Here is a 71500-nt window from a genome sequence, read left to right as displayed (position 1 = left end):
GCTGCTTTTAAAGCTCTCCTGAATTCGCAGGTAGCATGTGAGTGACACGTCTCTCTGTGGCAGACGGAAGACAGGCAACCCAGAACTGGAGGCACCTACATTGCACATGTCCTTCTCAGTCAGGAAGATGGGACATTATTTCCCGTGTCACGGAGTTTACATGAAAAGCAAAAAGCCAACTGGTTTCCCCGCTAGCACCATGGCACTGAATGCACTTGTTCAAATTCGTACCCCACCTGTGCTGAGCCCTGGAGGAGCTACACAGATCTGTGCTTCAGGGTCTGTGACCTAAGCAGCCTACAGTGCATGCTCACATGCAAACACAAACAATTCCAGCACAACCTATTTCTGGTACGTTTGTGCCCTTTATTTTTCACAAGATGAAAGGATCTTGCCAAATGTTCCCAGCAAGAAACATTAGATACTAGACAGAAGGCTAAAGGTAAGACTTACCTGGTAGTAATTGATAGATGGCTTTATCCCAAACTTTAGTAGAACACTAAAATAAAATTTAAAAATCATTATGATGGTGTGGTACCTTAATGGCCCATGATTAATGCGGGAAGGGTCAGGAGAGTTTCAACCCTGGATACCTCATATAAGGATAACAGGCATTGGCTCCCTCCCTCCCCCAACCTGGCACTAGAAAGTCTGCTGCCCCAATATCAATCCCAGTAAAAATTTACTACCCTGACAGTTATCAGGCCTTACCCTTCTTTGACCTTATAAGGATTTCCCCCTCAGACCTTCTACCTCCTGAGTATGCAGATGTACCTTTCAACACCCTGTTCTGGCCAATTGTGCATGGCCATACAAACCTTGCCCCAAAGACCCTGCCCATCACCCCAGGGTCATAAAGACCCCTTTCCCCCAATAAACTGAACCAGTTCTCCGAAGCTGCTCCAGGGTGTGTGTATTCTTGGCCAGCAAACGCAATGCTGCCCAAGGCCCTGCACTGCACCCCCACACCCCAGCTAAGCCTCCCTCCCTCCAGCCTAGTCCAGTGTGCAATGGGCTGGCCATCCCGAGGCGGGAGAAGGAGGCACGGTGGCATGATAGTGCATTAGACTTTGCCCTTTTCAATGGATTTCACAGTGAAAATTAAGATGAAGGAGAATGTCTTTTCTGGCCTCCGGCTATAAACAATGACGGCAAAGAGGCAGCTCCTAGCCCCTTCTTCTCTGGCTACAGCACATGCTATCCATAAGGGCCCTCTTCAGAATCTAAAGCTGCACACACCACTCCCTCCACAGCAACATACCCTGTACAATCTCCTGGCCATACAGCTTCTGCAGGACATCTTATCCTGCCTCATGTGACTCTAGACTTATCCTGAGGAACTGCACTGGCCAGATCTTCAAAGAATTTAAGTGCATATAGCCTAGAACCCTATCAGAGTTTCTCATAACAAACTTAAATACCAGCGGCACAATAAAGGCCCAGAGACCCCTCATTCAAAAGGAATTCTCTGTGGTCCCACCACAACTTCCTGGATGATTCTGGACTGTCACCCAAGAGATGCAAGTCTTTCTAAGCGCACACTTGCCATCAGTCTGTGACAGCAGGAACACACAGGGAAGAGGAGACAGGATCAGTCCCTGAAATCCCAGAGTGTCCCCAAGTGCCCCCAAATCTAATAAAGTGTGTCACTGCCTGCCCTGGCCATCAGTATATGATCAGCATAGGGTTCCAAGAAAGTATAAAATAGTCAAAATAATATTTATTTTAAGTTACAACTTTAGTACCTTGGATAAACTGATCTTAGCATGTTATTAGAGTTTTTGATGAGATTTTTTAAGTGCATTTAAATACACTTTATTTTTAGACAACCTACATGACATTTTTTTTTCTTACAAAAACAATGCCTCCATTCCAAATAAATCATGGTCAAAATAAAATCTCAAGATGACATCAGTCCCATTTGTTCTAAGTCCTGGTGTTTGTACGGATGGTAAGCAGCAGCCAGTTACAGTGACAGGGAAGAGGTCCAAGTTGTTAATATTTTTCCATCTCTGGGCCATCCTTAAATCATGAATGGAGTCACACCATCTTCATGGTAGTCCAGGAGAGCAACCATACTATCATTGACCAGATTTTTTTACTGCTGTTTTTTAATGGCATTAATGTTGCTTAGTACCTGTGGTCACATACTACCAGCTGCTGCAGGTAGCCCAGAAGTAAAGAGAAAGATGGGCCAGGTTGTGTCACGCCCTCTTCTGAGTGAAGACAGCTGAGTGCTGGCCCACGTCTGAACTGTCCCACAGCAGCTCCTCAGACTGGCTGCCTTTACACTAGGAAGTGAGCAAGCATGACTTACAGTTTATGATTATCTTGGTAATATCTTATGAAACAGACAGGAATTCTACGTTTTCCTTGGAGAAACTAGGGAGAGTACTCATTCTTCCAAGTGTTCTTTATTGCTCTAAGCAAGCATTTGTTCTGAGCAAGCATTACTGGGATGCTTTTGATTTAGCAGGCTCTGAGATGACTTGCTGATAACCAGGTGAGTGACTGTGGCCATATACAGACAGTGTTTCAGGGGTTAGTGCTCTGTAAGTTTCTGTAACAAGACTCATACTCCAACCAAGGACTATTTGTGGAGATGACCTGGAACCCTTGCACAGGTGTAGCCCATGGCAGTTCAGTGTCCAAGTGGGTTCCATAGTAATGGGAAGAGGGACTGCCTCTGACATAATCTGATTGGCCTGCTCGTTGATCACTTCCCCCTGAGGGGGGAGCAGCCTTACCAGGCCACAGTAGAGGACAATGCAGCCACTTTTGATGAGAACTGATAGACTAAGATCAGAAAGAAGGAGAGGAGGACCTCCCCTATCAGTGGACTTGGGGAGTGGCATACATGCAGAAAGGGGAGGGAGGGTGGGATCGGCAGGGGAGGAGGGAGGGGCTCATGGGGGGATACAAAATGAATAAAGTGTAATTAATAAAAAAAAATAAAAGATTTAAAAAAAGAAAAAAAGAAACTACTAGGCTTCAAAGGCTTCAAACAAAAGCTGCTTACTTAGGCTATTTTGAACTCATAGTAATAGTCATTCCTGTGGCTACCACCCCTGGGGCCCTTCTCAGCAGCAGAAGCTCTCTGTGGGGCTTCTGGCAGCCTTTCTGGAAGGGAAGCCTCTCTTTGACTGTTGCCTTCCTGTGCTCCAGAAGAGCATGATGGACCTTCCTGAAGTGATTCTTCCAAACAGCTTCTGAAGTGGCTAGGTTTCTGAGTCAGGGATTTTGGAGCCAGGGTTCCCAAAGATTTTATCCTTACTGCAAGAGAATACTGTGTTCTTGGATAACCCCACAGGTTAAATAGCTATATACACAACTCACAATACTGAGGATCTGTTACACATCACTGGTATATAACTCCTAGTGTATATACTTAATAATGAAGATATTTGGCTGTTTTATTTTGTTTTGAGACAGGGTATCACTGTGTAGTCCAGGTTGGCCTGGAACTTGCTATGCTCAACAGGGTGACCTCAAACTTTCACCTGCCTCAACCTCCAAACTGCTGGGATTAAAGGCATATGCCACCATATCCAGCGTAATAATGTGAATTTTTAAAAGACAGAGAAACTTCAAAATCTTAGCGCTGCTCACCCATTCTTTTTATATCCTGGAGAAAAGCTCTAAAGAGGGTTTCTAGCCAAACTGTCCAACGTATGTCTACAGGATCACACAAGCTCTGCAGCCCTGCGCTTTGCCAGCTGGAGTCTTTGAGGTTACCTCATCTTTCCAAAGGCACCTGCCTCTCCTGTGCTAGTGCCAGACTAATCAATTCAAATCCCAGATGTCTTAGAGCAAAATGACACAGAAAACTGTTTCTGTGAGATGGTGACACACCACCATGAGCGCTTTTTGTGTAAAGAGACAAAATGCGTGTCTAGAGAACCAATGGAGGGTAATTCATCTTTTCAGCATATTTAATTCATGAACCTTAAATATGATTGATGAGCAAAGGAACTTGGGATTATTCTCATCAGAAGGAGAACTGCTCCGACTAGAACAAGCTGTACAAATGACAAGCAGTGTACAGACACTGTAAAACCTTTCATTATCAGCAGACACTTACTCCTCACATGTCTAGAGGCTGGAAACCTCTTAAGACCAAAGTTCTGGTGTCCGGTGATCTCTCACTCCTCACAGTCTACACTTCTGTGTCCTCACATGGAGAGGAGTAACCATCTCTCTAGCTCCAGAGGGTCTGCTGTAAGGGAACTAGTTCCATCCATGAGAGCTCCACACTTACGGACCACCCACCTGGGGATGAAGATTTCAACCTCCAAATTTTGGAGACTAACTACATTCAGCCCATTGCAGGCTGGGCTCCCCTGCCATTGCCCTCCTCACTCTCTCATGGATCACTGGCTTATCATGTTCAGTCACAATAAGAAACACTTAAAGAGCCAGCAAGAAGGCTCAGCAGGTAAAAGCACTTGCCACAATACCCAGAACCCATGTAAAGGTGGATAAAGAGAACCATCTCCACAAAGTTGTCCAATGACCTCCGTATGTGCACTGTGCACACACACTCACATGCATACACAGGCACGTACTTATTAATAAATAAATAATAAATTTAAAAAGTAAATAAGTAAGAAGCACTTGGTACACTTGGCACACAGAAATGTCTGGATGAAAAGGGTGAGGCCAGACCACTGCCACTGCAGGGAATGTTGTTCTCACACACACTACCTCAGTGTGGTGACAACATATTCCCCAGGTCCAGAACTGAGGTCAAGGCAGGCAGTAAAAGTCTACCTGGGTTTGGCTCATTTCTAGGGCTTAAAGGACCCTTTCTCTCCACCTCCCACTTGCTCAAGGAACACTACATCCAGACACAAGGATCTATTGATGGTCAGTGTCTCTAGGATAATCTTAAGGCAGCAACTCTTTCAGAGGTTATAGCATGCCTGTCAGTCTTCACTTCCCTGGGGCTGATCCACTGATGCCAAGTCAGTACCACAAGGAGGCCTAGGCTGGTCATGATCTAGAGGCATCAAAGATTTGTCAGGAGTCAACTTCCCAGAAGCCTGGCATAAAAGGGACCATATATCTGAGGCTATTAGCAGGAAAGCTCTGCACTCATTCCCAGTGGCCTGAGCGCAGGTCAGTGAGAAAAGGCCTACAGTGAGATGTTTACCCACCTGTTGAGGTCAAGCTGCCTGTACAGATCCAGGCTCTTCCCAAAGTACTTTCTCTCAGAATTGAGGGCATCCACCTGGGCAGCACAGGTGCCATGCTTATCCCATTCATGTTTCCTGTGAGAGTCACAGCAATAATGCTCAGGTAAATCCTCTAGAACAGAGCTATAACATGCACTGAGCCCATCGCTGCCTCTACAAAGCAGAAAGCACAGACACCTCGTGCTAAGACTGAGGGCCCAGCAACGTGCAACAATCTCCCAACAGCTCTGCTCATTCTTCTCATGTTTTTTTTTTTTTTTATCACAAATCCCTTCCAGAGAATCTCTACAATCACAGCATACTCAAACAATAACAAATTAACTGACAAAGAAGAAAATGTCACTGTTGAGACACCTGCCACTTTACACAGTCATGTATGGTCCTCTGTATAAGCCAGGAAATTCCAGAGTGTGGCACAATCCATGCACAATTCTACATAAGGACAAAAAGAGAGGCAGAGGCAGAGTGGCTTGTCACCATTTCCTGTCAGCCTCTAATAATATTAATAATTAACATCACTCACATAGGTGTCCTCCTGAAACCTGCAGTAAACAACAAAGAAATCTAGCCAAACACCTGCAAATGATTAGTAATTATTTTATTTAAAAAAATATGGTGTTTGATGTAGATGATAATTCCTTACATTCAATGCTAATTAAGGGGCTTTGTTGTTCTGTGTTGGCTGGTTAGATTGGTTTGGTTTTTGAGACAGTGTCTTGCTATGTAACTCAAGCTAGTTCTGACTCTCATCTTCCGGCTTTGGCCTCCTAGGATTAAGTCTTATAAATATTTTACATTCTTTATAGTTTTATAAATAGTACTGTTAGTTTACTAATTAGGAAATTCTGGCCTCTACTAGCTCCAACACATAAAAACAGATAGACATATAGACCACACACACAAATTTTTAAAGACATTTTATGGGCTGAAACAATTGTTCAACAGGTAAGAGTACATGCTGCCTTTGCAGAGAACCCAGGGTCAGTTCCAAGCACTCACATGGCAATTCACCCTATCCATATTTCCAGTTTTAAGGGATCTGACATTTTCTTTTGCCCTTCTTGGGTATCAGGCACACAGACAGTGCACATAAATGCATGTAGGCAAAACACCCACACACATGAGTAAGTGTTTTTTAAAGGACACTGTGTATCTTTAATTGGGGTTTTAGAAGATGCCTAAGAGTTTCCCTTCACCCTGGATTGTAGTGGAGCCCTTAAGAATGCCAAGGTAGCCAAAGGCTCAGGTTGCAGAGGGAACACTGTACCAAGCTCCCCAAAGTACAAACACTAAATCACAAGTCATGTATGAAACATCTGCCACTTTAACATCCAACTAAAAATGAAGGCAAGCCAGTTTGCCATTAATAAAACACAAAATAAATTCATATTTTGCCCATACTGTTTGATTAAATGTATAGGAGCTCAGTGTACAGAAGGGCTGCCTTATCTGTGCTGATTTGTTTCAAGCCATTTGACTAAAGTCTGATTACCTCAGGCATGGTATACAATTGGAATCCTATTTTACATAATTCCTGCCACAGCTTAGTTCTGGGGTGTTCTGGCCCATACAACAAAGGCTTGGTCCCTAGCCTGTGTTGTAAAATCATAGAGATGTGGCCTCTAAGAATTCAGATCATTGGAGGATGTGAGTAAGATGACCCTGAGACAGACCCATTCCTGTGTTTGTTTCCTTGCTGCCATGAAGAGAGCTGCCTCCTCTGTGTGCACCCCACAACACGATGTTCTGCGCTGCCAAAGGCCCAAAGCCAAAAGGATCAATGAGAGTCTTAAGCCTCTGACAACCGTGGGCTTTCCATCGATGTTTCGGGGTATTTGTTTCCGTTACAGAAAACTGACAGACACCACAGTTCATCATTTCAAGTACACTGCGAAAGTACTACATAAAGGACTTTTCATTTTCCCTCACTTCAATTCATTGTAGCCATTAACTAAGTTGAAATACTTCCTAGAATACAGGCTATGAAAGACAAGTTCAGGGCTTGCCTGGACTACAAAGTGAACGAGACTGTGCAACATAGTGAGCAGCTTTCTCAGAGTTAAAAGTAGCAGTGGGAGTCGTGCTCAGTGGGATAGCGTCCAGTGTGGGGGACAACCTAGATTCAGCCCAGGAAGCTCTTTGTCACCCAAGTTTTCACTGACTGTTCTGTTTATCTAAGCGTGACTCCAACCTAAAATAGCACGTCCTCAAGAAAAAGTCACTCCACACTATAATCTGGGATGGGATGCCCCATCACACTGCTTTAAAGCATTTTACCAAGCTTAAGCTTTTTATTCCCCTAAAAGTTCTACACAGAAATGTTTCTAGGTTAAATGAAGATATCTTGAAAATATTATTAGCTGTAATATGAATAATAAACTTTAATATTAGGAGATGTAAAAAAAACTGCCTTCGGTTGAGTCAGTTTTATCTTCTTTAAAACAAACAAGAACCGATGCTTTTCAAACAATTGAGTTAATTCTGGGTTCCGGTCCTGCTGACCCAGAAGCAGACTGCCCCTGTGAGAATCTTACCTCTCCTCTGACTCAGGTCACTATGGGATCACTACCTGTAAGGCATGCTCCTTCTTTGTGTGTCTGTGTCATACTGATTTTTAAATATGCAAGCATTTGATTTAGTTAAATTTCTGGAGACAGGACTTTTTAAATGAAATAATAGACAAAATAACAATAGAGTAGAAAACAAGCTTATAACATAAATTCTATCTGACTTCATTTTTAACCCCCTGGAGAAAGGCATTCAAAGTGGCACACGAGAATCTTTTCTTGACAAAAGGCATCTCTCAGCCTCTAGAGATAGGGTTTCTCATCCATTCTTTGCGCCTCCCATAAGCTGCTATCCAGAACACACTTAGAAACTCTTACACCTATGTTAAAAACACATACCGAAACTCACTTACCAGAATCGGCTGCGGTTAGCAGATGGATGAATTACATCAGGCCAGTAGATCTTCATGTCTCCCAAAAGGTCCTATACATAATTTAAACAAAAAGTTTACCCAAGACCTAACAAACTCAAAACTTTAGCACAGTGATACCTCCCTGCAGGACACTGCCCTCCTGACTTGCCAAGATCCATAAAACTACAACAAAAGACATGATTCCTAACGCAGGCCATGTGCTTCAGTTAATAATACGGTATTAATATTGGCTCATTTGGGAAAACCAGCACATGGAAGGATGGTGACAATGGGGGATACTCAGTGTATACTTTGCATTCAGTTTCTGTATATATAGATATAAAACTGTTAAAGAATAAATGGCTATGAAACAAACAAATGCAAGATCCTGATTCCCAGAGGAACTTTCTGAGCAAGGCAGCCTGTACCCTCCTAATCCGGCAGGTAGTTTTTAACACTGGGCCCAAAGGGCTAGAGCCCATTTTTCAATGACTACATATACATCAGGAAGATAAAGGTATGTAGGAAAGATAATTTGGCTTCCCTGATCCCCAAGGATCCTGTCAGCCAGCCTCCCTGTCCTATGTAAGCACAGCCCTGCCCCCTCTCCAGTGCTGTCTGCCTCGCTTGACACTTTCATGTGCTTCCACCCCTCCACTTTCCTCAACCTGGCTTCAGCTGCAGTCAGACCTCTGGGGATAACCGAGGGTGATGACGTAACTTATGACCAAACGAGGGCACCTTCTGGTTGGAGAGATACTACACTAAACATTAATGCCACAAAAGCAAGGCAGGACTTCTGAGAAACAGCAGGACAAGGCTACTATTGGCCCTTCAACACAAAGGTCAGCTCAACCCTGTTGTTCTGGATCTCCCTTCCAGAGATATCTAACCTTCTGAAACTACTTAGATCTCCCCTTCTGCTGGCTTCATTTTCACTGTTCCCTTTTCCATCAGCTGTTAAAGCTGGGTTCAAGCTTTGTGCTGCCACAGCTTTTAGCCAGGAAGGATTACCTAAGGTTCAAATATTGGTAATTGGAAGCTTTACCTAATACCTTGATGCGATAACTTGCGCTACAGGGGGCACTGGCAACTTCTTACCACCTCTATAGACATGGAATAACTTTGCTTTTAAGAAAAATGTACTTTTATTAAGTTACAGTCATGTACCATTGGATTTAGACTCATACTTTTACCTCAACATCTGTTTCTTGGAGGACCTGGCCTGGATCTTTGAGAAGCAAGGGAAGCTTGAAGTTGTCTCAGCAGAGCTTTTATACGCCGCTGGCAAACTTGCATCGTTCAGCCCCAAGTGTCAAAGGACTAACAGCACAGTAACTACCTCAGCAATATTTCAGAGGAGAGCTAGTGTGTGTGCATTCATTCAGTAAACACTCCAACATTCAGTCACCCAACAAAAGAATGTTCTGCTCTTTAATGTTCACCTGCCAGGCCTCCCATGTCCTCTATGCCACCCCAGTCACCCCAACATGTAACCAAACAGGAATCGTTGGCGCCCCATAAGGAAAGATGAACATGGACAAGTAGGTTCAATATGCCATGTGAATCCTGAGAGCACTTTTGTTAAATCTCTTGTATGCTCACAAGTTATTAAATGTCCTGACTTAGGACATTTAATACTAAAAAGGCCCATCATTTTCTCCTTGCTTGGAGTTCCTGCTTAGAAACTCATACCAGGTATGGTCAGAACTGACCAGCTTGGGTACCATGTGCCTGCTCTCCAAGCACACTTGTCTAGAAATGTTTCACCCTAGGCTACACAGACCTGATGCCTGCTTTCGCTCACTGATCCAGAAGCCCCAGGACTAAGGACTAACTAGGGCTTGCAGGTAAACAGCAGGGTCTGTGCAGCCAAGACAGGCCCTGTGCTCTCACCTCAGCTTGCTTCTACCAGCTTACTCTGGCCTTGGACAAGAAAGAAAAAGGCTGGTTTTTGGTTTGTTTGTTTGTTTTTCTTTATGGGGTTGTTGTAGATAGTAGTGATTACTAAATAGCCTCAGGGGCTCAGTTCAGGTGAATTCATTCATGATCCTGCAATTTTAAACAGGACTTTGAAGTACATTTTTGAAGAAAAAGTTTATTTAGTTCAACATTGCAATAAAAGTGTAACAAAAGGATTAATACCTTAATCTCATCCAAGTTAAAATGCCAGGAGTGGTTACAATCTTCTGCTTTATCAGGCCTGGAAATCCACATTTTACAGAAAAGAAGAAATATTAGTCTTAGTCAGGATGCCTTATACAAGACACTAGGAAGTACTTTCATTAAAAAGAGAAATTACTCCTTACTCCACACAAGCCAGTCAACAAACAACAGTCACGGGCAAACACTCAGTTTGACTTTGTTCTGAAAAAAAGAACAAATGGAGTCAAACATGGCCATGAACAAGACAAGCAGGCTGGCAGGGAAGCATGAAGAGCTGCAGACAGACATGGTGGGGGAGCTGGCTGCGTGTAAAATGTGGAAAACAGATTACTGCCTATTTATCTATTGATCTAACATTTTGGTTTTAAATAGTTATTCATAACAAGCCCAAAGAACAAAGAAAGGACCTAAGATCCTTGTTTATTTTTGGTAAGGGGGCCAGAGAGAGTCTCAGTAGTTAAGGACACTGGCTGCTCTTCCAGAGAACCTGTGTTAAACTCCCAGTACCCACATGGTGATTTACAACTGCTTGTAACTCCAATCTTGGGGATGATGCCCACTTCTGGCCTCTGCAAGTACCAGGTACACACATGGCACACAAATATACAAGCAGGTAAAACATTCGTACACACACACACTGTGTGTGTGTGTGTGTGTGTGTATAAATCGGATATGAATCAACTTCTACCAAGAATAACAGATCTAAGGTTTTACTGCACTAGATGCTTGCCATAGTCCATGTATTGTCCAGTAATCCAGAGAGTCTCGGCAGCTGTTAACTTCCTAGGGAGAAGACAAATAAGGAAGGTGATTGGTTGTTGAAATATTTATCAACTCCACTTTCTTTTAACATACATCAATGAGACACAGGTACATTACTAATAGACAATAGACCCAGCATTAGCATTGGATAAGTCTATTCTAGCATCACCCTCATGAGGAAATGTCAGGGCTGGGCATTCTAAGTCAGTCCTCAGACAACTGAGCTAACAGAGAAACAGTTTTGCTCTTTTCATGCATTCACAGATATGGAAATGCACATTTACCTATGAATACTCCGGACCAGAAGCACGTATGTAAGAACACTCCTACACTCTGTGACTCTCAAGCCTGTTCTGGTACCAGACTCAACCACAACAGTGAAGTAGAAAGTACTGAACACTTGAAGCCAACAAGTGTAATGGAGTAAAAATAGGAGTATATCTTTAACTTCATTCGTAACAATAAAATTGGAGATAAAAATCTTATTAAGATAAATCTAATCAGTGCTGTCCTGAGAGAGATATTACATGTAGTAGTTTGAATGAGATTGGCTCCTATAGGCTCATATATTTAAATAATTGGTTCCCCAGTTGGTGGAACTCTTTGGGATGGATTAGGAGCTGTGGCCTTATTGGAGATGTATCATTGGAGGTGGGCTCTGAGTTTTCAAAAGCCCACCTCGTTCCCGGAATCTCCCTCTGCCTCCTGTTTGTACCTCAGGGTGTGACCTCTCAGCTATTGCTCCTGCATATTTCTGCCAGCCACCATGCTCCCCCTCCGTGAAGTCATGGACGTTAACCCTCTGAGACTGTAAGTTCTAAATAAACCCTTGCTTCTATAAGTTGCCTTGGTTATGTTGTCTTATTACAGCAATAGACAAATAGTTGAGATGCCACTGAAGAAGGCAGACACTGAAGTGGGACATCTGTATGATGATGACACCAAGTCCTGTCACCTCTAACAGTTGGAGCTAGGCAGGAGGATGGAACAAATGCTCCCAAGAAGAAGTGGTCCTACTGATGCCTTGGCTTCAGGCTTCCAGCTCCAGTTCTGAGAGAATGAACTCCCAGTGTTCTGAGCCACAGGACTTGAGACTTTGTGACAGCCACCCTCTGCGTCACATGACCCTTGTCCGCAAGCCACCTGTCAGGAGTTGGTCTTATTACAGCCACAGCACAGACTTCAGACACCCAGCACACAGCGCGAACACGCATGCATGCAAGGCAGCTCAGACAGGTTCGCTGGATCAAAGGGGCCAGTCAAAACAGAGCTCACCTTGCATACTGTTGGGGGCCAATGCTGAGTCAAAATCAGCTTTTTCCACTCATGGCTGCCTCTGTTACAAAGACAAATGCATTTTTCAAGAATGTTTTAAAGTGACAAAAGTTCACCCATCCGACCAGCCACTCTTTCAGCAAGGAGAGTCTATGGGACTAGACATTCTGCCAGAAACAAAGTCCCCCGCCTCTGGAAGTGCACCCACAGGAAGGCAATGAACACTGTAAGAACAACATGTATACCACAGGAGAATATAAACACAGTGGAAGAGGACAGGTAGGCAGGGGGATAACCAGGAAGTATGGCTGTACTCAGCCACACTGGGTAGTTTATGAATAGACTCCTGGGGCTCTGAAATTTCTTCTTTTCCCTCTAATTCACGTGGCAAAACAAAACACAACCTGAGATAGCACAACAGTACTAGCCACATCCTACTCCGTGTTTAGCTTCACTGACCCCCCTAATCACAGTGTGGTTCTCAGAGGTCTCTAGAGCCTGGATGTTACCTAGAACCTGGCTTGTGTATGATCCCTGGCTGTGTGCGTCATCAATAGCCTAACCTGGGAAAGCAGCCTTGTTGCATGTTATATAGGGTATGGTATGTGTTCTGTGCCTTGTCACCTGTTACCTGAACCACACACAGCATGCACATATCACAAGTCTATGAACTGAAGCTCTCCCAACCCAAAGGCTACACAGAGGGGCTGTGGAGCTGTGGTGTGGTTGTCCCCAATGTGTTTGAGGAGGCAGAGTTTAAGCTACAGTGGGAGCTTTTAGATACGGGACCAATGGGACTCATCAGATAATGCCCTTGGACAAAATAATGATAGTTCTCCTGGGATCCCAGTCAGATCTCCTGACAACTGCCATAAAAGCCTAAACAACGATGAAAGCCTTCTTTACATAAGAGACGGAGCTGCTGAAGAAAGTTAAAGCTCCAGCCATCCCCAGTGCAGAAACTTTATTTGCAAAGGTTCACACTGAGCCTGGGAGGTTAAGCCATGGCCAGAAAGGTAAAACAGCAGGACTTACAATAAAATTCAACCACACTATCTCTATCTGTAAATCAGACAAAACGGAGGCTTATCAGTTTAATAAGAGATCACAAGCATCACCTAGTCCAATACTCAAAGAGAGAGTCGAGGAGAAGCTAAAGACCCACCCAATACAAGAGGTTCACCTGGCCTTGAGCTTTAGGTCAATCCCATGCCTAGCCATAGTTATGTCAGCTGCATACATTCGGCTGGTTATAAGAGAACCTTTCACTACAGCCTCAGCTAACACTCTTAAGACTCACGGCTCCAAGTACTTTTTGAATGTCAGCTGCTCTCTCCAGGAATCAACGGTGCTGTGCGGGGCAAGGGCTCTAAGTTCACACTCAAGACAGGGGCTAGCTTTTGCACCCCACACCCAAACTCCCATACACCAGACCACAGATAAATAAGAAAGCAAAGAAATGCAACTAGCTTCCAGTTATTCTCTGGGAACAAAGTACTTCTTGAAAGTAACTAGGCTCTACCATTTCCGCTCCAGTAGTGTAAACACCAAACCTAATCATCCACTGTTAAGCAGAAGAGGGGAAAAACCAATACGTATTCAGGGATTATTCTAGCAGAACTGAAGCAGAGATTATCTGTGACTGCCCGTGTGTCCCAGAGAGAAGTAAGGGGCCCAAACTTTACAAGAGGAAGCACGGCAGCTTTCGCCTAGAAACCAGCCTCCAGCCCTGCTCTCCTCTGCGCCGGTGCTCACCTCCACAGCGGGCCGGCCCAGCACAGGCAGCACAGGGCCAGGCTCCAGCCCAGCACTGAGAGCCAGCCCGGGAGCGCGCCGCGAGCCTCCGCCGGCGCCATCGCGCTGCCCCCGGCTCCACAGCCTCCCAGAGGCCTTTGCGCACGCCGGCTCAGAGGCCCGAGCGACAGCGACCTCCACTTCACCGAAGGCTTCCGCCAGTCAGCTGCGCACCTCGAAGTAACTCCAAAGCCACGCCCCAGGGCCCCAGAGGACACGCCCCCACGCCCTGGCCCAGAAAGTCCCCACGCTGCAGCTCCAGAAGCTTTAGTTCCCGGCACCGGACTGATGCGACCCCAAGCCTCGGCCCTCCAAAAGGAACAGTCGGCACTGCTTTGGACCTGACAGGCACGCTCCGGCTTCAGACGCCCAAAGTTCCAGGCCCACCTGACGGTCTTGTCCCCATGCTGCAGCCCCCTCTCCTTTAGGGGACACGCCCCCATGCCCCTGCCCACCGCCCACGAACGACCTCACTCCTCACACACCCCACCAGCCCACCTAAGGGATCTCACTCCCCCAAAGCCCAGGCCCACCTGAGGGACCTCATACCACCCACACCTCAGCTCACATGAAGGATCTCATGCTCATGCTTGCCACACCCCAGCCAACCTGGTGGACCTCAGGCCCTCTTGCCCATCCCCAAAGCCAAGTACCCTCCCCCCCTCACCACCACCCCTTCACCAAACCTGAGGTTCCCTTGTTTTATGCACTTTCCAGCTTCTCCCCTCCAGTACACTGGACCCACAAAGAAGGGAACACAGGTAGACCTGTAAAATTCTCCTCCAGGCCTGGACCTTATAGGAATAGCACCACCCTTCAAAGTAAGTAAAGATCTGATGATCTGGATTGCTATCTGCCATTCCCTCCAGAATGAAGTGAGGCCCGTGGCATTTCCCCCTGTTGCCTCTCTGGGAGCTCAGTAAAGCCCCGTTGCCCACTGGATGGGGAGGGCTAACCAAAGCATTTCTACTCCTCCCTGACTTGTTTTAAGTCTTTACTTTGCCAGGAGTGGCCACTGCCACACAGCCACGGATAGCTATATTGTGGCCCAGCACAGAATCATAAGCCAACTTAAAACATGATTTTCTTTTGCAATTTTTAAGAAGTAATTCCATGATTTCCTAGGATAAGCATTGTGGATAATAAAGTTGTGTTGTACTAACAGAAGGTTGGACACCCAAGTCTAGATAATGCAGACAAACCCATAGTTCCGTTTTCTCTCTCACGGATAAAATAGCCATTTAAAAAAATTACCCCAGATCGTAGTAGTTCCTGTGACTCTCCTGGCTCAGAACCAAACTTTGGAGTGAAGCTGAGGGTGATCCAAAGCCCCTCAGCCTGGGGAGAAAACAGCTTAGCCATGGCTTGGGTAATCAGTAGTTTTTGGTGCATTGCTGGTGATGGACTTGGCTTGGGGCAGGAACTGAAAGCACAACTCCTGGGCTTTGATTTATGTCACATGGGGAAAGGGCAGCTCTCGCAGTAAGCCACTCGCCCAGAGCCCAAAGAGTGAGGGTTTTGGTTTTGTAACATCTGCCATCAGTTGGAAAGAGCCCCGCTTACATCCTTTATTCTCAGTACAGGTGTCTCATCTCCTCAGGATTAGACACTACCTGTTATCCTCGCTTCCCTCTGCAAATAATCTGACCAGAGAGTGGGGCTCCTGCTCCCCCCTTCCCTGGCACGAGTCCCTTCAAGACCCTTCAAAATGTGCTTCATTTTGTGTCTATGGTTTTTCTGAGTGGGTTGTTGTTGGGTTTTGAGACAGAGTCCCAGTATGTAGCTTTGGCTGGCTGACCTGGAATTTACTATGTAGACCAGACTCCTCTCAAACTCACAGAGATCTGCCTGCCTCTGCTGGATTAAATAGAAGGTTCCTATTATTAAAAGGGAGCTTCCAAGTCGTATAAGGTCTCAACCTCCCAAAACTGCCTGTGAACTCAGAGTGAGTGTCTAGCAGGATCCTAAACAGCCCCATGCAGCCTGAGGATGGGGGAGATGTTTGTGATAAAGAAGAGAAGGGGAAAGAAGCTCTCTAGCTTATCAGGGAGGTGGAGAAGTTCTGGGGGTGATCTTTATTGCCTCCCATAACACAGTGTGAGGCGACAAATGATGAGCTTTAAGGGATGGAGTTTGCATGGGTAGCCACAGGTCTTTGGGGGTGGGTAGCAGGCAGGGGTCATCATGTCCATGAGCTGATGTCCTTTAATCTCTTTAGACCCCAGAGATTAAGATGCTTTCATGCCTTTACCTTTTGATGACCTCCCAGTTTTAACACCTAGATTTTGGTTCTCCTGGCAGTTTTTGCCAGATTATGTCACAGCCATAAACTTCCTCAATTTTGGAGGCTTATTGCAACATAGCTTCAGTTCCAGGTGCAAATATGGCCTATGAGTTTTGTTTTGTTTTTTAACTCTGTCCCCAGGCTGGAAAATAAAAGTTCCTTCAAAGGGCAGAGTGAGGTTTTCGATGGCCCAAACACATTAGTTCTGATGCTTCATCAGCCAATAGAATCCTTTTGGTCAGGGCAGTCCAAATAGAGAGACTGGAAGTAGAGGGCCAGCATGAACCTGATTGCAAATGGCTGTAGTATGCACATTTGTCTGTATTGTCTGTGAGTACAAATGTGTCAGTTGTCAACAACTAGCTGAGCACCACAGGACAGCTGAATGTGCCAAGTATCAGAACGTGAACTTTGAAAGCATCACATACCCCAATAACCTGGATGTTCTCAGGAAAACAGGCCCTGGGCACGTGGGGACAGTGGTGAGCAGAACAAGGAGGGACTGTGCTAGTTGGGTTCAAAGCCCACACTGCTGGATGATCTCCAGTGGGAAGGCGGAGCAAGGGGCAAGGTGAACAAGTTAGGCTCCTGGACTGCATGAGGCTCTAGGAGCTGAGGGCATACCTCTGCTGAAGGGAGAACCTGGGCTTCAGCTCTCGTTTCCCCAGAGGTAAGCACTGTGAGCCAGGCATGCTGTCTTCTTTCCAGCCTACCTTCCACATCTGAGCAGGAGAACAGTCTCAGTAGCCTGCTATGTGGTTTAAAGAGAGGGTGTTGTTAATGGTGTCAGGAGCATTACACCTGGTCCCCAGGAAGATTCCATGGTTATTTTCATCTCCTGGGCAAAAGCTGGGGACCTTGTCATTAGGATGGTCCAGTTAGGGCTCCTTGATGGTAACTGTCTTGGCTTGATTGTGTATGATCCCTTCTTTATCCCATCAGCTGTGTGAAGAGCTTTGTCCTGCTATGGTGAGTCGTATTTTAAAACTCCTTTGCAGTCTGTGTCTTGAGAAAAGCCAGCCCTGGTTTGTTCTGCCCTCTCTCTCTTTGAGGCCTTGCCATGTCAGGCTGGCTAATGCAGGACATGTTTTATAGAACTGTAGTATTCTGACCTATGGCTATGACAAAACATGGACAGGAGAGAAATGGAAGAACTTTGTCAGGTGTTTCATGAAATGTCATTTTTCTCCCCTGTAGCTGTTACAGAGATAACTAAAGCCACCAGAAAGAAACACAATAAACCAAACAGCCCTGGTGCTCTGACATGTGTTGTCTTTATCCTTTAATGTCAAGCTTTGTACCTTGGACCAAAATGTCATCTACAAATTTTTACCCTGAAAGTCTATTATCTGTATATTTCTAACTTGTTTTACAAAGGATATTTACTCTGGGAAAAGGAAAAAAAAAAAAAAAAAAGAGCTTACTCACACAGTCACATGTACAGACACCCACATGCACCTATAAACACTCCTACGTGGGTTTTATGAAAGGCTGTTTACTTGAGCTTTTTAAATCATCATCTTGAGGGAAATAAGCCACCATAGTAGACTGAGCATGACCGTGGGGAGGGGTGTGTAAGAGCACGGCAGAGCGAGTGATACCCTCTCCTCCAGAGGTCCTGAGGCCTCTACTCGGTTTCCTCTGTCTTGGGACCCTCACTCAAAGACAAAGTCTGGGCATGTACAAATGACTTTTATCCAGAGACCCATTAAAGGCTGGCCCACAAAGGAACCCCCTCTGTTCCAGTGCCTCTGACACTTCTTGCTGTAGTCAGAATGGTCACTCCTCTGACACTTGATGAAATTTAACCTCCACTGTGAGGTATTCAAAGGCTAGGGACTGAATACAACCTTGGATTGTAGGGGTGAGCTTACGGAGGTTAATTGAGATTGAATAAGGTCACAGGCAGAGCCCTTCCAATTGTGTCTGTGGCTTCAGAAAGAGAGAAAGCCTAGAGGACACATGCACAGGTTGATCCTATCTCAAAGCTGTGTTACAAGCTCCGCCTTGGGATGCTGTCATCAAGACAGTTGTCAGTCAATCACCAGAGCCAGCAACACTGTGTGGGCTTTCAGCCTCCTGTGAGCTAAATAAACCTCCCTTCTTCTTCATTTGTCTGTGGTATTGTATTGTTAACAACAGAAAAAGAGACTAAGCTGAGATCCAGACATCGGGAAGCAATTAACTCACCCAGATGCTACCTTTCTATCACAGTGATAAAATACGTTCTCCCCCCACCCAAAAATCAATTAAAAGGAGGAAATGATTATTTTAGGTCAATGTTTAAGATGTTGTCAAGCCAGGGTCACTAGGCCCTGCTTTTCATGGCCTGTAGTAAGGCAGAAATCATGGTGGAAGAGTGTACCGACAAAAACAGGGTTGGGGTGTTGGCTTAAGATCTAGGCCCCAAGAGCACATGCCAGCTTCATTCTAAATAAAGTTGTCATCACTTTCTACTCAGTTAGAAAGCCCTCAGTGGATAAGCCATTGATGGGCTCAGAGATCTCAGAATCCAGTCAGAAATCCCATTGGCTGGCAACCAAACTTTGAGGAGCATTTTAGGTACAAACTATAACATCCCTGCCATATTGTTACTGATAGTCAGTATCTGAACCAAGTGTCTCCAGGCTCTTGGTATCTTATTCAAAGAACCATAAGCTTTTACACATTGCAAAATAGCAAGGAAACTTTACTCTAAGCAAAGCAATAGCACAGGTCAGAAATATAGTGTCAAGATTGGCAGCAAGCCACATGAGCGAAGGTCCTGAAAGGCCCCAGTTGTTGGGGCTTCAACTTATGGGATTCAGGAGAAGGAACTCAAGTTTGGCTGCCAAGGAGCATAGTAAAGGGTTGTTATTTGTTTTGATAGACAGGCTTTTAAGTTATGCAACCTTTTCTCTACTATGCACGTCCATCCCTTCCTATGAGGCAAATGATTTCAATCATGTGTGTATCCAGTTATGTGTAGGCATAAGACTATAAATAGGGGATTCTCCCTACAAGTTCCCTTTGAGGACACAGTTTGCCTTATTGCATGCGTGCCCAAAACTAGTAGATTACAGTAGAGTACAGTACAATATAGTTCAGTAGAGTCAGATCAGCCTTCCCACCTCCAAATCTGGATATAACTGGAATAGACTAGAATCTAAGTTTAATGATTATTAGGGGAAGAAACCCATTGTTTCTTGTTATCTCCACTGTTGGAAGGGGGTGTGCATACAGCGTGATGCACGTAGTAGACCCAAGATGCTCTGTTCAGAGAGGGGTGTGTGTATCAAGTATGTGCTGGTCAAGGTCTCAGGCTGCATAGGCTCAGCCAGGTGGAAGCCCATGTTGTTGATCTGCCCACTACTCTTGCCTGCCTCAACGTCTTGTCTAAATTTGCAATCCACAAAACATGTGAGCATACGAAGAGATTGTACATGCCACTAGGTTTGGGGTAATTTGTTATATCACCATGGCAACGGAAGAAAAGATTGTCAATGGAGGAACAGTCAAATGGGATAGAATGGAAGACACATTTCTTTGAGTTTGATTGATCTTGGCACAGTGCATACATTCTTTATAATTATGAAACAAAATTTGATTCTTAAAATGGCAACCCTTAATAACCGAAAGCAAAGTACAAGGGATATGTGGAATTGAGATATGAGCAGGTTGCCAAGTTCCCTAGTAGGCTATTCATAAGGAAAACCAAAACCAAAACTAAACAAAACATAAGAGAAATCTTGAACTGTTTTTGGTTTCCATTTTGTTAATGATTACACAGTATTGTTATTGTGAATCCAAATACGTAGAGCAAATAAGTAGTGACAGTAATGGTAGGGATTTTGGGTGTATAAAAGAATGACAAGAATAAAAATTGGGCCAGTGAGATGGCTCGGCTGGGAAGGTACCTTGCTGAGTCTGACAAACCTGGGTTTGAGCTTCAGAAGCCCCATGGTAAGAAAGAACTGACTCTGGAGCTGACCTCTGACCTTCACCTGCAGGCTGTGGCATGTGTGCACACATAAACACATAAAAAAAATAAGTGAATATATGTAAAAAAAGCTTAATTAAAAATAAAGGTAAGGGAAACTAAGAAATTTAAAATTAATTTTAAAAAACCCAGTGATAATGAGCAACTCAGGGCCAAAAGCCTTAGGACAGGAGCAGCTGAGCATAGATCTTCACTGAAAGGAGCCAAGACCTCTTAGAGAGGAGGAAACAGCACAGGAATGAGGCAGGCTGTCACCTGAGAGCTAGGAGACCCAAAACATCCTGGGCCAAGGCAGAGCCTGGAGGCTAATTTCACGTGGCACCTGTAGGCCACTGATAGACTGATTTTATTTTTAAGCACAAAAATTGTGATAGAAAGCTCCATATGTGTAAAAGTATGTGAATGAACACATGATGATGACGGTGATGATGATGGTAAGAGGGAAAAAGAAAATCCCCAAATTGGTCACCTTGGGGAACGCATGGGAATAGTTCTGAATTTCAGAAATTCATAAGCTGAGGAAGGTCTTCAATTCATCTCCTGCTCTGCGCCAGATGTGCCTTTGGTTAGCCAAATATCCTGAAGCCCCATCAACATTACCCCGAGAGACGTTACCAGGCAGTAGGTCCCCAGTGGGATAGAGCAGGACAAGGACACATAGCACGCCTTTATGCAGCTGTGAAATGCAGTACTGTTCTGCCTTTTTTGGCTTTGGGGGCTTTGGCTTCAGGCTTTGTGAAACTTATGTTTTGGCCATTTGCAATGTGTACCTTGTAGCCTTCAGTTCTACTGTCATTGGCTATTCACAGTGTTACTCCAAGCTGATTCTGTCAAGACACGCTAGTGCTTTGGAATTTGGTGTGTAGAGACCACAGCCAGGTTCATGGACATTTTGCCACTAGGCCAGTTTCTTTCTAAACCTGCTTAGGAGACAGAGCTAGGAGATGGTTCTGTTGGTTTCTGTTTTAAAGAAAATCCACTGTGAGTTCTCAGTTATATTTGTAAATCAAACTTAGGGTGAGAGCCTCTCTCGTTTTTGGTTCTTTGCTTTTATGGGCTTTTCCACATTCCTTTAATGTCTTACAAGCACTTGACCACAGATTAACAAGGGGATTCTGTTTTGTCTAAATGGTACCCTGCTCCATCTTCAAAATGTAACTAGTCATTAAAGTAATTTTCACTGGTCCCTGGGGCAGACTCTGCTTTAGAAAGCTGGTTAAACTACAGTAAAGTCTCCCTAGACCAGATGGAGATGGCGACACACAGCTGGTCTCTGCTAATTTAAAGCCAACATGATCCCATCATAATTTGCTTTCATCAGTGCCTTAGAAACCTTGAGGAGGTGGAGGCCACTTGTTGCATTGTTAATATTAACCTCCTTATATGTCTGACAAGACAGACTTCAAAAAGATGTGTAAGGGGTGGAGAGAGAGTGAGAGAAGTTGCTGGGGAAGAGAAAGAAGGCTACACTACCTCACTAGCCACAGAATACAGTCTGAGAGCACACAGATGCAGTCAGCCGTGCACATAAGCTCCGGAAACCTGCTTTGTCTCTCGGTTGTCTCCACTGTAACACCAACCTGTACCGAAGTCTCTTGCTAGTAACACCATCATCCCACTTGCTTCCTTCTGTCTGCTTCCAGACACCTTGTGTGGTTCCTGATCTCTAAACCTGTGCAGTGCCTTACACCGCCACAGAACAGAACTCTCTTGCGAGCTTAGATGTTATTGACACAGGACAAAGCTATCTCATGATCTTGCATGCTCTCACTGTTTTATGACTCAGAGAGGTATGTGACACATGAGCTTGCTCGCTTATTGCTTCATTCTTCCTCCAGCCGCTCAATCCAAGTCACTCTGTCCACATAGCCAACCTTGAATGCTAAGGGGGAAAATATAGCAGTTGCTGGGGTCAGCATGTACTTTACTTTCATTATCTTGTTTAAGTTTCTGAGATACCTGTGTTTAGAAAATCAGGTGTCTGAACCACCTCACAGAGGCAGAAAGTGAGGCCTCGTGCTGCTTGGTATGCGTCAAAGTAGATGCAGCTAAGCACTGTGTGCTGGGAACAGCCCAGAGTCCAAGGGCATTGATGACATTTCTTCCTTCATAGCATAGTAGTTTCACCAAACATTTTTTCAAAGGAATATTATTTAACACTCAGAAGTAGCCCAAAGGGCCTTGTACTTCCACTGTAATCCTGGAACATCACCTAGCAAGAGTTAACTTATATCTGTGACAGTGATCCTTAAACTACTTGGTCCCAAGAGCCCTTATAGTCTTAAAGTCTTTGAGGGTGTCAAAATACGTATGTTCCTGGCCTGTGTATTTAAGGACATCTATATTAATGCTGGTCAAGGTCTGGGATCCATGTTTCCAGGTTAGTACAATGTCTCATTCAAGACTGAAGTAAAGTAAGATTTACAAGTAGCAAATTCAAGATGACAGAGTAGCAAGAACACTTTATTCAAAGCAGGGAAAGTACAGACCAGAAAGGAATATGCTGTCAAAAGTGCCAACAAACCACACGAGTAAGGTTACTTGTGGATCCTAATTATTTTGAGTGTCTTTATTCTATGGGGTTCAAGAGAGGGAGTTTTGGTTGCCAAGGAGCATATCATAGATGGTTCCCTAATTTGACTGACTGGCTTGGATTATATAAGCCTTAGTTTGCTGTGCATTTCCACAAATGCATCTGATCTTAATCATATGCATAAGATGATAAGTCGGGAATTCTTAGAAATTCACTTAGAGACCACAGTTTGCTTTATTGCACATTCACTCAAACCAGTTCAGGTTAGATCAGCTCCCCATACTACCTACCTTTGTACCTGACATAACTGGAGAGTGATGGGCATTAAGAGGAGGAGAAACTTACTCCATTGTTAGGAGTGGGATGTGCATGCAGCTTGATGCAGATGGGGGTCCTGAGCTGCTAATAGGTCACTAGGTATGTTAGACATGTGCCTAGCCTAGGCTGATTAGAGTCCCAGTCTGCTAAGCTCTTCCTCATGTCTACATCTATCTTATGGCACATTGAAACTGAGAACATTTTAAAGCACTAATTAAAAATAACTGCAGTAAGCACATTAAATTACATGAGGGAGCCATTCCACCCTGTCCGCCATGTAGATTCTGGGGATCAAACTCAGGTTGTCTGACTTAGTGGCAAGTGCCTTTGCCCACAGAGCCATCTCACCAGCTATCTGACACCTTTTCAGACACTGTGTTAGCTGTTTTGCACTGACGAAGCTCTAAACCTGACAGAAAGAAGGCGATATTAAAAGAAAGGAGCTATTTATTGGGCTCACAATTCTGGAGAGTCCCAAGCCTGCTGTAGTGAGGACAGTGTGGAGTGGCTCAGTTCCTGTTGGCAGCAGTAGAGTGTAGGGGAAGTGGTCCACACCATGGCAGACCAGGAAACAGAAAGTAGCAGGAAGTGGTGGTGACCTTCATAGTCCCTGAGCTGGTGACCCATTTCAGCCAGCCAAGTTTCACTTCAGGAAGGCTCTTGAAGCAGGTACATATGGTCATGGCCTGGGAGCTGGGTCTCAAGATTACCCCAAATACCATGTTCTCTTACAGTAATAGTTTCTTGACATTTTTCCAGTAACACAACAACAACAACAAATCATAAAGTACTTCTCAAATCCATTGATATGAACACTAGGGAAGTGGGTCACAGGAAAGCAGAAAAATCTGTATTAGATGTTATCTGAGGACATTCTAAGCCATTGGGACTTGCCCACTGGTCACAAGGATGGGGGTAAGGTCAAACACAGAGGTGGTGATTTACTGGCTATTAGTGGGCCCTGGAGCAGCAAACATTTCAATTCTCCACAGCCACAGAAGTTCCAGCCTGTCAGTGTCCCTTGTAGATTCCACCCTGATAAATATCCCCGCCCCTTTGCAGTCACCTCTGAGCTGACCTCACCATAGAATCTTTAACACAGGTACCTGTTATTTTTTTCTGGATTTGTAGATACTTTATCCACAAATATATGAAAGTTTTAGGAGTGGAAATATGTATTTATATATACATATATACATACTTATATGTATATATAACATTTTTTAGATTTATTTGTTTTATTTGTATGAGTGTTTTGCCTGTATGTATGTCTGTATACCATGTGCATGCCTGGAAGGGAGCACTGGATCCCCTAGGACTAGAGTAACAAATGTTTGTGAACCACCATAGTTGAACTTGGGTCTTCTGCAAGAGCAGTAAGTATTCTCAGCTCCTGAGCCAACTCTCCAGGCCAACTTTATCCACAAATATATGAAAGTTTTGAGAAAGATTGTATTTAAAATCCATTACTGGGAACTGGAGAAGGTGACTCAGTGGTTGACAACACTGACTGTTCTTGCAGAGGGCCCAGGTTTGATTCCCAGGACCCAAATAGTGGTTCATAACTATAGTGAGAATTTGGGTGTCTTAAAAAAGCCAGTTATGTTATATGAATATGTATTAGCTTTAACCCCAGGCATGGGATATGGGGCTGTTCAGATTGTCCACAACCACTAAGTATGATTTGTCTCATGCTCTAAAAAGGGTATGATTTTTGTCAGCTGCAGATAGTTTATGTTTGGAATTCTGGGAACTCTTGAGAGGGTATGTAATGTGGGAGCCCCAAGAGGGCCTGACATGGCTGCTGCTCCCCTTGCTACTGCTGGTTCCTGGTGCTGCATTTGCTGTTGTTGGATTGCTGGATTGCTGGAATACTGGTTGGAAATATTCTGATGTCAAAGACTGGACTTGCAGCAAGGAACTCAAGGCCCCTAATCAGCAGGAAGTAGTCTAAAGAAAGCTACACCCCCTTTCCCCTCTAACTTTCTTTCTCGCCTACCTTGTATTGGGGCAGGGGTGGTGGTGGAAGGGATTGGGGTTGAGAAGGGTGGTAGACACAGAACCTAATAAAGTAGCCAAAAAGCCTGGTTACACACAACCATCTGTAATACCAGTTCCAAGGATACAACACCCTCTTCTGTCCTCCGCCAGCACCGTGCATAGGTGGTAGTATACACAGCAAGCCTGGACAAGCCATCTTCTCAGCTCCTACTTTAACATCTGCCAAATATTTACATGCAGGAAATCCGGTTCCTCTCAAGATATAGAACATTTTCTCCCAGCCCAGAGAATGCTCCCAGCCCTTCTCAGTTAACTCCTTCCCCATCTCACAGAACACTAGTGCTCTGACTTCCAACAAGTGGATTTTGCCCATTCTTGGATGTTTTCATGTGAATGTTTTTGTGTCTGGCATCTTTTGCTCAGCATTGTTTGTGAAATCCACCCTTGTCTTACATGGCTGTTGCTCATTCCTTTTTATCAATAACTAGTATTCCATTATAAAAATATCACAGTGGTTTATTTCTTCTCTGCTGGTGGCATTTGGATAGTTTCCAGGCTTGGCTATAGTAAATAAAGTCATTATCTGCATCCACGTAGAATTCTTTTCAAGTTTTTGTTTCTTTCAGTAACTATTCAGGAACAGAATTGCTGAGTCATAAAAAACAAAACAAAACAACTGTATGTGTTCCTTGATACACTGGAAGAGTCACTCAGTGTAAGATGCTCAGTCTTCATTCAGAAAGGCAAATGAGATGGAAGAGGGAACAGGACAGGAGCCTATCACAGAGGGCCTCTGAAAGACTCTACCCAACAGGGTATCAAAACATATGCTGAGATTCATGGCCAAACTTTGAGCAGAGTACAGGGAATCTTATGAAAGAAGGGGGAGATAGAAAGACCTGGAGGGAACAGGAGCTCCACAAGGAGAGCAACAGAACCAAAAACTCTGGGCCCAGGAGTCTTTTCTGAGTCTGATACTCTAACCAAGGACCATGCACAGAGATAACGTAGAACCCCTGCACAGATATAGTCCATGGCAGCTCAGTGTCCAAGAGGATTCATCAACAATAGGAACAGGGACCATCTCTGACATGAACTCATGGGCTGGCTCTTTGATTACCTCCACCTGAGGGGCCTTACAGTCCACAGAGGAAAACAATGAAGCTAGTCCTGATGAGACTTGACGGACACTTGATGGAGACTTGAGGGTCAGATGGAAGGGGAGGAAGACCTCCCCTATCATTGGACTGGGGGAGGGGCAAAGGAGGAGAAAAAGGAGGGAGGATGGGATTGGGAGGGAGCTACAGCTGGGATACAAAGTGAATAAACCATAATTAATAAAAATAAAATAACATTTTAAAAAAATAAATAAAAGATAAAAAAAAGAGTCATCCAGTGAATTGTCACAATACAGCTGAGCCTACAATGCAGGATTCAAGTGCTCCCGGGTGCTCTTGTGGAGACTGTCCTAGACTCTGTCACCTTTCTCCATGCTGCCTGGAAGGCATTTCCTTAGATGTGCTTATGGTGTGAACAGTAGAATCTGAGGTGTTTTTAAAAACTCTGAATATATATGGAATTTTGCTCTGGCTGAGGACACTAGGAGGAGACAGGCCTCCACTAAAGGAGGAGTGTTGGCCTGGAGAGCAGTACACAATCTCCCCAGCCCCTTTCTTCTGCTTCTTTTATCCTTAATACCTTTTCAGCTAATGGTGTCTTGTTGAGAGAGAATGGTTTTGCTTTAAGAGTCCTGAAGGCCAGTGCCTGCCCCCGTCCCAGAGTTCTGCAAACTTGACTCTAAGTAAAGAGATGTCATCCTGTAGAGAAATGCAGTTGCAATCTCCTCTCAGGCTGTGTCCCGTGACCCTAGCAGCCCAAGTTTATTTCCTCCACTGTGCAGGTTCACTTCTCGGTTTTTGGTTACGCTTCCCTGTAGCTTCGTTTGGAAAGTGCGCCGTCACCCTCTCAAGCCCGCTGCCCTGTGGTGAATCTAATGCCCAAAGCAGTTGCTTTCTGTGCTGTGGGCTATTTTGTGATTCTTTCTGTTTTTAATTCACCCTCAATGTGAGGCACTAGACCCTCACCAGCCCCCCCCCAGACCACCTTTCAGATTCGTACCCTGTACCTCCCTCCCACTCCTCTCCGTGAGCATCCTGACGTGTAGAGCAGTCGTTTATTTCTTTATCGTTTTGTTATTACACTATAGTTTCACTTTTTAAAAAATGTCTTTTAAACCTTTTTTTTTAAGTTGTAGCTTCCCATATCTCTTCTCCTTATCTTGAGACTTTGTAAAGAGTGTTCTGCAGTCAAGGCTTCCTCGTTTGCATCCCTAGGAGGATTTGGAGGTTATTCTTTTGCAATTCCAAACTCATTAAGGCACAGATTGGATTTTTGTGATTCAACTACTTGATAGGGGTTATTCTCTCCATCTTCAAAAGGAACGTGTGTCTTATGTCTTTGTGTACATGTGTGTGAATGCAGCCTTTGGTGTTCAATGGCCACTACTTGAATGAATGGAAAACAGTACTATTTAAATTCTGTGGCTTCCTTAAACAATAGTTTAGTGTTTGTGTGTTTGTGTGTGTATCTGTACATCTGTCCACATTACTGCAAATGTCCATGAAGGCCACAGGTATCAGAGCCCTTTGCAGTTGTTACAAGTGGTTGTACCACTCACTCAACAAAGGTGTTGAAAACCAAACTTGGGTCCTCTGCAAGAAGAGTGTGCTCCGAAACGGCTTCTCTTCAGCTCACTTGCAACGCCTGGCCCCTCTCCTGAGGAGAAGGAGTCCCATTGACTAGCCTAAGATGGCCCAGTCTAGAACTCACCATGTAGCCCAAGGCTGGCCTCAGATCCATAATCCCCCTGCCTCAGCCTTCTAAGTGACTGGCATCTCAGACCTGTGCCACTGGGTCCAAAATTAGTTTTCTTTATTCTCAATTTTAAAATAGTTACTTCATAACATTCTTTTTCTAACATTTTGGTGATATCTAGGTATGTACATACTTGTAACATGAATGTTTTCAGGTTGTATGGCAGGGGTATGGAGGCCAGAGGTCATTGTTGGGTGCCTTCCTCTACCTTTGTTGGTGCTATTTTTTTTTAACTATTTATTTTGGTTTCTTATGCCTCTATCCACCTTCCAACCCTAGGTAGAAATAAGGTTAGAAGGGAGAAGAGTTGGAGTTCTCTTTAACTACTTCCAGTTGATTAGTGTTGTGGGGCTTGGGGGACAATACCAATCTCAGTCATCAGGATGTCCAGCAGTCCAATAAACCAGCAGCCTTCCTCCTCCAGCCATTTCCTGGAAGCTCCTTTCCTCTCTCTGGGCTCTGGTATTTATACCCTCTCCAAGTTCTCAGAATTTCACTAACTGCATCTGGCAAAGACCACGGACCTCTCTGAGCCACGTGAGGCAACTATCAGCTGTGGACAAACTAAAAGCAGTTCCATATTCCACTCTTGGGATTAGAACAAAAACATAACTGTGTTTTAAAGAACTCAAAACTTCCACTACACTACCTTATTACTTATTTATTACTTTATATATGTGAGTGTTTAGCCTGCATATGTCTGAGCACCCTCTGTGTGTCTGATGCCCCTCAAAGTTCAAAAGAGGTCATTAGATCTTCAGGGAATGAAGTTACAGGTGGTCATGAGCCGTCATGTCACTGCTGGAATTTTACCCGGGTCCTCTGCAAGAACAGAGTTCTCGTAACAGCTGATCCAACTCTCCAGCCCCCACCTTTTGAGACAACACAAACACAGGCAATTTTTGAAATGAATTTGCATAGATTTCTTAGAATTATACTACTAAGGTGACTGTAGGTCTAGGTCAGATTTACAGTATGTGCTTAGCATGCAGACTTCAAAGTCCTTGGTTCTAGCCCCAGTAGGAGAAAAAAAAATCTTTAATTAAACATTTTAAAAAAAAATAAAATATTGATGATCTTTTTAATAAGTTTACCCTAGTACCATATCTTAAAATCTGGCCAGATTCTAAGCATAAGTGTAGAATACACTTAAATAATGGATTAAAAAGGTGGGTTAGCAACAGTCAGAAATAGTTCTTAAAATTGTGACTTTTCAGCCATAACCATTGCGGCACTAAGAGCATGCCTTGCCAGGCTTGAATGTTCCAGGTATTACTCTGTTACCATGGTGACAGCTTTTGAACCAATCAATTTAGCATAGACATGCACTTAGCAACAAGATAATTAAACATAAAAAAAGCTAGGCAGTGTGAAGTAAAATGCAGAAGTAAATAACAAAACACTCAAAGCCCTTCTCTTATTGTTCATATTTAAAAGCACATAGGGGCTGGAGATAAAGCTCAGAGGTAGAGAGCTTACCTAATATGTTGGAGGCCCTGGGTTCTATGCACAGCACAGAAAAAAAAAAAATCTGCCTTACAGATGCGAACTTAGCTGTTGGTCAGTTGGCTGGTAACCTTGGCTGCACACCTTTGCATTGCAGGAGATGCATTTTCCCTCTCTCATTTCCGGGTATGGCCCAGGCTCTGGCAACAGAGGTTAAGAGAAAAGCAGGCAGAAGCACATCACCACATGGTCATGTGGTACCCAGAGGTGCTAGGAGAGCGACTAGAGAAGTTAGAAACTTGAGTCTTTACATCCTAGAACAGTGCTCTGCCATTTGACAAAGGCTGGGGTTCTAGGGCAGAAGACTTGGGCATGTGCACACATGAGAGCTAATGGCTGAAGAGGCTGGCGAGTAGTAGCTTGATTCCTCACTTCCTCCCAGACTGTATAGGGTCTGGGAGGTTACAGGCTTTCAGTTGCCTGGTGGACAAAGAGGTAGACACCTTTGTAAATACACATCCTGCTGGTAGGCAGAAGGCGGAGCACCATACCTGCTTCTACTAAATTGCCTTAAGCTCAGAATAGTCCTCTTGCCGAAGTGGGGCGGGGGTGGGGGGCATAAGGTAGTTATCTCTGAGCAGGTAACTCAAAGTGATGAGAAAGCTCTCTCTGGCCTTTTTCTGCTGCTTTTCCTCCCCCTGGTGGTTATGGGTGTGAACTCCTCTTGGGAAAGTCCACCTGTCTTTCATCCTACATTTCCTTTATTCAGCTTTTGTTTTCTCTATTTTATTATTAGTTTATTCTATTTTACTCAATCAAATTACTACTGTGGCTTAAAGGTCCTCCAATAAATTCGTGTGTTATCAACTGAAGACCCAAACTGCTCCAGAAGGTGGCTAGAATAAGATGAGAGACGACAGGGTGGGTCCCAGTGATGGCATCAGAGGCTTTATGAGAAAAGGGCCCAAGCCTGCTAGTTGTCAGCGACACTTGTGACATCGGTCTTCCCAGCCTTCAGAATCAGGAGCAAAATAAACCTCGTTCTTTATAAATTACTCAGTACAGCCACAGAAGACAAACTCAGATAACTACATCCTATAATGTTAGAAGAAACTAAGATGTCAGGGCAAGACCAGAGATCTAGAAAGGCTCGTGACTAATCTTGGCTGAACACAATGGACAAAGCACTTATCTTTTCTAGGTTTTAGGCCTTCTCTAGGTCATGAAGCTATTAAGAAAATAAAAGCAATTTGCTCTCAGGATCAAATAAATCTTCAGAGAAAAGGAAAGTGGGCTGCCATGCCCAAACAATGAATAATTTTAAATAGTTTATCTGTTTCAAACATTGAAGGCTACTTATCTATGACACAACACACATCCATATGCGCACACACATATATATCTTGGACTCTGTTCCTTTTTGCAAATGAGAAACTGAGGCACAGAGGGGCTAATTAACTTGCTGTAGTCAATACAGACAGTGTACTGAAACCCATACAATGTGGCCCCAATGTCCATGCTAAACTGTAGCCTCTATACACACTTAGTGTCAAATATTTTTGAAAATAACAAGCTAAGCAATTTCAGTACACAGTGATGAGTGTTCTAGCAGAAGAGTGAATTCACCTTCCCCCAGCAAGCAACATCACACACACAATCTGTAAACATTTAAGGAGCCTCATGGGCCACAGAGAACATCCCATTACTTACCTTCCTAATCCTCCAGAACAACTCTGGTGTCCAGACCAAAAGACAAGACAAGCTCCAAAACTTCAGACATGCTTTTAATAGTAAAGAAACAACATATTCTAGTCCAAGAGAACCCAAATGCAAGCTGAGAAGGCATTTTCTCTCCTTGGCCTTGTTTGCTTCTGTAGGAACCTAATTCTCTATGACTTTTCCAATATGATGAATTGGTTTTCGAAACATATATTCCAGGTTGGCCTTAGATCTGTATGTAACCAAGGAAAAGCTCGGACTCCTGGTTTTCCTAACGTCCGTCAGACGACAGGCATGCACCCCAAAGCCCAGCCTTACTCTGGCTGCTTTTATGTTAACTTGGCTAAGCTACGGGCATCCAGTCTGTGAGGCAGTTTACATTTTGGTAACCTAAGTAAATGGGGTGGGACTTGCTTACTTAAGTTTTTATTTTCTTACATTTGGGGAAAGGTTTATTTCTATTTTATCTGTATGAGCATTTTGCCTACATTTATGTACGTGTGCCACATGCTTGTGTGCTTCAGGCTTGGACACACTTTCCCTGAGCGTTGCACCTCTTGGCTGGGGGACAGTTTTCCTAGGTCTGTAGCTTCCACCTCACCCTGCAGACCAGAGCACTTATCAGCCTCCATGACCCTGTGGACAGATATAATAAAGTCCAATGTGTGTAGGTAGGCGTTCGTTTATGCATTCATGAGCATTTCCCCTATACAGAGTAATCTGCCCTTGGGTCCTGACTCTGTAGCCTGTCTGGTTCCTTCTGTCTAGAGTGCCCTTTCTTCCTTACACACCAGCAAACCTCCCAGTACAACAGCTGTCCAGCACCACCTCCCTGGGGAAGCCATCTGGCTTTGGCAGGTCAGGCTGCCATTACAAAATACCACAGACCAGGTGTCTTCAACAACTGAAGAAACCAACCCCAGTCTGATTTGTCAGTGTCCTCAGTGCCTGGTAAGAGTGCCTTTTGTGGATTATGGTGCTGGGAGAGTTCAGGACGCTGGCCCACTGATTATGACCTCACTTAGCTTTACTAGTCTGTGGCGGTGTTGTCTTCAAATGCAATCTCACTGAAGGTTACAGTTTCAGAGTCTTAGCATTCCCAGTCTCCTTCCTGGTCCTCTAGATGCACTTTCTCCTGTCCTTCCACAAGGGTTCACTCCAAGGCTGTAAGACTGCTGTAAGCATTGTTGTTGGAGTTCTTGGGCCGATGGCTGTCTGGCTGTGAGAAACAGTTTTGACCATCCCCAAGTCATTTAATTTAGTGTCTAGAACTCAGTAAATACTCAATTTAAAAGTATTGATTAAATGCATTTCAAACCTTTCTGAATATTCAAATCTAGGTATCAGCTGATGCCTCAAGCCCTGAATTCTCAAAGTAACGGGTCCTAATCTGGACTGTACCAGCTCTTCCCTGAGGCCTGCTTCCTTCTGCAACCACACCAATGCTGCTTTCACTACCCATGGGTCAAGCTCAGCACAGACGGATTCTTCCTTGCCTGGTACACCCTCCCCTCCATCTTTCCCTAGCTTCAAGTTTGCACACTCCAAGTTTGTCCAGATCTGTTAACCCCATTTTCTTTCATGTGCCCAAATTGTTATCAGATGGCATGGAAGAACTCTTTGCCCCCTCTTACCCATGTCCTTTGTTTTAGGTGTGACTCTTCAAACCTCTAACTGTTCTCCTTAAGGGCAGTCTTAAAAACTAACCTCTCAATGATTCCTTTCTCAGAATAGGTAGGGAAAATAAACAAAAACCACTCCCACAAACTGAAAAGCAGCACAGGAGGCGTTTAATTTTATTCTTATGTGAATCTGCATTCATAACGCACAGGCCACCTGCATGGTTGGAAATGAGTCCAAAACCCTATTATTACAGACCCGTACCGAAATCTCTCAAGTTCCAGGCCAACACAATTCAAGCTTCCCGCGTACGCGCCAGCGTGGCGTGTCCACCCTTGGCCGATTGCTCTTTCAAAAACACTCAAAACAGCAAAACGTACCAGAGACAGCACATTTGCGGCCCAGCAAAACGGACTCAAACTGCGCGTGCACACACACGCACTGAGGCAAGAACCCAACACGAACACGCTGCTGACGCTTAGATACAAACAACCCGGGAGGCCCCGCCCACCTGGAGTCTCCGCCCCACCCTGCAGCTCGCGTCGCCTCTCCCACCCAAAGCCCGTCCCCCTCCGCCGGCCTCTAAGTTAGAGGTTCGGGACAGTAGATTCAGCCTCGGTGGACCCTCTTATCTCACTGGAACAGGGAAATTAAGTGCAATATGGTGACGTTTATATCCTTCTGTTGTTAATATGGCACAGCGGACGTTGCCGGCGTTCGGCCCCGCCCCACACAGTGGCTCCGCCAATAGACGACACCATGAGCCCCGCCCCTTGCGTCATGAAACCCGGAGACCACGCCCTCTACGCCCGCGGCGCCCGGAGGCCCCGCCCGTGTCTCTTCTCCTGGCGTGAGGGGCGGGGTTACGACTGCGCGCCGTGGGGCTTCCGCGGCGGCCGTTGGCCGTTAGCGCGGCTTGGGTGGTTGTCTTGGAGAAGAAAGATGGCGGCGACTACGGCCGCAGTGGTGGCCGAGGAGGACACGGAGCTGCGGGACCTGCTGGTACAGACGCTGGAGAACAGCGGCGTCCTGAACCGCATCAAGGTGCGGCGGGCGGCTGGGCTTCCGCCAGGCGGGGAGGCTGGCCGGGCATGGCGGCTTCGCCGGGCGCGCGAGGCTGGGGCGGGGCGGGGCGGCTTGGGCTGGTCGCGCGGCCGTGGGGCCTGGGCCCGAGTTCGTGGGCCCGGTGTAGGGCGCGGAGGCCCGTGACCTCCGCTCGCTGGGCCTGCGGCGGGCACTCTTGTGCCTGTCCGTCTTTCAGACGGTAGGGACACTTCACGTTGCGAAACTGACTTGTAATTTTGTGGGGTTTCTTTTTTTTTTTTTATTGAAGGCTGAACTCAGAGCGGCTGTGTTTTTAGCACTAGAAGAACAAGAAAAGGTAGAGGTAAGAGCTCCTCAGACTTTGATAGGACCATACTTCTTAACGCCTGATTGCTAATAAATTCAAACCCATTATAGTTCAATGACTAACCAGGTATAATTAGGTTAGGGATTGTGCTTCTTTAGCATTACTCATTTTCTATATCATTTTGCATGTTAGAGTGTCCTTAAAGGAACACAGTAATTCTGACCATAGCTAAATCTCAGTCACAGGAGTTGCTTGAAACCGTTTCATTGAGTTACCTATACTCTGAATATCTTGGTGTTAAGGGATGTACTATGGAACGTTTTCCCAAATTCTGGTTGATCAGTTAAAATTCTGACCGTTCAATCACTTTGAAAGCATCTCTGATCTTACTTATTCAAAGTCCAGTTAGACCTGAGTGTTTAAATGATAACTTGACTTTTCTGTCTACCCCAAGTCCCAGCAACCAGCCTGTGTGAATGTCTTGTAACTTCTTTTCAATAAGAATCATATGATAATCCGTCTTCCTGTGTGACAGATCTGCCTTCCACCCTTCCAGGTCTGTGGACCTGCTCTACACCTGCTCTTTAACTTCCTCAGCCTCTTGCTTCTGTAGTCTTTGTCTCTGCATCATCTTTCCTGTTGGTTCTTGACTAGGCTAGATCCATTTTTCCACACCTTTTTTGCTTTTTAGTTATACAGTAACGATCATTTGATCCAGCAAATTATTTTCTTCTCCTCTTTCTGCGTTTGTCAAAGAAAAGTCCCTTAAGCAGTGAATCCCTGAAGTTAGGTAGTGGTGAGTACTAATGTGCGCAGGGCCTTGACTGCACTCAATCCGATCACCTTCTCTTTAGCTTTCTTATCTGTTCTTCATGCATGTCAGACTTGTCCTTTCCTCACAGGTAAAATAGAAGTCCCTATGTCCTGACTTTGTGTCCCACTGCTGCTCTTGCCAGTCTGTCAGGTCAGGGAAAGTCGCCTGTATCTGTATATCTGCACCCCGTCTGCTCAGTGTGTAGCCATACTGCTGCTTTAGGAGAAGGGGCTCTGTCTTGCCAAATACACGTCATCTGGTTTTGCCCTCTGTAGTCTCATCTGCTTAGTTAATAACTGTGTATTTGACTTGTCTTCTGCAGGCTGTTTTGAGCATAAAAGTGTTTAATTGCTCTTAAAATAGTTTGACTCAGTTTTTTTTCTCCTGCTTTAGCAGACAAGTTTTGAGAGAATATGTATATCTCATGTTGTTTTTTATCACCAGGTATCCCTTACTCCATTAAAATTTCAAATACACCACTACTATGCCTGAACTCTCTCTTGCTACAGTCACAAAGGCTCCTCCAGTTGAGGTACACTTTAGTCCTCTTCTGGCTTACTTGATCATTGCACGGTCTGAGATTAACTCCTCTTTCCTTTTGAGAAATATTTTGACCTTGAGAACCTTTTTCTATTCTGTTTTCCTTTAGCCTGTGCCTCGGTTTCTTTAAAAGATCTCTTTCCTGTACACCACACTTGAGTTGTTGGCATCCCGGCCTCCCCACAGTAACCTTAACACCACTAGTGACTTTATCCTTGTATCATCAGTACGTGTCTCACCTCCTGAGCTTTAGACCTGTAAGTTAGACTGCCTAACACTGACCTGATTTTTCTCTGGGCCTGCCCCGCCCTCACACCATTGTCTCCTGGCAGTGTCTGCCTGGCCATCCTTGGCTTTTCCAGAGTGGCACTTCCTAGTCTTCACTTTTGTTGGTGCCCCTCATCATTTCTGTCAAGTCTTTATTTGTTGTTGTTGGCCATTTGTAGTACTTCCCTAATTTTTTCCTTACATTTTCTTTGTCTAGTTTAGTTAACTCAGTGTCATAAATTTTCTGCACCATGTACTTCTGTGACTTGTCTCCCTCTTTTATTTTAGCTTGAGGTATAATTATGTCTGTAAACTCACTTTAAAATGTCAGACTTGATAAACATAATATTTATGGAAAGTGAGCAGCATAGCCAGAAAGAGAATATGGCTACAACTCTTCTAAGTTTTCATTTCTTTGAAACCTGCCTTCCCCAGCATCTTAATTATTTTCAAAGCCATGCAGATGGGAACATGTAAAATGTACTTACGTACCTTTGTGTCTGATGTCTTTCATTCAGCATAATGCAGTAGTGTATCTTACTCCATTTAATTCTGATTTCAGGATCATTCCATTATTTGTGAGTGGATATACATAATTTACTTAGCCATTTCCCCTTTGATGCCATATTTGTGTTGTTTATAAGGCTGTTGTGAATTGGCATGTTCAGATCTTTGCTGGGATCTGGGGTTTATCTTGAGAAAATACCTGAGAGTGAAATGACTAATTCCCAAACTGTTTTCCAGTTATCTGTGCCATTTTGTATTTTTATCCACAAGACATGAGGCTGTTTAAGGAAACCCATTATGTGTTACCTACATTATCATCACTCTCAGCAGCTACCCACCACAGGCTCAATTTGTGGGAAGTTTTTTTTTTTTTTTTTACATTTGTTCAGATCTGTAATCCAAAAAAATAAGTTGAGCTGTGGCCACACAGTCATCTCATATACCACTAATTAATTTGAAATTGCAAGTATATATATTACAATTGGTAGCTATTTAAGATGATAAATTTCAAATTGCATGTACTTGAAATATAAACAGTTAAATTTAATACTACATATTTGTAGATAAACCATTTAAAAAGCAGCAATGTAAAAAAAATTAAAATAAACGTCTTCATGTACGGTTTGATTTTGTTAACTTGAGAAGTTGCTAAATAGCACAAAGCAGGCCCTATGCTAAGTAAACGGTTGTAAAATGGATCTTAAAACCGTGGTTTATGAATAGCAATGTATGCATTCTTTTTATCTTTGCCAAAATAAACTTGACTGTTGACACTCAGCCTGGTCTCTTATTCCAGAAGATATAATCTCCAGTTCATTTTCTCACCTACTAATAATAAGCTTCAGCTGTATGATAAAGAACTTATATGTATACTTTTTAGTTGTTTTAGGATAAACACATAACACTTAAAATATTTCTTTTATTTTCAACAGAATAAAACTCCTTTGGTCAATGAGAGCTTGAAAAAGTTTTTAAATACAAGAGATGGTAAGATGTTATTCTTGTGTTTATTTTATCTGCCCCTGAGTTTTAAAATTTGTCAATATTTGGGGAAAAAACAGTCTTAATCTGTGCCACTACTCCTCTGTGACCTTCCTGTCTGATGCTGACTTTACAGAGGAGGGCACCACAATCCCTAGCTTCAAGCTGCCATATTAAGCCTTTCAGGTGGTGGAAAGTTGTTCTTTGTATAGAAAGAGAAACACTGAATCTATTTATGAAATACTAGACTGTCTTAACAGCAGATTGATGACTCTAATACAGAAAATAGAAAGGTTGAGATTTTCATAGTTCAGTGAATTATTCAGAGAAGAAATAAGTGATTTTAAAAACCATATTTTTCCCACAGCATGCTTCAGTTCATAAAGTAAACGGAGTTCTTGGGGCTTTGTTAATGTCTTTTTCTTAATCTTTACAGGTCGTTTAGTGGCAAGTCTCGTCGCAGAATTTCTTCAGTTTTTTAACCTTGACTTCACCTTGGCCGTTTTCCACCCTGAAACTAGCACAGTAAGAAGAATGGTTTTGTATCTTATCCTGGGAAGTGTCCGCGGAGGGCACACTAAGCAGGCATTAGTGAAGTCTGACACTTCACAGCTGCTTACACTTACGTTATTTTTTTGTGTTTCCCAGGTTGTTAAAACAATCTGAGCTGTTTCATATAACTTAGAGCTGCTGAGAAAAGAGGGCTAATGTAGAGTTGACTAAAATACCCTACTTTGTACTGCAGCTGTCAGTAGACATCTTAAGCATAGATGTTCAAAACTGCAAAACTCATTCCCTGCACACTTAGCCTCTGGATTTAAAGTCGTTCTTTAAGCTTCTAACATTTTCCCTTTAAAACGTGACGCTCCTGCTGTATCTTTTGCACCTAAGTCTTACTTCTTTTCTAGGTTCAAGGTCTTGAAGGTCGAGAGAACTTAGCCCGAGATTTAGGTATCATTGAAGCAGAAGGTACTGTGGGTGGACCCTTATTATTAGAAGTGATTAGACGTTGTCAACAGAAAGAAAAAGGACCTGCCAATAGGGAAGTAAGTATCCTATGCTGCCTTTTTCCATATTTCATTTTAGTAATAGGCTACTGAGTTAAGTTATGGAGATCAGTGCATGCATAATGAATTGAGGTTTGCATAAAAGGAAGCCACTCCCCCCCCCCCCCCCCAAGACAGGGTCATACTTTGTAGCCCTGACTGTCCTGGAATTCACTCTGTAGACCAGGTGGGCCTCAGACTCAGAGATCTATCTGCCTTTGCCTCCTGAGAGCTGGGATTGAAGGCCTGCACCACCACCACCCAGCACAAGAAGCTGCTTTCTTATAACAGTGAAATGGACCGAGATAGTATACAAATAGTATAATGAAACTTAAAATGTGCAGATATACTTGTGTACCTGTTTTGGCTGCTGGTCCTCGGAATGTTATGTTCAGGAGCCAGGCTGGAATAAATAATTTCCCCTCAGCGACCAGCTGTTGACCTTGAACCATGTATTACTTCACTATCCATTGCCTCCTTTACAAAATGACAGTGGGAAAGTAAGAACACTCAGCACAGGAAGCACTCTACTTCTGCTTGTTCTTATTATTAGTTCAGTGTGAAAGGCTGATTTATACATAATAAGTTTTGGACCTAAAAGTTTAAAAAAATAAACTTTTTTTTATTAAGAGTGTTTTGCCTGCACGTGTGGATGCATCATGTTTGTACAGTGTCCACAGACATCAGAACTAGAGTTACAGTTGTAAACAGCCATGTGGGTGCTGGGATCTGAACCTGGTTTTCTGCAAGAACAGCCAATGCTCTTAACCACTGAGCCATCTTTCTAGCCCATCTAAAGGTTTTTGTTTTGTTTTTATACTAAGCTTAAAAGTGAGCTGTTGATATTGCTTATTTTTTAAATGTTTTCAAACTCCTTTTTTTTTGGTTAGATTTTTTTTTTCTCTCTGTAGTTTTGCTATGTGCTCCAAGCTGGCCTTGAACTCATGATCGAAGCCTTCTTAGTATTCAGGTTACAGGTGCATGCTTTCTTAGTGGCAGTTACTTTTCTTTCCTGTCATCTATCTTTTGTGGAAATCTTGCTCATAGGATTGATGGTCTGACTTGTATTGCACACATTGCTTTTACCTAAAGATGTTGTTTGACATGCTCAGCCCCTCAGTGAGCCTCACTGCTGGGCAGGAGTGCGCTTTCCGTCACAGAAACATTTAGAGATCCGTCAGTTGAAGTCAGGGAAGTTTGTCTAGTGAGTACTAATTGCATTTAAGACATAGTAGATAGGTGCTCTGGGTAATAAAAGAGCAGGAGTTAAGAAAGTTCAGTGTCTTGAAAGAACTCAGCTAATCAAGAAGACAGGATTGTATAAGGAAATTAGAATTTACATGGCCAGTTAAGATTATAGAGAAGATGCTAGAGAAACATTGGGAGTGCAGCAGCTGTCTGATGCTGAACTCAATCCATCGAGATATTACAAGCTAAGATTCTTTCGGCATACCAGACAGGCATTTGTATCTTCAAAAGGGAAATGCTTTGCTCTCCAAATTGCAACACTATTAAGTTAGGGGGTCTATCTCCACTTTTTGCTGGTTTTTTTTTCCTTATAGAACAATTTTATTGGTAGGTTTTGGGTGGGAGTTGTTGGCAGGAGAGGTTAGGGTAGTGTGTATAAACAAAACTTATGATCAGGAATTCAGCAGGGTCTGGTGTTATTTTTTCACTTCTGAAATTCACTACCATTTTAGTTTGTTACTTTGAAAGGAAACCTGTCATAATTAAATAAAATTAGAGTTGTTTTGTTTTGTTGTTTTGTTTTGTTTTGTTTTTATCCTAAACTTAGATTGTGGATAAGAAAGCTTGCTGTAAGGAGATTGATGCATCGGGCTCAGTTTTGCTGAAAAACCAAAACTACATTTCAGAATTTTTATTTTAACTATTTACTTATTGTTTGTCTGTGTTCAGAATTGTTCTCTCCTTCCACCTTATGGGTCTTGGGGATCGAGTTATCAGGATTGACAGGAGTGCCTTTAACGACTGAGCCATCTAGCCAGCCCTAAAACTGCAATAAAACTAACTTAGGAACTGGGCTGCTAGCTTGCATCTCAGCTGTGGATGATTAAAAACACAGTACGTTTTCTGAGTTTCTCAGAGACTGAGTACCCTCATTTTTGGCATTTTTTGGCATTTTTGGCATCTACATCTTCATCTCTTCTAGAAGTGTCCATTCTTCCCAGTGGCTTCTCCTCAGTCTCTTCACTCGTGCTGAATGTCTATTTAAGAATTGCAGTGACTCCAGCATGAGATTGGCAAAGTCTGTTGGCTTTTGAAACTAGATTCTGTGCAGCTACGTATCTGCATCCAGAATGCTTAGGAGCAGAAGCAGTTCAGATTTTTGAGTTTTTGCAATTTGGAATGTTTCAACCTGAAAGCATGAGATTAGGGATTTCAGATTAGGGATGTTCAGCCCATACTCAAACCAAACTGAACTCAGTCCTTGAAAGAGACTGGAGCTTCCTTACCATTGGTTTTCCATTTTCTGTACCATCTTGTTTACCTCATTCGGCTGTGGCCTGTATCAGCCTCTCAGCTGAGTGGAGCTTCTTGGTTTCCCTCTTAAACTACTCACAACTGGGGTGAACTTAGTACCTGCTTCAGCCAAGTCAGAAGTCACTACACTTGGATTACAAAATGTCGGTGTGGGGCTTTTCTCCTCATGCCCCTTGGGAGATCTTCTACACAGTGATTCTGAGTAGATAGTTGTTTTCTGTCTCGAGGAAGGTTTTGAAGACTATGTGATTACAAATATGTCAGTATGGGGCTTTTCTCCTCATGCCTCTTGGAAGATCTTCTACACAATGATTCTGAGTAGATAGTTGTTTTCTGTCTCGAGGAAGGTTTTGAAGACGTATGTGAAAGCGGCCCATATGTAAGACAAGCTGGGAACATTTGAAGACAAAGTGTAGTAGAGTAAGCCCAGGTCAGCGTGGTGTGACAGGAAAGGTGGAAGGAAGAGTGGAGAAGAGTTTCTAAGTTAGCGTCTTTCAAAGGGTAGATGAGTCTTGAAAAGCAGTGTGGAAAGAGAAGAGCTTAAAGGTGAGAGGTAGATGCCTAGCCTCAGAGCTGTGTTAGAGTCAGGTACAGTGAGTTTCAGGGCAGAGCCATAGGGAGCTGCTTGTTTTCCTATTTAAAGAGTAGTTGAGTTCCTGTAACAAAGTAGCCAGTGTTTACTGTGCACAGGAAATGTGTAGGGATGATAGGTAAACTGTAGGAAAAGGTCCCTATTTAGACCACATTATCAAAAATTCTTAAGGGAACATCCAGAAGCTTGCAGTGATGATGCAGTGAGACAGAGCCCATAGTCACTTACGCTGGACTAGAACAAGTACTCTAATAATGGGCAACGAGGGAGACCTATGAAGACAGTCTGTTTGTCATCCCTGACTCCTCTCTGACCTTGGTTAGTTTTTATGACTAACTGTTGGGTTATTGTTGTTGTCATTAAATGAAACGGAAGCAAACCCAAGAAGGTAAAGAAAAATCAACCTTTGAGAATCAGAGTCATTAGTGTTAATTGAGAATGGAGGGGATTGGCCTCTGGGAATCCATGATGGAAAAGGTAGACTGGGCACCCAGATGTGTGAGTGGCCAGTTCAAGGTAGGTGAGGAAAATACTCTGCAGTTAATTCCAATCTTGGTGTTACATGTGTGTATTCAAATTAGAGGAAAATCTAGAAAATATTTATGAAGAATGTCACCTTAGTGTTCTTAAATGCTAAAATTCTATTGACGTATTATTGGCATGATCATGTTTTAGTTTCGGTGTGTTTCAGTTTAAACTATTATTTTTAGGGTGCTCTGGATCGATCTGATGGACATCCTCCCTCAAAGTCACCTGAAGCAAAAACAAGCGTAAACTCCATCCCAAGTAAGGTGAGTATACTGCTGGACAGAGACGTGGGCTGGGCCAGTCACCCAGGGTTCTGCTCGCTCTTCTTACCTTTCCTGTAAAATTTGTTACCCGTTTGTTTTTCTGTAAAATTTCTTCCCTGTAAACAAGTCTTTTTAAAGTTTCTTGAAGGTACTTCCCCCTTCCGATTAAGTAGGTGTTTTTAAAATTTGCTTCTTTTGTGTCATTGGTAATACTTGAATTTTGTATCTCAGAGGACACTGATACTTGTAATATTTCTGTATTGCTCTAGTAAGAGGCTTTACTCATGTTGCGTGATCTCCTAGCTGGGGAGCATGGGATTCCAGAATGCAAAATGTTGTAGCTGAATTTTGTAGCCTTTTAGACAGATGACCAGATTTGGAATCATGGTGCTATTTAAGTATTAATGAACTATTTTGACAAGATTTAGAGGAAAGTGTACTATGGTCTGTGTGTGTTTGTGTGTTTGGCTGTGCTAGTTTAAGGTAAGACCTGATTTCAGGGATACTACACGAAAGAAAAAATTTGAGTTAAACACTTGAGTTTAAGGTCAAACATATGTTTGAAAATAGGCTTAATGAAAAAGCGATGGTCTCCCATAACTGGTTAGAGTACATCCTGGTTGGTTCCAATTGGTCCTGTGAGGTAATGGGTTTGGGTCACATCTTAGTCCATCAGGCTGCTGTCATAAAGTACCAGAGACGGCATGGAACAGATGGGGCCACTGGCAGATTTGTTGTCTGGTGTGGGCTCAGTTCCTGGTGTCTTCTATATGTCCTTATGTAGTGGGAGGGGAAGGGGGCTCAGTAAAGTCTTTAATCCCCTGCTCTACACTCTTGGCTAATTACTCCCCAAAGGCCCCACTTAATGATATTGTTACCTTAGGAGTTGGGATTTCAACATAATCAGGTTTTTTAGGAGGATGGGTAGGCATAGCTGTACAGGTCATTGAAGTCCAGCATTACACCCTGGCTCTTCCATAGGGATAGAAAGACAGTGTGCAGTCCATCCAAGCCTAAGGCTTTGTGTGGGCTCAGGGAGGGACATGAATTGTGTAGATAAAACTGCTATCTTAAGTCAGGTGACCTTTGATGCTTGTGAGCCACATACTTCATTGCTAAGTGTCTAGGGCACAGTACCTTGCTGCCACTTATGGATTGTTCTTTGATAATTTGATCCTTTTTAAGCTTCAAAAGCCAAAGGATTCCATATTTGTAGCAAATATGGAATTTATTCTGTTGTGTGGCTCCCCCTGAAGTGGCCAGGCCTGTTTAGATGAGGAGTGTTTAAAGATGTTTTTCTTCTCTTGATTATTATTATGAAAAGCTGTAACTCTGATTGACATAACAGGTCGTGAGTAAATTTTAGGAATTCCTTTAAATGCTGACAGAGCCTGTGGAAGAAACATATTTTCCACGATGACAGAAGAAATTAACCAAAATTCTAAAAATACTTATCAGTGCTTAAAGCATTGTACTGTTTGGAAATCCACTTTTTAGTAAATTATTTTTTAGAAGTGTTGGACATTCTATGTAAAGTATATCCTCAAGAAAAAAACACAATAAAATCTGTTATTACATGTTTTATTTTCTCCATATATTTCTTAATATCTAAGAGGTATGGCGATACTCCTCTAAGTGTTTGCAGAAATGTTGCTTACAGAAGAACAGTCTCAGGCTAGGGTAGAATCCAGTGTCTCTCCTGAGGGAAGAGGCACCACATTTCTGCCATCTTTCATTTCCTTTCAGTGTAGTCTTCTATGTCATGAGCTAGAGTAGTCCCTTAAGAGGCACACCTAAGATTGCTGCTCACTGGCCGGGGCTGGGATCTGTTGAAAATACATCCTTGCTTTATCACTACATTCCCATTATACACCTGAAGGAGGTGCACTTCTACTTCTCCACCTCTCCTTGCCTGCCTCCCCATGATTCTTCATCAGTCTTATGAGCCCACAAAGTGAAAATGTAAGTGTGAGGGACACTGGAAAGTTGTAGCCAACGACTGGATTCAGCCCAGCCATTAGGAACCAGCTTTGTTTGCTCTAGGAAAGGTCAAGTAAAGTGTGAACAAGCCCTCAGCAAACTATTTAGGATTCACTCCAGGCCAGTGTAGAATGGCACTGAGGGCAGTGTGAAGGGAGCCAGGCTGCGCACACAGGCTGACAGGCAATGTACAGTGCCTGTCCCTAATCAGGAACCTGTTGGAAACTGGATAAAACAGAGGTAGGCACATCATGAAGTTATGAAAGGCTTCAAAAAGCAGGCTTTGGAGAGGAATTTGCCAATTAAGTTGTCCCTTTACAGATACTAATAGGAATCTTTATTAATTTGGTAATGAGTTAGTTTATTTTTAAAAATTTACATTTTATGGTAAAATGTCATTTTATTCTCATGCTCAGATACCAAGGTATAAAGGACAAGGTAAGAAGAAGACAAGCGGGCAGAAGTCTGGTGACAAGGTAACATGCATGAGGGCAGAAGAGAAAAGCAGCCTGTGCTGAGACAGGCCCTCAGACTCGGGGCCTCCTGCTAGCCTGGGTTCTAAGCTTCCTTTTTGAACATGACTGTCATCTATTATCAGACCATGAAAGCCAGACTTAGTGGCCCAGGCCTGTTGTCTAAGCTACGTGAGAGGGTAAAAGAGGACTGCAAGTTCAAGGCCAACCTGGGCAATTTAGTGAGATCTTGTCTAAAACTAAAAGGTAAATAGATTGGGGATGTAGTTGAGTGGCAGAGCACTGGACTAGCATGCACTATGCGCTAGGTTTAGTCCTCGGTAATGAAAGAGAGAAACAAGGTGCAGAGGTATGGGAAGGCATACTGGCATAAAACAACAACAGCATGTGAGTCTCAGCCTGATGAAAAACCGTAACTCTATTTATAATGAGACACTGATTTAACTTTCAGCTCTCCAGGATCCCTCAGTTCTGTGTGGACTCTGGCGCACAGACATTTTCCTAAGTTAAAAACTTCTAAAATAAAGGCTGCTAACTGTATTTAGTTGGAGTGATTTCAAACACAAATTCTTCTTCTATTCATTGTTCATACATTCTTCAATGAAAAGATGTTCCATTGTCCATTAAGTACTTTTGGAACATTTAATGCATAGTAAAAAAAGACTTTTTTTTTTAATTCACAGTCTAACTGGAGAGTGGTACAGTCGTGAGACTATAAGACCTGTGGTTTGTGTTTTAAAATTTATTGAATTGCCTGGTTTTTTTTTTTTAGAATTTTTAAGTTAGATGCATGTATCATACTATTGAGTTTTTATAACGTTACTTGTGTCTTAAGTCTTTAACTTAAAACATTTTGAACAAATTAGTACATAAGACCAGCACATGCTGAGAGACATTTCACTCTGTGTAATATGACACAGCTGTGGGGTGAGACTGTAGCCTTCATATGCTCTCTGACTTGAGGGAATTGAGACTCTTGGACCCATATCTCATAATGGAGACTCTAAGTCTAGGCCCTTCTGTTTTGTTACTGTGCTTCTTGAGTCCAGAATAGCTCCTCAGTCACTTGGAAATCCTTTCTCCCTTTTCTTCTCTGGCCTTGTTTCTGAATTGCTTTTGTTACCAGTGTGGATCTTAACATTGCCTCCTTTAGCCTTAGATAGCTAAGCTCTTTGCTCTTTCTTCTCTGCTTTTTGCTTTGCCTTCTGCGTGCAGTAAGTTTTCAGTTTCCAGAACATTCTTAGCAACATAATCAAGATACCTAGTTGCATGTAGTGGTTGTGTTTACACCTGCCAGAATGCCGGTGAGAGTAATTGCTTTGGCAGGTGAGTGCCATTTCTAAGTTGGAGCAATTGCTGGAGCCTCATCCATGTGATCAGCAGACATGAAGTGTGTGTGCTGTGTGTGTATAATTCAAGTGTGTGAGCTAAAACAAGGAAGCCCAGGGTACTGCTTCCCATTGAGCTCTGGAACTCTGAGACAGGCTTGTGGGCCCTTGTTAATTCTGGAAGTAAACTTTTGAATTATTCATGTTATCTCAATGTGCCATGTACACGTGTAATCCCAGCACTTCAGAGACAGAAGCAGGTGATTGCTACAAATCTGAGGCCAGCCAGGATTACAGTAAAACTAAAAAGCCATTTTTAATACGGTTGTGCATGTGGATGTAACTATACCTGATGTGTAAGGTTTTTAAAACAATCTCAGTAAGGTTTTAGTTTTGTTGTTAAGAACGATTGAATGGAGAGATTCAGAATACAAGATAGTAAAAATTACATGGGAAGTAGTTCTTTAATGAATTGGATTTATTTATTTTTTGCATTTAACTATATTGTGTGTATTTATGTAGTTGAACATGTATCACAGTACATATGTGGAAGTCAGAACAGCTTGAGAGTGGGCTACCTCCTTCCATCATGTGGTCCTGGGGTTGGAGCTCGGGATGCCAGGCTTGGGGGCAGGTGCTTTGCCCGCTGAGACATCTCACTGGCTGGAAAGGGTGAGATTTAGAGCCATCTACCCAGGCTTTCAAAGTAGTGCCTGTGATTATTTCTTTGTATTACCATTTTGTTTCTACAAATAATGTCTCAGTTGTCTGAGAAATTAATATGATAAAACCCACTCTCAACAATTGGACAACATAAGCTGGACGAGATGCAGGCTGTGGGGGAGGAAAGGGAAGGAGGTGACTAAAGGAGTTAGGCGAGGGGATTGAATATATTCAAAATACCATTATATGAAATTCTCATAAAGAATTAGCAAAAACTGTTTCTTAAAACATGATAAATATAAAAAGCTGCGACAGCTAGGTGTAATGTTGTGTGCCTGTATCCCAGCACTGGGAAAGTGGAGGCAGGAGGATTGATCGTTCAAAGCCAGTCTGGGCTTAATGTACTGAACTCTAGGTCAGCCTGAACTGTGTAGTGAGACCCTGTCTCAAGAACTCAACAACAACAAAAAAATCATAGACTTGGCTGAAGCTCTGCTCACTTGGCTTTCTACCATTAACTGGGAAAACAAAGCAAGATGGATTTAGTTTTAATATTTAGCCTTAGTACATCCTTCTCTTCCTACTTTACTTCCTGTCACCACTGCGGGGTGGGTGAACCTCAAGGCCTCAGGTGTGCTGCAAGTTATTTTACTGCTAAAGCATTTCCCCAGCTCTAGGATGAAGGGTGTTGTAGCATGTTGTTAAATGTTATATAAGAAGTCACTAGTTTACAGACTAATATTGAGGCAGTTTTGCTTTTAATTCTTTTTCTGTTTGTTTGTTTTTCAAGACAGGTTTCTCTGTGTAGCCTTTGCTGTCCTGGACTAACTTTGTAGACCAGGCTGGCCTCGAACTCACAGAGATACTCCTGCTGCTGCCTCACCAAGTGCTGGGAATATAGATAGACGTGTGCTACTGTGCCAACCTCTTTTAATTCTTAATAAGATGACATAAGTTGTTACTTCTTTCCTAAATTCTTGAATAAATTTAACTTTATATTGATTTTGGACATTGGTCATAGTCGTATGTATGTCTCTCAGGCTAGGTTTGTTTTATGTCCATGCCTGTCACCTCAGGGCTTTATATTGAGTGTTAGCTTTTTCCTGTTTATTCCTCATCTTGACGCTGGGTAAATGGGAGGCAAGTAGTTGGAAACACACTTACCTGACCCTGGGGTCTCTGTCTCTTGACCTCTTGGCATTGTCACCAGATGAGTCTGATCTGCTAGGGGCAAAAGAGCTGAGGGTACAAGGTTGAGGCTCTTTTACAGGGACCATTCTTGGGACAGCTCCTGAAGTCCGCGCTTCCATGGAGTGTGTGCGAGCCTGAGATGACTGACTGCTGGTGGGGAGAGGGTTTCTCTAGACACACTGAACGCTTTAGAGACTTGTCGTGGGGTTCTAGCATTCTTGCATATTGAGGCAAGGAAATTAAATTTTCTAAGTATATTGTCCAGTTTAACTGTAATGATATTCTGTCAGTACTTCGTTAGTAAATATCAGAAATAGTAAAAGTAAACTCCATAAGTCATGAACCAAAGGTGCCTTTGCCAGAGTGGAGGTGGAGGGCAGTGGCGGCCTGTGTGAGGAAAAGAAACAGCACGTACATGTTTGTAAAACTACAGTATCTTGTCTTCTAATGAACAGTGCACGTTAAGGTATTTGGAAACAAATTATCTTTTTCTTTTCCCCTCAGTGCTGAGAATTGAGGCTTTTGTGCTGGCAAATCCTGTTACCATTGAACCATACCTAGCCCTTTTTCAAGTTCCTAAAAACGTTATAGCAGTAAATTTTTGGCTATTAGACCAGCAGAAATTTTCATTGTGAAACCTTGCTCTGCTCTCATTTTCTATTATTTTTTAAATGATTGAATTTTTGATTATATGTTTATTAGAATGCTAAATGTGTACTAAAATTTTGAAAAAACTTTTTATCATAATTTACCACACAGTTTGTTAATCCTGAGCTCCATCGAAGGGAATGGCTGATGCAGCACTGTTCAGTAAGTCCCTTCATTTGTGTAAAATGACAAAGGCTAAGTTGCATTATAAACAGATATGACTTTCCTCAGCTTCTGTACCAGAATATAAGCTGGAGCTCGAAAAACAGGACCTGTTGTTTCCTGGTCTGGAGGCAGAGCAGAGCAAAAGGTTCTCTGTCGGCCTCTGTTGTGTTAGGCAAGCCTGGGTGATGGTCTTCCCTTACAGGTGGGTCACCGGCAGTGACTCCGTACTCACACGGCACTAGTGTCATGTGTGTGTCTCTGTTAACTAGCTCTGGAGGAGCTTAGTTTTTGAGTTACAGAGCTGATTATTTTGAAAGTTTGTTTCCACTTCATTAATAGGACTGTATGTTTAGAATAAAATAATTGTGTTTTATTTAAAAATGTAGATGTCGTGGTATAATGTCCTTCTCCATGTAACTCATCCTCCTAAAACTGGGCCTTGTGTCACTAGTAAGAATGTCACTAAAAGCAGACAGTTGGTGTCCATGGACAAGCATTAATCACCATGCCCTTCAGTGTCCTATAATCTGTACAGACTTGAGGAGAGCATGTCCTGCAATCACTGTCTTGCAATGTTGCTTTGTGTCTGTCTCAATCTGCCTCCGCCCTGTTAAACCATTTCATCAGAAGAAGAGAGTCAGCATCAAAGCCTCTGGATGTGTTTAAATATCATAAGACTTGAGGGTATTTATTTTTACATGTCCATCCTAAGATAATGCTATGCTGTGTGCATGTGGGAAAACAGAACATCCCCTGCGTAGCGCCTTGTGTTGGTCTACTCCATATCTGTACTGCCCAGCTTCTTGCCTTGCTGCTAGTTAGCTCTGCCCCAGCCTGTGTGTAACTTAATGTAACTCAATGTACATACTGACCAAAATTAATTCTTGAGGAAATTCGTGTCTTAAAACCATCCCCTTCGATCACACAGTTAACAAGCCAGACAGGCGTTTTCCAGGTCCTTTATTTCAGATGAGTGCTGTTTCTGGAGCATCATAGGGCTCTATTGCAATATAAAGCCAGACATTTGAAAATTATCCTTTTCCGTCCATATTAGGTGAAATTTCATAAAACTCAACCTAAAGGTATAAGCTGAGTGTTAAGAGCTAGCCTCAGCTGGATGTAATGGTAAACTGTAATCCCAGCCACTGGGATGTAAGAGGCTGTATAGTAAGTTCAAGGCCACTTGTGCTACATGAGACCTTTTCTCAAAAGGGAGGAGAGGGGGGCTAATCTGATGTTCATTTTACCATTTAACTACAAGTTACATTACTGCCTTTGTGTCCTTCCTTAGACACATCCCACAGTGGTAGCCCAAAGATTGAATGGGGCATTAAGTATTCACCATAATCGCTAGCCACTGTTGTTATTACTGGCATTATTTCTTTGTTGTTGTTTATATAGATAGAAGTGGTTTTGGACTAAAAGAGTTATGGCCAGGTATAAACTAATACTATGTCAGGGTAAACGAAACACTGTAATAGTTCATGCTGCCCTCACTGTGCAGCAGTGGGGCAGGAATAGAAATGCTTTTCCAATAGGAATTTTTAACCTTGCTCTAAGTTACATAAAGGATGTGTACGCCTCTGGTATAGAGGTGCAAGCTAGTAGATAGCCCAGCAAGCCTGAGTTATTCTGCTTGTTGGAAATGTGAGCATTCGAAGGCCATGTCTTTTTCCTTACGGCTTTCATTTGGTGCTGGGTGGAGAGCTGCTCTCCTCTCTGATGAACAGTGCAGCTTGGTTTAACTTGTGACCGTCGTCTTAAGTTAGCGCTCTCTCCTGGTTCAAGCTGAAAATGTACTCAGATATTTTACGCAGCTGGCCATGTTGTCGCAAGCCTGTAATCGCAGCACACAGGGAGCCAGAGGCAGGTGGATCTCTGAGTTCGAGGACAGCCAAGGCTACACAGAGAAACCCTGTCTCAAAAAAACAAACAAAAAAGATATGTTATGCAACAGGGTCATACATATAAGACAAAAAGGGAAAGCTGTTTATGAATGAGAAGGTTGCTAAGTGAGATAGGCAGAGTAAAAACATTTTCATTTAGAAAGAAAGGGAAGAAATAATGTAAACATGCTTCTTCAGCATTTGCCTTTTGAAACTTGCTTATGTCAGGAAGCTTTAGAACAGAAAGCCTTAGGGAAACATAGGACTAAACTGCAGTTGCTGTTGTTAAAGGGCTGGCCACAGACACCTGCATACACATATGCACATATATAGCTCCTATGTTGACTGTTGTCTAAAATATCTTAGACGTTTTATCACCAAGAAGACTTCTCCCTCTTTTTTTAGAAGACCAGCAGTGAGACCAGTCAGAGTGAGCCAAGTATCTCCTTGTCAGAACCCAAAAGTAAAAGCAGCCTGCACTCAGTGGCCCATGAAACAAGAATTGCATCTTTCTTAAGCAGCAGCGCTTTAGATGCCAAAGAAAAAAGTGCTCTTTGTGCAGATGAAGATGATGGGGAAGGAGATTCTTTCTTTGATGATCCCATTCCTAAACCAGAAAAAACTTACGGTTGGTGAGTAGGCTTCTTCTTTGGATTATGACTCATGGTTTAAAAACAAATTTCTAGATGCTTTCACTTTATATCTTAAATCTGCTAATAACTATAATTGTTGAATTCATAAATCTGATTTTGTGCCAGTAAAGTCTAGTATGTTATAAAGTAATGCCAGGGATACTGAAGACACCAGGTATGAGCTGTTTACGCCAAGTGAGCCTGGAGGAACCCACCATGTACTAGCAGCTGTTTCGAGGTTTCAGTTTGTTTCAGGGTGGAGCAGTGAGTTCTGACTGCTGCCTCAGGGGAGCACCCTCTGAGGGAGTCAGGCAGTCAGCACGGTTCACCTTACAGTGCACATGCTGGGTGATGGGCTGCACTTGTGGGTGCTGGGACCTTGTCGGTGTCAATAGCTTACCAGAGAAGGTTGGAGTTGGGCCACTTACTTTTGGAGTGCCACGTGAGCAAACAGCTACAGGAAATGAGCAAGCACATGGAATCCAGGTTTACATCTCTCCCAAGAGAGGAAGCAGCAAATGTAAAGGGCTCTGGTCAGCCCGAGAGGACAGAGAGACAGTGTGGTGAGAAGGGAGAGGCACTGATGGCAGTGCTCGGGAAGTTAGGAGGGAGCTGTCCAGAATGCGTGCAGTTGTGGACTGAATACTCCCTCAAGGTTATAGGGCTCTGCAGCTTCCTGGACAGTCTATACATTTGAGACCTAACACTCATTTGTTGTTTCTGGGAGGTGGCGGAGGGCTTCTGAAGGAAATCCTAGACAGTGCAGGTGTCCAAGGTCAGCCTGGCTTGAGAAAAAGCAAACAGCTGTAAATTTGGGGACCTGGAGCTTCATTGACAGACTTACTGAGTGGATCCATAGCCACAGGTTGCTTGGCAGTTTGCATTGCCCTCTACATACGATCTATGATTGTCAGCCTCTAAAACTTTTTTGTTTCCAGCCATTGTATGCATATAAAACTTCTTTAAATTGCTTTTTATGTGTACAGAGTCAAAGACTATAGTGAACAAAGTCTGAAATTGTCATTTAACTGTCGATTGCTTCCTGTTAGGAGAAGTGAACCTAGGAAGCACGTGGGAAGTCTGGCCTCACTTTCTGACAAAGCCCCCTTACGGAGTGGCCTCAGCTCCCTGGCAGGAGCCCCTTCATTAACAGATAATGAGAGTAAGTACTCGAATGGGTAGTTTTTTCTCTCTAGATGACTGTGATGTCATTGCTGTGACCAAAAGAAAGTTGAGGAACAAAGGGATTATTTCAGCTTACAACTGTAGTTCCTTATGAATAGAAATCAGGACAGGAACAAAAGCAGAGACCATAGAGGAACACTGCTTCCTGGCCTGCTCCTCATGACTTACTCTGCTTGCTTTTTGATAGAACCTAGGCTGACCTGCCCAGGTGTGGTGCTCACTGCTCAGTGAACTGGGCCCTGCTACATCAGGCCTTAATCAAGAAAATGCCCCACAGGCTTACCTTACGGGCCATGCTGATGGAGGCAATGCATCAGTTGATTGTGTAGTTTTCCTAGATGTAGTTTATGTCAGGTTGACAAAAACAAACAAAAACTAGCCAGTCACATGTGATATAATTACTGTGGATTGTTTTAGAAAAATCCTAATTTCAGTTGGACAATATTTTGTTATTCTTTTCAATTCTTAATATAGTCAGTATTCTCCACCATTTGTATTCTCCTTTGCTAAGCTATTAAAATATATTTAGGAAACTGCCTTTTAACTGGTTTAGACTATTGATAGGTATTCATTTAGTATACAGCTACGGCTTGACTTAAAATTTTTAAATTTTATACAGAAGTGATGCACATTCAATAGAAACCATACTTCAGATGTTAGTCTTGATTTTTGTATGTCTACAATATGCACACCCTCTGTGTTTTATCATCATGCTGGTCAGTGTCATGATCATGAGGGAAGGCAACCAGTGCTCTCCAGCATGCTGCTTGCCAGACTGTGATGTTTAGTAGGTAGGCATCTCCAGTGGAGTTTTTATTTATGAAATTGTCACCTTGGGGTAAGAGTTAGATGCTGTCCCATTCGAAGACACAGACCGTTTGTAATTTGTAAGTCATGTCTCATGGACCTTCAAAATAACTTAATTTTTTTAAAGGTGTTCTGGGATAGAGTAGTCATTATAGGAATCATTGCATCTAATGTGCATCTCATGGCACAGACAGGAGAGACTGTTAGTGTGGTATAGGATAGCCAGCCTCCTGCACTTGGCCATTCTATCTCATCCTATCCCCACCCCTGGACAACATTGCCAAGTCTTTAAAAAGGGTGTGTTGTCTTCACCCCATCGCAGCCAGCTCAGTGTTTAAGCAGCAGGTGTTCAGAGCATCAGCAGAGTTTCCTGAAGTAGAGAGAACTCCACTTGGAGTTCACAGTATTGGATTTTATATATGTTTTTATTTTGATGGTTGTATTCCAGTAAAGAATAGTAAAATCTGGTTTCTCTCCATAACACATGAAACCTTTGCCTTTTACCAATAAAAATGATACCCAGGGAGTGATGGTACATGATTCTAGCCTCTCTTGATTACAATTTATAATTTTTTTCTAAGTTTTCTATACTCTTAGGGATATAGATGCCCCACCTGAAAGAAAACTTATAGAATAAGCTCTTTTCATGCAAGTGTTTTTCCTATCTGCAGGTAAAAGGGGAAGCACAGTCCTGAAGGATCTGAAATTGGTTGGCGAGAAAATTGGATCACTTGGACTAGGTAACTGGATTTCAGTTTTAGTATGATTGTTGATAGCATTTTCCAGATTAAAGTCTACATGGAGCCTTCCTGCTGTCGTTCAGCAGGTAGTGAGGAATTGTCATGTGTCGAGTTCAGCACTGTGCAGGGGGGTGGCTGTAGCAACAAGCCGTACAGACCATTGTTTTGTGGTGCTCAGACTGTAGTAGGGGAATGCTTCTGGCCTGAGCTTTCATAGAAGGCTTTCAGAAGAGGCTGTGGCGAGACCTGGTGACCAAGTCAGAGATTTTGGTTGAGACTGGGTGAAGTTTGTGCAGATGCAGAGCTGTACTCTGGGTGCTGTGAGGACAGGATCCAGACAACAGGAAGTCAGCCTAGTGCAGGCTCAGATTGCGAGAGGACAGCTGTGTGCTCTTGTGTTGTGTGGAGCAGGTCTAAGTAAAGAGATTCCTATAGGAGTAAGAGAACCAGTGTACACATAAGAAAATGGTACTGCTGGGGCTCTTGGCCATCTCCTGTCCTCTTTTATGGATGTGAAGTGATGCTGAGTTGCTCTGTTTTGAGAGCATTGGCTTCTGAGGGTTTTAGAACACTGCTTCTTAAGCAAACTGGGGAGAAAGTACTGTGTACCCGTGCACTTTATGAACTTGGACATGTGGGCTAGATCAGAGATTCTCCTGTACCTGGCCAGCCACTCTGAATAGTGCACAGGGCCTAGGTGAAAGATAGAGAGGTTTGTGTGACAATCCCACCTATGGCCCTGACTTCGGGTAAACTGTGCCTTTCTTTCTCCTCTGTTAAGTGGGACCAATAACATCTACCTCACTTTAAAGAGTAAATAGGATTTAAGCATGTCTACATACGTATAAGTACAGTGCCTGGCTCAGGGGCACCACAGATGCTGGTTTCCTTTTTGTGTCACTTTGTTTGCCATTTGCAGAATAGGTGTTTTTGGAGCTGTCTAGATCCTTGCTGCACACAGTGCCCTGGAGTCCTGGTAACTGCTGATTTGCTAAGAGTGCTGCCCTTCCTCTGTGCCTCCTGGTTGCTGGCTGGCCAGCTAGGTGGGCCCACTCTTCCTCCTTCCTGCTTCCTTCCCATAGTGTGATGACAGCTGCAGGAGTTCTTGATTCTAGCACCTCAGTGGATTTTTGCCCCCTTGACCATGATACCGCAGGTACTGTTCTGTCTCCTTCAATCTGACATCATGTTTTACTCTGTGGTGGTTTACCTGGTGCCAAGCCTTTGTTTGAGCTCCCCTTTGCATTGCTGCTGTTCTCTTCTCCAGGTGGTTTCCCTACTCGTTGCTAAGGTGGAGCTGCAGGCTGTTGGAGGAAATAAAGTGCCAGGCCACTGCTTCACTTCATGCTGGCATTTGAGCATGCCTTGAGCTGAAATTTGGGTAGTTGTACAGGGCACATGTAGATAGGATGCCATCAGATTCTACAGAAATGAATAGTCTTGTTTAGTGGCACTCTAGTACTATCGTTTGAGCTGTTTCTGTTACAAATGTGCATGACAAGAGTGTGAATATTGTGAGGAATATACAGGAGGATGATGTCAGTAATGCACATCTCTCACCCTGTGAAGACATTGCTTTTATTCTTACCCTGGGAAACAGGCTTTGTTCTGATTTTACAGATGAACATAAGCTTCTAGGATCTTGATGTGTCGACTCAGCGCCTTCAGCCACTGTTATACTTGGACATTATTTAGATACCATTTCTATGGGAATTGGATTTCATAGGAACAGCTTAAATAAAGCTTTAGAACACAGTCTATTTTAGTTTAATTGACAGATTAAAAGTAGGTAAATTTTAAAAAAGGCAAATGAGCTGGTCTTGTGGCACATACCTTTGATCTTAGATTTGGGAAACAGATAGGGAGATCTCTGAGTTTGAGGCCAGCCAAACTACATAACTAGACTGTGTTAGGTAGATTTAAAACCCGCATAGTGACTACACTGAAGGATAATATATTGGATACTTAAAATTTTCTAAGACAGTGATCTTAAGTCTTCACACCACAAAATTAAAACAAAAATATATGATTTTATGCATTAACAAGCTTGACTGTGCTGATCATTTTACTTGTACATGTTAAGACATGCTATATATTACATAAATTTGCATGATTTATAGTAAAGGTAGAAATAAAAGTTTACAAATGGAGTGTTTATAAACAGGCACTTTTCCGTTTAAATCAAGAATAGTAAACTAACATTCAGTAGAGTAGCGAATTTGGCTTTTGCCAGCCCTGTAAAGTCTTTACTACATATTTTGTGGTATTATTGTTGTTTTGTTTTAATATTTATTAATGGGCTGAAGAGATGGCTCAGTGGTTAAAAGCACCGACTGCTCTTCCAGAGAATCTGGGTCCAGTCCCCAGCATTTATGCAGCAGCTCACAACTGTCCATAACTCCAGTTCCAGGCGATCTGAGACCTCTTGTCGCCTCTAAGGGCAGCAGTCACATGGTACACCGACAAACCTGCAAGTAGAACACCCATACACGTAAAAGAAAGATTAATTTTTTTAATTATGAAAAATATGTGTTTAAAAATCTGAAAACTACTTTCTTAGCTCATTGGCTTATATTGGTCAGAAGCAAGAATGAATGTAAAAAATTCAAGTGGTAGGCCAGGTGACGGGGATAAAGTCTTGGGCTGAGGCAGTTGTCATAGATAAAATGAAGAAAATAAGAAACACTGGTTGTGGGCAGCATTTACCAGCCTCTGCTTTAATATATTCTCTGTTGAATGTACTCTTCAGTTCCTAACTTAGAGAAACATGTGATAGCCAGGAAGGCAGAGGGTCTTCTGTGTAGCAGTACACTGTTCAGTAAGTGTCTTGGGTTTGAATTAGCTACAAATGCTGAAGGCAGAGAATTCGGTTGGCTCATTACAGATCCAAACCGCAGCCCCAGTGTCCTGCTCTCCTGACTTGGTTTCCTCGTCTGTGTTGGTCTTTATTCTTGGGGACACAGTATTGGTCCTAAGAGGCCCTAGGACTTTATTAGCTGCCACCATTGTTTGTATAGTGACTTTTGCAAACCATCCACGGCTGTGGTTTGTTCTTTTCTTCTCTCCCTGTGAGGACCAGACACTGCCTGCTTTCTCTTAAGCTCTTGCAGACCCTTAACCTTTGTGCATGGACGTAGAGACAGCCTCTTTATCCCAGAGAAAGGCACCCAGAAACTTGTCGCTGCCTGCTACTACTCTTCAGGGGCTCCAGTAGAGAGTCTCTGCACCTCACCCCATTCCATGCCTTTGCCACTCACACGGCTTTCTGTTACCTTTACTTTCATTGCTCTTCTTGTGAGAAAAGACATCAGCTCACTCTCTGGTACTGTGCAGCCTGTCCTGCTGCTCAACTTGTCTCGAACACTGTCTTCATTGTGTCAGGACTTTCACTTACTGTGCTTCTGTTTCTCCCTGGTTGTGGTGGTGCATGCGTTTAATCCCAGGCAGGTGGATCTCTGAGTTCAAGGACAGCCAGGGCTACACAGAGACACCCTGTCTCAAAAAACACACCTTCTCGCCCCCAAAAAAGAAAAAAAGAAAAGAAAAAAAAGTTTTCCTAGAACTTGTGCCTCTGCTGTCTTGGATTTCAGCTTCTGCTGCCTCGGACGGAGGTCTTCCCACCCACTGTGTTGTTCTGCAACATGATGACTCTTGCATAATGTTCACTGGTGTACCTGTGGAAGACCTCTGTCACTCCAGAATGTGACAAATGAGTAATCAGATACTATAAGAGAGTTCCCTGCCCCCTCTAGACCTTGAAACCCTCCCCCCCCAAGTCTGGCCCATGTTTTGGAGGACTTAGGACAGTATAGGCAGCAGCTTTGAACAGTTCATTCTCCAGTGTTTCATGCACTGCAGCCTCCCTCTTGTCCCTTAGCTAGTTCCTGTGCACTTTTCAACCATTATTCTCTCCTCCTATGAGTGGTTGTCATGCTCCTCTGATGCTCTTTCCTTAACTGCTATAAGAGGCATGGGAATAACAGCTGATTTGCAGTTCGTTGTCATTGAGAGCTGGAGGTCAGGTCTTGAAGGTGCTCTCCTCAGAGCCCAGTGTGTGAGGAAGCAGTTCCTCTGCATCAGTGACAGCTCCTCTTCAGGTGACGCTTTCATCTGGAGTGTCTTGTGAACCAAACTCTGAATCCAGAACTCTGTGGTTGGGTTGTGCTTGGTTGTGCCTGGACACACCTGTGAAAGGCACCAAGGGCCCAAATGCTCTCTTGCTTCTTCACACCTTTTGGTTGTTTTTAAATTTCAACAGACTGTTGAGTAGCAAGTCCTGGCAATTAAAAACAGGGTGACTAGAGAAGTTGGTGATGCCTTTCTGCCGTGTCACTGTTTGTATTTCTGTGTGACGAGGATAGAAGGCAGGGTTATGAACATGCTAAGCAAGTATTCTGCTATTGGGTTACAGCCCCATCTGTGCTTCGTCAGGTCACAGGGCAGCTCACCATGATGCTGCCCTGTGACTAAGCCGCCTTCCTGAACCTAGGACACAGACAGGGTATTCTCTCTTCAGCATGTGGCACAATCACTTGAACAGCTTTTATTTGCCTTCATTATGTGTGTAGTGAAAATACTACTTCTGGGGCTGGAGAGATGGCTCCATGGTTAAGAGTGTGTGTTGCTCTTCCAGAGGGCCAGATTCATTTCACAGCCTCCACATGGTAGCTCACCACCACCTTATCTCTGGTTCCAGGGACTCCAAGATTCTCTTCTCCTTGGGCACCAGGCACACACATGGCATGTAAAATTTAAAAATTAAAACAATTTTAAGTACTATTTTGGTGTAGTATATTGTATATTTTGGTATACATGCTTTCATGAAGTAATGTCATTCAATAATGTATTCTTTTGGGAGGAAGCATGTCTATTTAAGATAAGTATTTTTCTGTAAGTGAATAATAACATTCTTTTTCTTAAACTGATTGCCAGGGACTGGAGAAGAGGAAGACTATGTTGATGATTTTAATAGGTAAGAAATGCCTTGAGGTGACTATGCAAATCTTTAAATACTTTCTGAATATAAGCATGGCAAAATTACATTAGGGTTTACTTTGTAATTGATTCTCTTTTTCATGTTGATTGAAAGTACAGAAAGATAGTTCATCCAAAATTATATTTTGGAGTGACTTCATCTTATGTTACAATACAGATGTATATATATGTTGTGTTAGGGGAGTTGGAAAGAATGAGATAAAGAAATGACATCAAGGGGTTGACCTGTCACTTGAAATAAGTCACTAGCTTATCCTGAGGCTCTTTTTTTTTGTATCCTTTGTCTTTGTGGTAGCCATTGTTTGTGACTTTAAACAAAACTGCCTTCTTCCATGTGACATTACTCAACATTTTGTTTGAGGTGACTTTCTTGTATGAATTGCCTACTAATATGAAAGTAATGTTTGTTATAAATATGATTAGAAAATTTTAATTACATGCTTGGAAATTTTGACAGTTTTCTTTAGAGATTTTTATTTATTACAATAATTTATTGTAATGTGTTTTAGAGATAAGAATAGCATGCGATAATTGACATTTGAGAAGTTCATGTTTTCAGTGTGATTGCCACTTTTGCCCTTGTAAGTTTTCTTAGATGATATATTGAAATTGATGTTTGCTGTTTTTATGTGTTACTTAGAGATTAAAATCTCTCAAAAATGTGAGCATTGGTAGTTATTCTTCATAGTTCTATTTCATTTTCCCCCTCATAATTAGTGCCAGCCATCGCTCAGAAAAAAGTGAGCTAAGTATTGGTGAAGAAATCGAAGAAGACCTCTCCGTGGGAGTAGATGATGGCAACACCAGTGATAAGGTGAGGGGCTAGTACGTCTCGAGTGAGTGTGTCCATTTGTTGATTTGCTGTGAGGCTTGGTAAATTTATATGACTAATAAAAATGGTTGAAAATTACAAAAAGTTGGTGACAGTTACCTATTCCAAGCCTGAAGAAAACCCCTAAGGGTCTGTGAGACTCAAGCTGTCAGTTATTTGGTACCTGTACTCTGACAGACTTGAGCTGTGGCCTGTGGACTTGCTTCAGGTTAAGGATGGCCACAAGGATCAGGATTAGAGTAAAAATTGCCTCTTGAGGTTTCAGAAAAGAGATTGGGGGTTAGCTCAGCAGTGGACCACTTGTGTGGCAAGCATGACGCCGTGGGTTTGATCCCCAGCAGTAGCTAGCACTAGGAGGAAGAAAGGAGAGTTCTGAAGAGCATCTATCATTTTCCACATTTTCTCAGCACTCAACACTTTGACCTCTTTGATTTAACATCCTAGCCAAAGCAAGCAGGCAAGAAAAAGACTAAACATCCAAATAAGGAAGGAAGAAATCAAATTGGCAGCAGCTTGATCAAAATACATATAAAATATGAAGTAGTCCACCTTACAGCCATTAGAACTGATTAGCAGACTGAAGATTGGTACAAAAGCATACAAAAGTCAGCAGCACTGTTGTACACCAAGAACACAGTGCAAACTAGACACGAAAGGACAGTCCTATTTGCTGCGGTCTTTCCTTGCTTTAAGTCAAAAGGAAGAACTGATCACTACTGTGATTATGAAAGAGCACTACTGTGATTATGAAAGAGCACTTATAGTCATAGTTTTTCTCTACTCTGATCTAGTCTAAAATTAGCATTAATACAGTATTCAGTTCTTTTGCAAATAAAATGGAATGCCTTAATGATTTCATTATTTAATAATGATAGTAAAACAAATACAGATCCAAAGTATCAGCCTTACCTATTTTATAGTATGTGGGCTTTTCTGATTTTCTTTTTAAAAAAGTATAAACAACTTTAATTCTGGTTAATTATAATAATTTTTCTTTGTGACAGATAGTTGTATAAAAACACTGCTGTTTGACCAGGAGGGAAAAAAAAAAGGGTGATTTATTTAAATGGATTTTATTATCTAAAGAATAATAAAATAAGATGTAAAGGGGCAGATGAACACACTTAAGAGCATGAGTATCACAAAGTCTGGATAGGAAAAGGTTCTCCCTTGGTGGCTGTATTTCCTGGGAAGCCATCTCTAGTCCAGGGCTGGTCCCTGTAAGCAGGCTACAGATGATAAATCCTATTTTTATAAGGTATGTATTTGTCAATTATGTATAAATTATAACAATATACAGATTGATTCAGACTTTATTTACACTGCTTTTTCTCCTTCTCTTGGACAACAAAGCTCGATGACCTCACACAAGACTTAACTGTTTCCCAGCTCAGCGATGTTGCTGATTACCTGGAAGATGTTGCATAGACTGGAAAAGGAAGTATTCTGATCAACAAAGGACAAAGGGCTCATCAGCTCCATTTTCCTCAGACAGTCACTCTTGCTGGAATGTCCACTCCTGCTGGTGCCTTGCATTTCAAAAAGTCTTCAAAAAGACTGCAGATATTTTTAAAAGTTAACTTTTCAGTTTAGTAAACAAAATACTTCCTATATGAGTCCCTGTCTAGGAGAGTTGATATTCTTAATTTGGTTTAGCTGCACATCTCCAAGGAAACCATCTGTAGTCAGGCTTATTAAGGCAAGGGAACCCCTGAAACATCAGTGTTAAAGAGCATAAAGAGGGATCAGTACAGCCACAGTTTGTGCCACTGTGTGTCTGTGGCTGCTACAGGGATCTCTGGACCCTTAGCACTCGCCATCAGAAGCTCACCCCAAAGCTGGTGAACTGACCTGGTAAATCCATGATGCCGAAGAGTATCAGTACAAGTTAAATTGGATATATGAACTTTATTTTGTATTTCCTTCCATTTGGAAGGTTTGTTAGACCATTAAGGTTATATTAAAGTACTCTGTGCTGTTAGTTTTGCTTGTTTTAAACTAGAAATGGTTAGTACTCTTAATTCATAGACTTGTCAATAACAGTTAACATTTCAGGTCATGTTCTTCCTGCTGTCTGTAAGCAGCTGTAAACACAGATTACTTCATTACAGTCTTAATTTATTATTTCTAAAGATGCCTTGAAACATTCAGTACCAAAATGCATCTGAAACCATTAAGCAGTGCTTTTATTTCAGATATGTAAGTTGATTATATTTAAATCCAAATTGGAATGAAACAGTAGTAATGGCCTAAGACCATGTATATTCTGTTTGACAAACTTTGTATACTGTACATAATTGCATTGTACTCCTTTAAAAATAGAGCCAATAGTAGAATTTCGGGCAGGTTTAATTTTCACTGTTGTATGTAGTTCTGCAGGGATATAGGCCACTGGCATTTGTAACGCTAAAGTATTTAAAATGTGCAAGTAGGAAACTCAGCCCAATGCATGCACGGTAAACCGCAAAAAATTGGGAGTGTGAAACTGTGATGCATTTTCTTTAAATTATGACTATGAAAAGTTACCTTTGTTAATAAAAAGAGAAATTGGAAATCATTGTCCATGTTGAGTGAGAGAGCAGGTGCTGTGGTTTCCATCAGCGCCACTGTCCATTCCATAGTTAGCTGCCTGAGGAGTGCAGTAACAGTTACCAGGCCGTGAGTGTAGAGGAAATGAAAATGTAGTGAAGAGTCAGGCTCTCTGACAATAGAATCTGGCTTTATAAAACTTAAGTGAAACTGAGCTATAATCATCAAGAGGAAGTAGGACAGAAAATGGGCCAAGCGGCCTAGAGGCCCTGTGTATTTACGTCTTCAGTCTGCCCCTCCCCAACATGGTGCTGTCTGTTTTTCATGCTGTACTCTTAGAAGCAGCACTGTCTGAAGACACCGCTAGCTAGAGACTGCATGAACTTTGTGAAAGCACTGGCTCTGGTGACCCTCTGGAGTCTGGATCACACGTGTGATTTAATATTTGGCAGGCACTTCAAGTGTGGGAACTGAGCTGTGAACATGGCAGGATGTGGTTTTTTTATATTTGAGGGAGACTTTCCAACAGTCAGATGTGAAATTTGTCACTTTCTATTAACCAGTTGCTGACCTTTTGGTCATTCTTGAGAGGTTGGAGAGAAAAAGCCAGGCTGCAACTTTGTGGTCAGCACTGCATACAGGTATTGAATAATTCTGAATAATGTGAGACTCAACAAGGAGGAAGTTGTTTCCACTGTGTTCCTTGCTTAGGTATTGTCAAACCTTAGTGTGTGAAATGACAGATTCTGCATGTAATAATGTTTATTTTTAAAGTAAATTAAAATGTTGGTCAGTGGTAACCTGTATTTTACAGTGTTTTTTTTTTTTTTTTTTTTTTTTAAATGCTAACAGGACTTTGATTTGTAAAAGCGCTGTATATGCCTGCCGGGCATGGTGTCGCACGCCTGTAGGCCCAGCAGACTCGGTCAGAGACAGGATTATTTCTGTCTGTTCTAGGCCAGCCTGTGTGCCGTCTCATTTGATGAGCATCCTCTTGCCTGCATTTTACAGCAGCAGTGCTTCACGGTGCAGGCCTGCCTCCCGCCTGCCTTGTTCACTGTCCTGGGGCTGAGCACTGCAGGCCACACAGCTCCTGCACCCCACCGCTCCTCAAGTTGCTTGTGTTCACCTTTCCTTGTCTGAAATGGCTTCCTCAGAGCCACACCAGGCTGATTTTCAGAGAAAACAGCACGCTAGACTAGGTACCCCTCTCTCTGTTTTGACTTTTACATTGTGTTTTGTTTCTCTCTCTGTTGTGGGAGACATGAACAATGTCAGTCATCCTAGATAGGATACCAAACTCCAGGTCTAGTGTGGCGACCTAACCAGTGTACTGGGGCTGCTTACAGGAGCCCACAGCAACACACATGACTACTTACGTCCAGAATTTCCTGAGCAACTTGGAGCAGCTGTGCCGAAGAGAGTCCTCCCTGGCAGCTGTGCATTGCCGATCTAACCTTAGGGATGGGGTTGACACTAGACTTGCAGCTTTCTAAACTTTCTGAGTTCATGAGTTTCCTTAGCATGTGAGCCTGTCTTCTCTCTACAGTTGGGAGTGTTTGGACTGGGGGAAAGCAGCCACACAGTACTCGCATTCTGCAGTGGTCCATGGCCTTGTGTGTTGTATGAAAGCTCCAAAAGAGTTTACCTAAAACAGCGTTTGGACCTCGTGTGAACTTCATAAACGGATTTTGTAAAAGGCTGTTTTAAGTAGTGCAGAAGACAGGTATTTAGTGGCCAGGCAGCAACTACTAAGCTCAAGACAACAGCTTGAGATAGTGTCCCTGGCAGCTTGGAGTCTGCAGATGGGGTCGTTAGATGCAGGTTTCACTCTGGAAATTCACAGTTCCTCAGACTGAAGCCCAGGTGGAGCATTGCCCTCTCATAGCCCTGGTGATCCTGTTGGTACAAAGGAGAAACAGCATCTCCCAGACCCCTGGACCCCTGCCCTCAGTAGATGAGGAAGAAGCAGCCCTCCTGGGGGGAGGGGTACAGTCCCCACCCTGGGCACTGGACTAGGAAAAGGTCCCCACTCTACTCTGCCTGTGCTCATTAACAGGCCATGCTGCTTGGTCCATGTTGTAGAGAAAGTATTAGTGGGAAGTTAAATACAGAGGATGAAGTCAAACCTCTCAAGCTAGTTAGATTGAAATGACCTTTTCACATTTCTGTGAAAGAAGAATGAGTGAATTAAAGTTTTTTTCCTTTCCTTTTTTGTATATGGGTACTTGCCTGTGTGTATGTCTGTGTACCAGATGTGTATAGTGCCCACAGAAGCCAAAAGGTGGCAATGGATCCTTTGGGACTAGAATTAAAGATGGTGATGAGCTGTCATGTAGGTGCTGAGACGTGAACCCAGGTTCTCTTAAAGAACTCCTAACTGCTGAACCATCTTGCCAGCCCTGTGTGGGCTTTTTTTTTTTTTTTTTTTTTTTTCTATTCCCCCCCACCCCTTTATGGGTTCCTGCCGTGGTGCTTAGGTGGGTTCAACTACTCCTGGCAATCTCTAAGTATTTGGGCTCCAGATGCATGTAGCATTGTGCCTGGCTCTCAAATGAATTTGGATTTTAAATCATTGGGCTGAGATTGAAGGCAGGAAAGTGTAAACTAACAAGACATCACAACCTTACTCATGAATTCACAGAAGAATTTAAAGGAGTCTATTTTCAAAAAAGCTAAGATAAGAATACTTGGGAAGGGCTGGAGAGGTGGCTCAGAGGTTAAGAGCACTGGCTGTTCTTCAAAGGTCCTGAGTTCAATTCCCAGCACCCACATGGTGGCTCACAACCATCTATAATGAGATCTGGTGCCCTCTTCTGATGTGTAGGCACACATGCAGGCAGAGTACTGTATAAATAAATCTTTTAAAAAAAAAAAAAAAAAAGAATACTTGGGAAACTTGGCCAAAAGCACCCTTTGAGGTAGTCACATGCAGAACGGGGTGGAAAACAAAACGTTCCTGGGAAGGATCCTGAAAAGGAGGCGGTGGTTCCCAGGAAGGTGGTTTGTGGATGGACCTTACACCATAAAAAGTCTTGCTGCTGGTGAGGTTAAGCAGTGTCCACCATCAAAAGTTCCCCTGCAGGGCAGACAACGCCTCCCAAGATTCCCAGACAACTTGGGGAAGGTTGTGCTGTCTGTGTCTGCCTGCCTGCATGGCAGCCGTATAGATTAAGGTTTGTTTCCTGTAGGCCTGCCCTTCTTCCTTAGAAACAGGAACCAGAAAGAGGACGGGCCTTAGAGCTGACTTAGTCCCTGCTCACATGAAGGCGGCTGGGCGAGGGCACCCAAGATGATCTTAGCTTCTGGCAGCTCAGTTGGGAACTTGCTTTGGCCTCTTACAGACTCGATGTTGATGAAGCATGTGTTGGATATGTCTTATATGATGGAAGGACTCAGTGGACATCTTGACCCTTACTGTTGGCTTGTGCTAGGTCCTGCTGATGTGGGGGTGGAGTGCTCAGTGGGAAAGACCATTCTTGGCTCAGTGGTTCTTGACTCAAAAGACCTAGGGTGCCAGACATAGTCACCAAAGATGGCCCTGCATCAATGGCTCGAAGTCCATTATCTCATGCTGCTGAGTAAAACATGGACACTTGTGGGCATATACAAAATGGAGGCAAGCCTTACTAAGAATTACAGGAAAAATTAAAAAGTGAGAACATCCCCCCCCCCAAAGAGGGAGGGGTTTTCAAGAGGAAAAAGCCATTAACTTCCTTGTCTGAGGCTTTTCGTAGGACCATGGCAGAAACTGGACAAAAGGTGAGGTTGTTACTGTGAGAATGGTTTACTCTCTGGGCCATTATATACCAAGCGAGTGAAGATCCCACGTGCTCCATGCATGTCCCTCTGTCCATCTCTGCCTTGTGCTGTGTTAACTGCTGATCTCAACTGTCAGCTACCGTAAGCCTTTGCAAGCTTTGCCACCATCCACTTGGGAGGCGTCTTTCTGGCCATTAAGACCATTCTCCTTGGGCTGGAGAGATGGCTCAGAGGTTGAGAGCACTGACTTTTCTTCCAGAGGTCATAAGTTCAATTCCCAGCAACCACATGGTGGCTTATAACCATCTATAATGAAATCTATGTACTCTTCTGGCCTGCAGGCATACATGCAGGCAGAATACTATATGAATAATAAATGAATCTTAAAAAAAAAAAAAAAAGACTATTCTTGTTTCTCACGTCTTCGTGACCAGCCTGTAGCTTTACTGTCCCAGCATCAGGATGGAGCTGCAGTCTTCCTTCCCCAGCCTGCCTGCCGTCACTGGCACAGAGCTCTGCCCTCAGCTGTTTAGCTTGGTTATCTTCTACCTGGCTACAAGCAACCATATCCAGCTTCCTTGGTGCTCTTGCCATTTTAACCCCCCAATCTTCCTCTAACCCAGTCTCTGTTCTCACTGCAATACATGTCAGCAACTTGCAGTTTCATTGTGGCCCATTTTCCTTTGCCACCTACAGCTCCTGCTTACTCTGTGCTTCCTAAAACCAAATAGCTCTGATGCAGGTCACTGGCGAGTAATACCTTCTTTCTCTTTTCCTTCTCCCCTATGTGGTCTGAAGCTTTAGTCTTTGTGACCTACGCTCAGAGCTCCGATAGGACAGTCTCCTGCCACTGCATCCAGCTGCACTGGTTCCTGGACCATGCGTGCTGTTGAGGTACTTTGGCATTGCCTGGGCTGGCTACACTGCTGTATTCTACCTGCAGAACCCCTCGCATCTCATGTATACCTTGGCGTTGCCAGTCTTCCCCCACTTCAAGACTCAGTTGAAATGGTTTCCTGGCACAGAGCATGCCAAATTTTAGTGGCCCCCAGGCATGCTCTGTGATACATAGAGCCATGTCACCTAAGCATGAACCCTCCCCGGATGGTGCCCATCCAGCCACCTATATTTTCAGGTTGAAGACAGTCATCAACCTCCATTGGAAGTGTTCTGTGAGCCCTGAAGACCTACTATTCCTGCCTACTCCCATTCCCTTCAGGCCTTGGCCATATATCCTGTGCCTAAAACTCAGCGTCCTGGCTAGCTCCTTATGAGATGAAGAGATAGAGAAAACATGGTTGCAGACAACGCTGCCTGCCACACTGAAGAAGCTCGGCTGAGAGACGATGGCAGGCTGTGTGAGGACGGGCAGGAAAAAAGCAAACATCTACCAGAAAGATGCTCTTGGATTATGTGATCTATGGCCGACAGCGCTCCTTGGATCCCATGGAATAAATAGAGGGCCACTTCAAGGAGAAATGCCCTAATAAGGAGCACGGGTGTCAGCAGAGAGGCAGGAAATGGAGTAACAGTCAGCGTGAGTAAACACTACAGCCCCTGTGCATGAGCCATTGATGGCAAGTCATTTAGTCCCAGCAGTCAGTTTCCCATCTGTCAGGAACAGTTTTTAAAACCCAGGGGTCACAGTGTAGACCCGGCTGGCCTCAAATTTATGGCCCATAAGTAAATGCTGGGATTACAGGCTTTTGCCACCCTGCCTGGCTAATTACTTTGTTTTAAAGTCCATCTTGTCTGGTGACAGTGCAGCCATGCTTGTCCTGGTGCCTGTTGGCATATGGTAGTATTTCCTTTCAACCTACTCATGTCTGAATTTTAGGCTGCCTCCTGTAGGTGCCATGTAGGGTTGGTTTGTTAAGTATTTTAGATGGAATGTTCATAGTTGAATTTATGTGTATAACTTCAATGTTTTTTAACCATGGCTTAGATCTTGTTGTTATTCCGTACTGTCTTTAATTTGCATTTGCCAAATATTTTCTTCCCAATGTAACTCCGTAAACATTTATTTTCTTTCTCTTTTAAAGATTTATCTTTTAAAATATGTTTTTGCTTATCTTTTCTTAGTGACTGCCCCAGGCCCTGCAGCCTACATCTCAGTTTGTCACGGTCCTCTTAGTTGTGACTTCTTCTAAAAGGATGCAGAACCAGTCTTCGATGTCCCTGCTCCTTGCCTTTGTGCTGCCTTTAATATCCTGTCCCGTGTGTACCAGCCCAACATTTGCTGGAACTACTGCTTTCTATAACTGTTTTTTTCAAGTGCCTGAGATTAAGAAGAGAGCCAGGGAAGCGCCTAGAGACAGAGAAAACTAAGGAAGGAAGATCATATGAAGTGCATATGATATAACACCTCAGCTTGCCTCAGTAGGGATCTCAACTCCTAGGCTGTGCCTCTGTGGAAAAAGAGGCCTTCCTAACTTTGCTAGCTAACCCTGTTTCTGGGAGGACACCCCTCCGTTGCTTGGTGCCAGGCTTCCCTCTTTTCAGAACATGCGCGTCATGCCACTTACTGTGGTCTCTCACAAGTTGCCGGAGTTTGTTCAGTTAGATTTAAAGCACTTAGAGAAGAAAACTTCCATAGCTTCCTGTCAGCATTCAAGGAACCACACACCCCACGCCATGACACTATGCAGGATGCAGGATGATGTGTTCTCACGGCACCGCAGCAGTAGGAGAGACGGTCCCCAGCCTCCACCTCTCAGGGGATCGGCCCACCAACAGCTAGTGACTTCCCAGATGTCATTCTTTCAAAGCTTGAGGAATGTTGTTTCCTTTGTTCTCTGTATCTGTCTAAGGAGGAGAATCATAAGAATAACAGCAAAAGAATGCTCAAATAGATCCTTCAAACCGCTGCGTCTCCGCCTCATAGGGCACTGCTATGCCCAGCCCTGCATGGATTCTAGGGATCTGAACTCAGGTCCTCACACTTGTGTGGCAAACACTTTACCCATCGAACCATCTCTCCAGCACCCCACAATGCAGCCCCGGCTGTCCTGGGACCTGTAAACCTGTCCTTTTCTCTGTAGGCCAGGCTGGCCTCGAACTCACAGAGATCGCCTCTGCCTCCCAAGTGCTGGGATTCAAGGTGTGCGCCACCACAGCTCGTAAACACGTTATTTCTTAAAGGCAAGACATTCCTTAGAAACTCTGTACTACAGATACATGCTAAGCTTTTTTTTTTTTTTTTTTTAATTTATTTGTTGGAGAGAATGGGAGAAGAAAGACTGGTGTGTGTGTGTGTGCCATGGTAAACGTGGAAGTCAGAACTCTCCAAAGTCGGTCCTTTCCTTCTGCTACAGGTCCTGGGGATCAAAATCATGTCAGGCTTGTACAGAAAGCTCTTCATCCACTGAGCTGTCTCTCCAGCCTTTTTTTTTTAAATAAATGTTTTAAATACAATATATTCTGATCACTGTTTCCCTGCCCTTATCTCCATCCATATTCTCCACAGCCACCACCAAACCATCCACCTTCACACTTCTCTCTTTCTCTTTAGATAACAAACAGGCAAATAAATAAATAAAAATTAAATAAAGCACAAGTGTGACACAGAAACCCATGAAAACAAAATATACAACATATGAGACATATACAAGCAAAATGTCAGTAATATTTAAAAAAAAAAAAAAGAAAACCTCAAAGCATTATGAAACAACAACAACAAAATTCCAGAAATAGCCTGAAGTTTTATTTTGTATTGATTATCTACTGCCAAGCATGGGTCCTGCCCTGAAATGTGGTTTACATACCTAGTGAGACTACATTAGGGAAAACGAATTCTTTCTTTATAAGCAGTGATCAGTTGGAGAGAGTGTCCTTAGGAATACGAGCTCGTGTCCACTTCCTCCTCTCAGCAATGGGAATCCAACTGGCTTGGACCTGTGCAGGCCCCGTGCATGCTGAGTATATATGTGTCAGTCCTGCTGGGGCTGGAGACATTTTGCTTGGTGTCTTCTGTCCCCTCTGACTCTTAGACTCTTTCTGCCTCCTCTCCCGAGAGTTCCTGCATCCTGAGGGCAGAAGTTTGTTGGAGACATCCTATTTAGGACTGAGCATTCCAAGATCTCTCAGTCTCTGCCCACTGTCCAGTTGTGGATCTCTGTGTAGTTCCCATCAGCTTCAGGAGGGAGCTTCTCTGATGCTATCTGAATGAGACACTGATCTATGGATATAGAAGACTGTGTCATTGGGAGCCATTTTATTGCTAGCTCCTTTAGTAGAACAACAGTATTTGGTTTTCTCCTAGGTCCATGGCCTATCTAGTCTCAGTTTCTGGCCGCTCAAGCAGAAGCGGACATGGGTTCCGTCTTGTAGAATGGGCCTTAAATCCATTAGAAAGTGGGCGGCTACTCCCCAATGTTTGGCTACTGTTGAACTAGCACATCTTGCAGGCAGGTCACCATCATAGATCACAGGGTTGTTACTGGGTTGGTGTTTACCTTTCTCCTCTGGTAGCGTACAGAATAGCTTCCAGTACCATGAACCCTAGTCAGTAGGGGTGAGGCTCTAGCTAGGTACCGCCTGACTTCTCCGGGTTCAATGAGAATATTGTCATCAGCAATAGGACTTTAGCATCAGTTTGTGGAGAGCAACCAATAGCTTTGCAATAGCTTAAGTTGTTTGGGGATTTCCGTGAGACCCCTTTGGCCAACAACTCAATTCTAAGTAACCCATTCCTGGAGCTAGAGGTTTCACTTGGCGACAAAAGATGTCCAGATGGATCTTTGTCTCCCCTGTTATTTGGTGACTCCATTTAGATTTGTTTGACATACATATATATTTAAGAATCTTCTGCTATAGTTGGTTTTCATATGACCCTTCAAATGGCCCTGTGTCTCCCTGAATGCCCTTCTCTACTCCATTTCCCCTCCCTTCTCTCCATTTAATCCTCCTGTTCCAGTCTCTTCTCCAGTCCTTTACTCTGTACCTAACCTCTTTAGTTATATGGACTGTAGCATGTCTATTGAAGGCTTAAAAGCTAACATCCACATACATACCATATTTGACTTTTGAGGTCTTTTTTTACCTCACTCAGTATTTTTTTTTTTTTTTGTAGCTTCATTCATTTACCTATGGATTTCATCATTTATACCAGCTGAATATTATTTCATTGTGTAAATGAACCACATTTTCATTTAGATTAATCTGTTAATAAACATCTAGGTTGTTTCTGGCCAGTATGAATAGAACAGCAATGAACATGGATGAGGAAGTGTCATTGTAGTAGGATGTAGATTCCTTTGAGTATTTACCCAAGAGCGCTATGACTGGCTCTTGAGCTTGCTCTATTCCCAGCTTCCTGAAGAACTATCACACTTACTTCCATAGTGGTAAGGCGAGTTATCACTCCCACCATTAACAGAGCAGTCCTCTCCCCCCACATTCTTGCCAG

At 43.3% G+C, this 71500-nt stretch overlaps 2 protein-coding genes across 4 annotated transcripts in view; one reads left to right on the top strand and one right to left on the bottom strand.

Moving 5' to 3' along the window:
- Rnaset2 (ribonuclease T2) overlaps positions 1–14299 on the bottom strand; it is a 20243-nt gene extending 5944 nt beyond the window's left edge. For both annotated transcript variants that reach the window (XM_055616204.1, XM_055616203.1), the window contains exons 1-7: positions 14074–14299; positions 12319–12379; positions 11012–11064; positions 10261–10318; positions 8116–8186; positions 5157–5270; positions 454–499 (exon numbers count right to left, since the gene is read on the bottom strand). In XM_055616204.1, the coding sequence (XP_055472179.1) occupies positions 454–499; positions 5157–5270; positions 8116–8186; positions 10261–10318; positions 11012–11064; positions 12319–12379; positions 14074–14174 (504 nt within the window). In that variant the 5' untranslated portion in view covers positions 14175–14299. The remainder of the gene's footprint in view (positions 1–453; positions 500–5156; positions 5271–8115; positions 8187–10260; positions 10319–11011; positions 11065–12318; positions 12380–14073) is intronic.
- A 19454-nt stretch (positions 14300–33753) lies between these two features.
- Cep43 (centrosomal protein 43) lies at positions 33754–63131 on the top strand. 2 transcript variants are annotated; one of them, XM_055616146.1, is made up of 13 exons: positions 33754–33930; positions 34220–34273; positions 37298–37352; positions 37783–37871; positions 38255–38392; positions 42197–42277; positions 44674–44733; positions 51017–51243; positions 52293–52405; positions 53907–53975; positions 58908–58947; positions 59688–59784; positions 61156–63131. In XM_055616146.1, the coding sequence occupies exons 1-13, from the start codon at positions 33829–33831 to the stop codon at positions 61228–61230; spliced, it is 1200 nt and encodes a 399-aa protein (XP_055472121.1). In that variant the 5' UTR covers positions 33754–33828; the 3' UTR covers positions 61231–63131. The 2 variants fall into 2 exon arrangements, with proteins under 2 accessions (XP_055472121.1, XP_055472122.1); XM_055616147.1 differs by lacking the exon at positions 44674–44733.
- The last annotated feature ends 8369 nt before the right edge of the window (positions 63132–71500 follow it).

Source organism: Psammomys obesus, unplaced genomic scaffold, assembly GCF_907164565.1.
Source record: "Psammomys obesus unplaced genomic scaffold, mPsaObe1.curated_primary_1811, whole genome shotgun sequence".
NCBI lineage: Eukaryota > Metazoa > Chordata > Mammalia > Rodentia > Muridae > Psammomys > Psammomys obesus.
This window is presented reverse-complemented; position numbering and strand designations above follow the sequence as displayed.

Bases quoted from the DNA above. Each gene is read 5' to 3' on its own strand.
- Cep43 (XM_055616146.1), top strand. From the start codon at position 33,829: ATGGCGGCGACTACGGCCGCAGTGGTGGCCGAGGAGGACACGGAGCTG. The intron at 34,274-37,297 runs GTAAGAGCTCCT...TATTTTCAACAG, and splicing joins AAGAACAAGAAAAGGTAGAG to AATAAAACTCCTTTGGTCAA. The intron at 37,872-38,254 runs GTAAGAAGAATG...CTTCTTTTCTAG, and splicing joins TCCACCCTGAAACTAGCACA to GTTCAAGGTCTTGAAGGTCG.